The sequence below is a fragment of the Pseudonaja textilis genome, chromosome 6, assembly GCF_049901715.1.
Source record: "Pseudonaja textilis isolate UNSWEBS1 chromosome 6, rPseTex1.2, whole genome shotgun sequence".
Classification (NCBI taxonomy): domain Eukaryota; kingdom Metazoa; phylum Chordata; class Lepidosauria; order Squamata; family Elapidae; genus Pseudonaja; species Pseudonaja textilis.
In genome coordinates this window covers 16,946,574-17,004,368 of record NC_141995.1, presented here as the reverse complement: position 1 = coordinate 17,004,368, position 57,795 = coordinate 16,946,574, and the positions used below count along the sequence as shown (strand labels likewise).

Here is a 57,795-nt window from a genome sequence, read left to right as displayed (position 1 = left end):
CCATTTTCTTTTCATACTTCCTCCTTTTCAACCTTCTCCTGCAGGGAGTTTCTAAGAATCTTTACATTCTGTAATTTGACTTTTTTTAAAGAAAAAAATGCTAATAGCTACACCCAACTGGAGGAAAGGTTCACACACCTTAATAAGTTGTTGCCAAGGTGGCATTTATGTCAGACTATGAAATGATGCCAGAGTGATTTTTTTTTTAAAATGAATGTTCCTGAGGCAAGAGGAGAGGTTACCTCAAAGGAATTTACTCGAAAATCTATGGCGATAGAGGTAAATTCTTAATTGCAAAGCACAAGATGTTCATTTCAACCCACCTTTGGGTTTCAGCTTTCAGTTAGCAGGACACAACTGGTGGGACTTGGAAATGAGTAATTCAATCCACAAACAGGACTAATGTATTTTATTTTTCTGTTCCAGATCTGGAGTTTATTTACTCTTTACAAGTATATGGATCTGGATATATGAGGCAGTTCAATTTTTTTTCTCTTCCTTCCTTTGTCTGAAAACGATTCATTATTCTTCAATAGACATAAACAAAACTCATACATGAGATGATTGATGTTTTCACTGTCTTGGGAGCTTAGACTTCCTCCATTTCACATGGAATGGTCCTGATTCAGGTTATGTAGTCATGTAATTACCAGTTGCAGGATGCATAAAATGAAATGAACTTGCCTACTGTAACCCTGAGCAGAGGTAAAGGGAGGATCTTAGTTTAAACTGCCATATTATATCTACCCAAAATACTCAACTCCACACAAACACACAAACACATTTTTCTTAAAACTCAGAGCCGTATAAAATTCAGATCCATAAGCAGATACAAACACAAACACACCATGCATGGGGATTTTAAATTGCCAGTTCTTATGTTACATGAGCAAATGCCATGATATCTTCTTAGTGATATTCATCTACTAGTACAGGGGTGCCAAACTCAAACTCCGGCCCACGGGGTCCTTTAATCTGGCCCCATGGGCCAGCCTAGAAATATCAAAGGTCCAGCCCACAGTGCCTCTGCCGGCCAAAAGCAGGCTAGGCGGAGGCCCCACGAGGCCCCCGCATTGCCCATTTTCAGCATCTTCAGGCTCCAGCAGCACTCTGCTGGCCAAAAACGGGCCATGTGAGGTCCCCCTGTGCCCCATTTTGGCCAACAGGGTGCTGCAGGAGTATGTCCGTCCCCTCTCCCTCCATGGTCCCCGCCAACACCCCTCCCAGCCCACGGAGAACTACAATGCTGATCTCGCTCTCAAGGAAATCCAGTTTGACATCCCTGTACTAGTAGGTATATATCTGAAGAAGAACTAGGTGTGGTAGACCACTGCATATACCTTGACCAACAGATCTCAATGGAAGGTGATACAATAAAGGAAATTAAATGAATGTGTTTAATGTGGTTGGCAGGCATTCAGCAAGCTAAGCATAATTTTGAAGAACAACCTTGCTCAATGCCTGGAAAGTGTGTGCTACCTGCTCTAATATATACCGGTGAAACATGGACACAAACCCCACAATAGATACAAAAGTTATGAATGGCGCAAAGATACATGCTCAGCATTACAAGACAAGATACAAAGACCTCACATGGATTAGAGAACAAACAAAACTACATAATATCATCAAGAGAGTAAAAGAATTGAAATGGAAATGGGCTGGTCACATGGCAAGAGGAACAGATGGCAGGTGGGCCAAAGCAGTCATAGAATGGATCCCACTTGATAAAAAGCATCCACGAAAGAGACCTAAAACCAGATGGATCGATGACATCAGCAAATATTGCAGGGCCAATTGGCAAAAGAAAGCTCAGGACCATATGGGTTGGAAACATGTGGAAGGCAAGGCATCCTGCATTGGATAGACAATGGTTAAAATGATGATGATGATGATGATGATGATGATGATGATGATACGATAATTGAGAATCCATTTGATATAGTGATTAAGGCTTCAGGGTAGAAGCCAGGAGACTGTGAAGCCAGGATACTGCTAGAAGCCAGGAGACTGTCAGCTTTGGAAGCCATATTAGAATCTCCTGCTTCCTCACTGCCACATTCTTGAGCCTGGGAAAGTGGGAGGGGGGGAGTTCTTGGAGTGTATGTGGTTAGACATAATAGCATTCTTCTTCTAAGTCAAGATCATGGTAATCAGCACCTGGGATTGTTGCTGCAAATTGGCCACATGGTGGTCCCAAACTTGATGGTGCAGCTGGTGCTGGCATCTACTAGCATCCACTTTCAGTTTCGGGATTCCTTGTAATAAGTAAAAACTACAAATCCACCTCCCTGCACCGATTATCACATCACATGCCCCAATCACCATCTGTCTCAACTTGAGACATGCCCTCACCCAGGTGCAGAATAACATGACCTTGATTTAGAAGAAGAATGCTATTATGTCTAACTACATACACTCCAAGAACTTCTCCCCTCCTACTTTCCCAGGCTCAAGAATGTGACAGTGAGGAAGCGGGAGATTCTAATATGGCTTCCAAAGCTTACAGAGACCTTTGGCCAGTCATTTTCTCCCAGCCCTAAGAAGGAGGCAATGGCAAACTACTTCTGTTAAACCTTGCCAAGAAAACTGCAGGGACTTGTCCAGGCAGTTGTCAAGAAACTTTTTAGATTTTAATTCCAGGCATTGCAAACAGATCTATTCTGTATTTAGCATGGTACATAAATGGATATTTGCATTGAAATATTTCATACAAAACCTATCATAGGTAGCCTATTTTAACTTGTCTCTCAACAGCTTATATAGCTGCTTCTTATGGCAAAACTGTCTTTTGACAACCACAAGTTCTTGTTAATTGAACTATGAAACTTTATACAAACTTTCTAATGTAAATATTTGACTTACCCAACAAGGAACTCATAGTCTAAATATTTAGTGAAATATCCTGATAGAGTGTTGTTTCCATCAAAGAGGAAAAATATGTTACATATTATCTTGCATTTTAAAAGCCTTTTATTCTTTGAAACAATTAACAAAATAAAGTTAAACAATTGATGTGACATTTTAAAAGAATGCAATGAGTAATAGAAGGTTCCATAAATATGAGCTATGCACTACATAGTAAATACTATTGAAATCAAGTTTATCCCATATTATAAGGCCGGCTGAAAGATCTATATCAACAGTGACAAATTGAAAATGAGTTTTCAACAGCTGGCTTATACATTGCATTTTAAAAAAAAATTAAATCAAAAGTGGCTAGGTTCATACATGTATTAAAACATAAACCACAACTTAGAAACCACAACACTTGGATTTACACAGTATCCTAAGCTCAAAATAAACAAGATGCCTTATGGCCTAGCGTAATAAGAATTTGGTCACTGAAATCTAATTCAGAATATATAAATTTTGTAGAGCTATGGTTCAAAACTTTTTGCCAAATGCAGACCAAAATATTCTTTTTTTGCCCCTCTTTGAAAAATTTTCCTGCAGATTGTTCATGTTATCTATAAACGTCTGCATTATATAATTGGAGGTCTTCAAACAGGAGACCCTATACCATTTCAGGCAGGTGGCTGTCCAATCTTTTCTTAAAAACCTCCAGTGATGAAGCACTCACAACTTCTGAAGGCAAGCTGTTCCACTAATTAATTGTCCTCACTATTAGGAAGTTTTGCTTTAATTCCCGCTTGTTTCTCTCCTTGATTAGTTTCCATCCGTTGTTTCTTCTCTTGCTTTCTGGTGCTTTGGAAAATAAGTTGACCCCTCTTCTTTATGACAGCCCCTCAAATACTGAGACACCGCTATCATGTCACCCCTAGTCCTTTTCTCTAGACAGAATTTGTTTGTTTGTTAGTTTCTTAGGTCTACAATATCCCACTTTCCATGTACTAGGAAGAGAAAAGGCTTCAATCGAAGACTAAGTTTTGATTATAAAGAGCAAAAAGATCTATCATGAGATTGTCACAAACACTGGTTGATACCTGGCAACACACAAAGCAGTTAGCAAGGTACACAACGTATTTGCTACTAGGATAGTGCTGCCTTTATAATCCTTCTATTTACTATATATGTTTGCCATGAATACACTTCCTTCTCTCAAAGTGCTAATTAAATTATTTATACATTATCATTAAGGGGATAAATGCCTGGGAGAAATTATGAAGAAACCATTTAAGATTGCCCATAAATGTCCATGTTTCTGCCACTAACCCTGCTTTCAGTTTCCTGGAACTTGTTGATGGACTAGAGGTCCTCTTAAAATGAAGTGTTCACTCCCCCCAGAGAAACTGTGTAGTAGCATGGAAATGCAGACAATTAGTGTTCCATGTTTTACAGTTGATAATAAATATAGGGAAAATAGGCACAAAACAAAAGAACTAAATAAGACTAACCATCATCAGTCTCCAAAATAAGTCTGCATTTGCTATTTTTGACCAACCGTCCACTTGCAAGCAATCTACAAATATGGTGTAAGAAGTTAATGCAACATCCTGTAATAGGGATGGGAAACCTGATGCCAGAAGACATGATGCTGGCCTTACTCATTTCTATTGCCTTCTATCTGCCTTCCTGCCCCCACCTGATTTTATATATCATACATTCTGTTAATTAAACAATAATTCTGTTAATTAAACAATACACAGTAGAGGATAACCTATAGAATCTCTACTGCACCCTATTCTTCAATTGGAAACCTGCTCAGTCATGTCAGAAAAATGTGTAAAAGTAAATTATGAGCTGTGGTGTGCAGTGGTTAGAGTGCAGTAGTGCAAGCTATTTCTGCTGCAGCCAGCGGCCTGCAATTTGGCAGTTCAAATCTCACCAGGCTCAAGGTTGACTCAACCTTCCATCCTTCTGAGGTGGGTAAAATAAGGACCCAAATTGTTGGGGACAATATGCTGACTCTGTAAACTGTTTAGAGAGGGCTGTAAAGCACTATAAAGTGGTATATAAATTTAAGTGCTATTGCTATTGCTAAACCAGGCTGGTAAGGAGTGATGGGAGGCCATATCATCTATCTCTTTGTTCTATGACTATCTGGGCTCACCATGGCAGATACTTTGTGAGTAATTATAAGCCTCCATCACAAGTGACCCATTTTGTCACTACCCACAATAATCTTTCAACATCAGCCCATGGTCCCAAATATTTGCCTACTGACTAAATTTGTTCAAGACAATAATTATATCCCTCATAATAGTTCTGACTCTATGGTCACAAACAAAACTTAATCAACAACCATGATCAACAAGAGGAAAAAAAGGACAAATCTGAATAGGCAATAAGATGAGAATGAGCAGCTTATCAGCAATAGTAAACAGCACAGAACAGAAAAATACACTTCAGTGGTTAGATCAGATTCTAATGAAAATAAATTAGGACTGACAGAGCAAAACAAATGAGGCATGAGTGGAGAGATAAGACTATTTATTGCATTAAGGTCTAACTACGTCAGCATGATGTTACTCTACATTCAATCTTTTACCAAAGAAATAACCCATAGAATGGCTGAATAATAATGGAAATACTGTAATATCATTGTAATAGTTTTACCAGTTTATTGTTTACAAAATATTCTATGGAATACAAATACGACACCATTGTATATATGCTACAAATTCTTGTTAACAATTTAAATGCTGCAAAAATAAACAAGAACCTCCTTCTGGAACAAAAGGATGCCTTGATAAATAATATGTTACTGTAATATTTACAACAAATATTTAATGGCGTTCAGTACAGCAGGAAACCATTATTTTCTTTGTATTTATTCAGCCCATATCTCATGCCATAATAAGTATGTACGTATTAGACAAAGTGCTTCTCAAATGATAGAATGAGTTAAAGAAAAACCAACAAATCGCTTGGCCAACCCTGCAGATATTTAAAACAAGGGCTTAAATTGTAGGGTTGACCATGACAACTCTGAAACCTTCACAAAAAACATAAACAGCATCACAAGCAAAGCTGTAAACAGTGTTAACTATCCATGTTGCTTGTTCACCCTCATAAAGAGGATTCATTCACGTCCATTATTGTCAAAGGTTTTCAAATAATTTAGGAAAAAAAGTTAATGAGATTTTAACAACTGCAACCCTGAATCTATCACAACTCTGTTCATCACAATATTCCGATCCTAGTTTGCCCTGTGAAGTGATGTTCTTTGGCCCATACAGATAGTCCTTGACTTACGACCACAATTGAACCCAAAACTTCTGTCACTAAGCAAAGCTGTCGTTAAGTGAGTTGCACCCCATTTTACAATCTTTTTTGCCACAGTTGTTAAGCGAATCATGAAAGTTGTTAAATTAGTTGTTGAGTGAATCTGGCTTTCCCCATTGACTTGCTTATCAAAAGCTAGCTTAGGAAGGTCACAAATGGTGATCACATGACTCCAGGACAGTGCAACTGTCATAAATACATGCCAGTTTCCAAATGTTCAAATTTTGATCACATGACCATGGGGATGCTGCAGCGGTCCTAAGGGTGAAAACTGGTCATAAAGTCATTTTTTTCAGTGCTGTTGCCACTTTGAATAGTCACTAAACAAACGGTTGTAAGTTGAGGTCTACCTGTATTATATTTCTGGGGTGTCTCTTAAATGCCAATCATGGACTGAAATTCCAAGTCCAGCTTATGACCATTTTGAGGCATTTTGAAGTAAAAAAAAATCACATAAATGGGCTTAATATACACTGTAGTTTTGGGAATATATCATTTCCCCAATATTCCTCCAAAAAATAACAGTGGAAAATTCCTGAAAATTCTCGGCTGGACTATACTCAAGATCACTGCGCCTGTTTTGAAGTGGCTTCTCACTTCCTGTAGCCCTGACATTCACAGCATCAGCTATGACACAAGACAACAAAACTTGCCACTCTACACAATGAGAGCTTTCAAAGAATAATGTTCAGGTCTGCTCCAAGCCATTTTGCAGCTTAGCCTTCTGCCTACACAGTATAGCGTGCAGAAAGTATGAATGCAGCCAATTACAGTGTTTGCTTCAGTTTTTAAAGTTGAGTGTCAACAATTCTTGATGAGTGTTAGAGAACAATCATTCCTGACCCTATCTTCCTTCCCTTTTAAAAGAGAGAGTAGAATAAACTAGTATGGATTTGAGTTATTGCTTATGCACTTCCACATACCTACTGGTTCTCTCTCTCTCTTTCCTTCCCTCCTACCTCCCTTCTTCCTCCCCCACTTACGCACACACACAAAACAAAAACTTCTTTTGTGTCCAGCAATTATCCTCTCCTTCACCTCTGCACACTACTCCAACACTCTCTCCAGTGGCCCTCAATTCCTCTAGCCAGCCAATGGAAGAGCAATTCCAAGAAAAGGAATCAGTCAGTCCCAGGGGTGGGATACGACAGGGTTAACTACCGGTTCGGGATTTACGAGCTTCCCTGCACGTTGTGAGCCGCGCGCCTGTAAATCATCATCAGCATGCTGTGTGCAGAGATGCAGCCTTTGAAACAGCCCTCTTTTCTTGCTTTTTTAACTGCAGCTGTGCCTTGTTCGGCAGCTGAAGTTGAAAAATCAGGAAATAAAAATCAGGTAAGAGCCCGGGGGAGTGGGGGTGGGGGGCAAAAACATTAGCAGACATAGAACCGGTTCTATGTCTGCTGCTCTTCAGAACTACCGGTTCTACAGAGGTGAACAGAACTGGTAGAAACCCACCCCTGGTCAGTCCTGTTGTTCACAACCCTAACCTTCATTTTTTCCCAACAAAAGCATCAGAACCAGAGGTGGTATTCAGCAGGTTCTGACCAGTTCTGGAGAATCGGTAGCGGAAATTTTGAGTAGTTCAGAAAACCGGCAAATACCACCTCTGACTGGAGATTTTACAGTATCCTTCCCCTGCCAGACCCACCAAGCCACGCCCACAGAACTGGTAGTAAAAAAATATGAATCCCACCATTGATCAAAACTTTCCCTACATTTGACAGAAAAATGGCAAGAAGGAAGAAGCTACAACACTGGGTATCTTAAGCTTCTGGAAGTAAGCGGAAGTTCACACCAATAGAAAGCTATCGTGTCCTATAGTTCTACAGAAAGCATTGCAAAATTATCACACTTACCCCTTTCCCTGGAGCGCGCAGCATTAATCAGCCTAATTTTTCAAGACAGTTGCCTATCCCACAGCACTGTAGGGACACACACAATGGCACATATCCCTTCTACGTGTAATGCAGCACTGTATATGGGTATGGGTATGTGCATGTGCGTATAATAGCTATTCTTTTTGGCAAACAGTATATCAAATGGTTATATCTTACTTGCATACCATCTGCTTGTTGTATATTTACAAAACAATTAAGAATGGTTTGACATGGTTCTGGCAGTTCACACTGAGCAAAAACTACAGCCAGCTGTTTTCTGGGATATGTCCAGAATAATACTGGGAATATAAGCCAGCAAAACTAATTTTGGCAAGAGCTGAAAACTGGATGTAGTCCAAACATATGAGTCTACAATCCCAATATGGGTATGATCTTTCACATGACTGACATTGTAATTGAAAGGGATTAGAATGGTTTGGGTTTTAACTTTTTCTTTGCCACCTAGCACATTTAAACATTTCATGTTTAAAAAAATATGTAACACTCCCCCAACGAAGGCTCAAAATGATAGACAATAAAAATAAAGCAAACATCCCTTAAACCACACTTCTCAAACACCAGAACATTATCTGACCAAAATTAAACCAATAATTGTCTTTTGATCCACAGTAGTTTGATTCACAGTACTATGATATTTTACTTTGAAATCTCATTAATCTAAATAGATTGCTTAAGCAATCCTTAACCCACTCATTAAAGCACTTGTTTGAGGTAGATGGTTACTAACATTTAAATAGATTACCTGAAAATCTTATCAGATACAAAAGCCTTGCTTTTAGAAATTCTAATTGATAGGGAAAGTTGAACCTGTTTCCTAAAGAAAAATCCCCAAAGTTCAGTGTGAGGGCCCTGAGATTTAATTGTTCTGTGTTTCTGTGTAAATGTTGATTATTACTTGGTTTATATGAGTGCTTGACTTGCGTGAGTGCGTCAATATCTAGGTACGTGCAATGCATGGATGTGTAAATAGATTGCACATGTATACTCACAGGCTCAGTGGCAAATATGCTTCCACAGCCACATGTACCAGCCAATAGAAGATAATATGAGAGAAGAGAATATACTAGCATTGACTCCAAATATTGTATATCCTGGCCTAAACAAAGATGCTCTTCAGAAGGCCCCATGACTGTCAGAGGTAAATGAGTTTGCTGAAAAGCATTTCGCTGGTAGATTTTCCTAGCTCTGCCTGTTATTTTTATTCTATCAAGCAAAGAGAAACCATAATGAAGTACGTTAAAAGGTGCCTGAAATTAAAATTGATATAGCACCTGCATGGTTTGGAGGTCAGGCTGTTTGAAGGACCACCTCTCCCCTATTACAAAGGTCCTCCCAACCCCCAGTCCATTAACCAGCACTGGTTCACAGCATGCCAGAAACCAGGCTGCACAAACAAGCAAAGCCCCATCTGGGGGATGTAGGCAGCCCATTGTTGGGAAGGAATATCCCTCTGGTTCAGTTTCAAGCCAGGAGGAAGACACTGGAAACACAGAGGGTGCTTGGAAAGATGGTTTAATGATGAAGCAGAACCACATGATGGTTCTGGGCAGCTAACCATATGGCATTGAGGGTGAGGGGTATTTATACCTTCTCTTGGGGTTTGCACTTGAGCTTCCTGTTCCTGTGCAAGAACATGTATTTTATTGCCTGTTGTCAGACTCCCATGGGGCCATGTATGCATCCTAGGAGTTTGTCTGAGCTAAGTTTGGTTGAAATTTGGACTGCTGATGCAATGAAGGGGCTTGTTGGGAAATTCCTAATGTGGCTAATCCTACATTTGTTCAGATCTTGCTGCAGGGAATTTTTGCCTGTGAATAGAGCTACCTATGAATAGAGCTACCTAGATCTCAATAAACTCTTTGTCTCTTAAGTGCTGACATTTGGTGAGGGCTATTAAGAAAGATGGAGGCTTCTTTCTAAGAGCATGTTTCCCCACTTTTTTCATCCAAGGAAATATAATATTCTGCCTTTTAATATTTCTCAAAATATTTCATTTTTCTAGGAGAGGGGTGGGTGCTAACTTTCTACACCACAAAAACCACACTCCCTCTGGCCCACAGAAAAACCTCTCTCCATGGAATCAGTTCCTGGTGCACAAAAGGTTGTGGGGGAGCACTGCCCTATTACATCCATTCACACAACAGAACAGGAAGGCAGTGTATGTTATGAGCCCTATCAACTAGGAACGTACATCTGGTGGGACCATGAAAAAGGGCCTTCTTGCTGGTGGCCCCTTCTCTATAGAACATCATTTCCCGCAAAGTAGGGTTGGCCCCCACCTTGTTGCTTTTCCAAAAGGCCTAAAGACATGGTTTGGTCATAGGCCTGGGGACCATAAATGGAGATAAAGTCGATCAAGTAGCCGATTTGATTGTGTGCTGATGCCATGGTGGTGATTGGAGGCTATGGATTTAATGCAGTGGTGGGCTGCTGGATGATCAGCAAGGTTCGGGCTAACCCCTTGCTGTGATCTCTGGTGGGGCCTGCCCACCCACCCTTGTGCTATGCTTTCCCTAAATAACTAACTTTTCCCCACCCAGACTGCCCAGGCGAGTTCCGCACCGCCCTGCTGTACTCACTCACTTTACTCACGACTAGTGAACCCCTTGTCAATGAAAGTGCAGCCCACCCAGTGGTGGGATTCAAAAATTTTTACTACAGGTTCTGTGGGTATGGGTTCTGTAGGTGTGGCATGGCTTGGTGGGCATGGCTTGGTGGGCATGGCTTAGTGGGCATGGCAGGGGAAGGATTCTGTAAAATCTCCATTCCCTCACCACTCCTGGGGGAAGGCTACCGCCGCTTCTCCAAACTACTCAAAATTTCCACTACCAGTTCTCCAGAACTGGTCAGAACCTGCTGAATACCACCTCTGATGTCACCCTTAGTCCTTCTTCTCGTGAAACTAGACATACCCAATTTCAGCAACCGTTCTTTACATGTTTTAGCCTCCAGTCCCCTAATCATCTTTGTTGATATCTTTTTTTACATTGTGGTGATCAAAACTGGATGATATTCAGGGACAAATTAAACAGAAGGAGGTGGGAGACATGTATATTTCCTTATATTTATTCTGGGACATGTATATTTGCCTTCATTCGTGATTGTTTCTTAGTCCCTTTCTTTGCGGGGTGTCCTTTCTGTTTAACATATCCCTGAGAACAAAACATGAAAGAAGCATTAGGAAAGGATACAGTAAAAGGGTTACACTTATTATCCTTTCCATCCAATCGTCCTGCAAGAAAGTCACAGCCTATATTCCATATATTCTCCTGCAGAACCTGTGAAAACTACAGCATGTTGGGAATTACAGCTCATCTTAGTTACTCTACCGACACCTAATGCTCATAGAAGTCACTGCATTTTTTGTGGCATTTGCAATTTCCTTATTCCTCGGGCTGAGATTCATCCAAGATCATCCAGCTGGCTTTGTGTCTGAGGCAGGACTAGAACTCAGGATCTCCAGGTTTCTCGCCTTATGCCTTAACCGCTATTGGCTTTTTAAAAAAAATAATACTACACTTGAAATATTGTACAAAGAAGTTTACCCACAATATTGGTCTCCTTTAATGTGGCCTCTTTTAATTCTGGTGGCGCAATATATAAACCTTACCAATAGCCCAACATTTCTGTGGTTAAGACATTTGTTAAGTGAGTTTTGGCCCATTTTATGACCTTTCTTGCCACAGTTGTTAAGTGAATCAGTTGATAAGTTAGTAGCCCAATTGTTAAGTGAATCTGCCTTGCCCATTGACTTTACTTGTCAGAAGGTCAAAAAAGGTGATTGTTAGGACACTGCAACCATCATAAATATGAGCTAATTGCCAAATATCTGAATTTTGATCATGCGTCCATAGGGATACTGCAATGGTCATAAGTGTGAAGAACAGTCATAAGCCACTTTTTTCAGTCCCATTGTAACTTTGAACGGTCCCTAAATGAACTGCTATAAGTAGAGGACTACCTGGACTTTGGACCTGTGATGCAGAGGTAGGACAGACAAGAATAAAACATCTCGCTCAGCGGAGGTGAGAAAAATCCGAAGGAAAAAGGAGATTACTAAAATGCCCTTGGTAGAGCTAGAATGAAGAGATTGCCCTATTTGGCCAAGAATTTGGTTCTTCTGTATCTCTTAATGGGTTTTTGCAACCTGGAGAGACTACCAACTTCTACCCTCAAAACAACTCTATGGGGCACTGCATATCAGAACAACTAGACATAAGGACAGTTTTCCCCCCATGCCATCACTCTGCTAAACAACTAATTCCCGCAACAGTCAAACTATCTAGAAAGGCAGTACTACCATCATTATTCTCATCTTCCCTATTATCTATCTCCTTATCTTCTTTTGACTATAACTTTGTTGCTGTATCTTATGATTTATATTGTTTACTTAGTATCTTAGTATGATTTATGTTGATTGCTTATTTCAGGGGTGTCTTACTCAGGCCTGTGGGCTGGATGCGTCATGTGCTGCCTATCCCCACCCGGGGATTTAGCAAAAGGGGAGGCGAAAGTTGTGATACATCATGTGATGACAACATATTGCAAGTTTGACACCCTTGGCTTATTTAGCCAACAAGACTATCACTAAGTGATATCACTAAGTGTTGTATCTACTAATGTTTTATGATATGTGTATTTTTACAATGACTACTATGGTCATGATCTATCACTATACTTGTATGTACACTGAGAGTCTGTTCACTGGACACAAATTCCTTGTGTGTCTAATCACACTTGGCCAATAAAGAATTCTATTCTATTTCTGTTCTGTTCTGTCCTATCCTATCCTTTCCTATCCTATCCTATCCTATCCTATCCTATCCTATCCTTTCTTTCTTTATCCTATCCTATCCTATCCTATCCTATCCTATCCTTCCTTCCTTCTATTTATCCTATCCCTATATTCTATCCTTCCTTATCCTATTCCTTCTCTCTCTCTCTCTCTCTCTCTCTCTCTCTTTCTTTCTTTTCTATCCTATCCTCCTATCTTTTCTTTATCCTATCCTATCTTTTTCTTCCTTCCTTCCTTCCTTCCTTCCTTCCTTCCTTCCTTCCTTCCTTCCTTCTATTTATCCTATCCCTATCCTATCCTTCCCTATCCTATTCCTTTTTCTTTCTTTCTTTCCTTTCTTTCTATTCTATCCTATCTTTTTTTATCCTATCCTATCCTTTCTTTCTCTATCCTTTCTTTCTCTATCCTATCCTATCCTATCCTATCCTATCCTATCGCCGGTGAAGCTGTCAATCGCTCCCGTGCAATGCCGAGCAAACAGCAACTACAGCTACCGCACTATTTGCCGAAGGCGCATTTAGAGGAGGTCAGCCCTTCTAAACTCGGTAGAGGGGGCGTGTATTCACACGTCAGCGTCTCCCTTCCAGCCTCCTCCGGCGGTAGGCAGATCCCTGGACCAGTGCGCATGCTTCGAGCCTCCTTAGAAGAGATCCTTTCGAAACGGGTGGATCTGGACTCGGCGGCTTCACGTGTGCCATGGCGAGCGGGGTAAGGGAGACGCTTTTGCACTGGAGCTTCAGAACTTTCCCGCGAGAGCAAAGTGGCCGCCTACGGCTCGAGGTGCCTCCAGGCGAGCTTTGTGCTCACTGAGGGCCGTGGGAAAGGGAGGGAAGAGGGGACAACAGTGGCCCTGGGTACCAGCAACTTGCTTCCCAGCGCATCCAGACGTTTGCCAAAAACTTCACGGGTTTTAGTAGGGTTTCCTTCCAGTGGGCAAAGGGTCTCGTTTTGTTTTTAAGAGCCCTCAATTGTGCTGGCGAGACCCCCGAGTACAACCGTCGTATCTTGGATGACAACAGATGGGAGAGGCGGTTTTCTTGTATGGCTTGCCTGCCACGGGATAGTCTAGACTAGAGCAAGGGTCATCAAACTTCGCAAGTTTAAGACTTGTGGACTTCAACTCCCAGAATTCTTGAGCTAACATGACTGGAGGAGGAATTCTGGGAGTTGAAGTCCACAAGTCTTAAAAGTGGCCAAGGTTGGAGAGCCCTGCTCTAGGGATTTGGAGGTTCCAGAAGACACGTGTGTCCGTGGATAGGGACATGCAGATATTCGGGCATTTTAGCAGCCGAGTCCACAAATCCCAAGAACACAGCCTTGTGTTTCTCTCCTCAGACCAAAACAAAAACAAAAAAAAAACAAATCACTGAGCTGTATTTGATTGTGGTCTTTGTGTGCTATTTCCCACCCACCCCACACACTGGGCTTGATTTCTCTGATTGATTTCTGCTTTGATTAACAGAACAAGCTTTCTAAATGCTTCAGGCATTCAGATTTGGTTTCTTCACACTATCCCTCTGTCAGATGGTTTCACAATCAATGCTAGATCAAAATATGGGGGCTTGCTTATTTCTGGGTCTGGGTATTACATGATCCTCACTAGTGTGATTTGTAAAGGCATACTTTAGAAGTGAATACATTCTGGGTTGGGGTATTACTTTCTAAACATAATGGGTACTGCATTCTAAACATAGTATGAAAGTACTTGATAGTAGCTAGTCAACAAACCATGGTTAAGTTTCTGGGTTTTGTAACAAAATTTGCATTCACACAAGCTTGTATTTGAGTATTTTTTTAACTTGGCTCATTTTCTCAGTTTGCCTCTTAATCTTTTCAGCTGGAGAGGAGTCCATATAGGTGAAAAAAATATTACTTTCAAATGAATCCTGTGTTCCAGATTTCCAGAATATACCCATAGAGTGAGGAATTTGGGAGTATTGTAATATTTATTTATTTCATTTATATCCTGCCTTTATTATTTTTACAAATAACTGAAAGCAAAGAACATATCCAATACACCTTCCTCTTCCTATTTCTCCCCAAAATAACATCCCTGTGAGGTGAGTTGGGCTGAGTGAGAGTGATTGGCCTAAAGTCAGCTTGTGTAGCTTAAGGCTTAAGGCAGGACAAGAACTCATGGTTTCCATGGGTGAAATTTGTAATCCATACTGAGATTATTGCATATCCAAACAATTTATGTGTTCAAGATCCTGCACAGCTGGGCAGAGTGTCTGTTCAAACCCACCAATATAGCAGTTGCAGAATAATGAAAATTACTTACAGAATATAATGCTCTGTATTTCATTACAATATTTGCTTCCAAGTGTTGTTTTGCAGTTGTTAAGGTGAGTCTTCAGAGATTCAGGATTCCAATTATCAATTTAACATGGCTTGAGCATCTTTTATTTCCCCTGAGTAATACAGTGTTTTAACTAGTTACCAAAAACAATACAGACTATATAAAAATACAAAAATGACAAATTTTCTGCAGCTGTTTAAAAAACTGATTTATTGCTTAATGTATCACATTTATTGCTCTAGCCTTTTGTAATTTCTAACAATGCATCTTAGAAAATACTTTTAAAAGTTTACTCTCTTATAGAAAAATTGCTTGAAATTGACCTATTAGCCAGTATAAATTAGGAAACTAGTGCTTTGTTCTCAAATCAGAAATTCTATATAATTTCAGAGTCTAAATTCTTATAAAACATTCTTTACTGTATTATCACATGGATTTATGCATAATACTTTGATCATTTATGCTTATACCTTTTTCATGAATGCCTAGTTGGTAAAGATAAGGATGCTGGAAGACTGCAAATATTTTACTTGGCATCATGTTTTTGAACCTTGCTCCATAAAAAATGAATTGGTTTCCATCTTACGATATATTTTGCAACTTTGTGCATTGCAGTATGAATTGAACAAACTGTTCAAGACAAAGCTTAAATCCAGATTAAAAAGGACAAGTGATAGTGCTATGGAATTTCTTCCACATTTCCCATTCCAAATGACATTGGCAAATTAAGAATTCTTCCCTTCTGTCTAAACATCTAGAATGCTTGTGATTTTGTTAGAAGTGAAGGTCTATTTTCAATTCTGGGAGGATCTCCAAAATTCCAGGAATGAGCAAGTTTGAGTCTTGAATGGAAATGCTGGGATTGATTCCAAGATTTAAATGTAACTGTCTCCATTGAATTCATTACATGGAAAGTTTCTTCTCTTCTTTAGGTTATCAAATGTAAGGCAGCTGTTGCCTGGGAGGCAGGCAAACCACTGTCCATTGAGGAGGTGGAAGTCGCTCCTCCAAAAGCCCATGAAGTTCGTATCAAGGTAATGAATCAGGGGTTGAATTTTAACAGATCTGCACATGTGGGTGAAGTATCCATTGCAGCTACTCTTAGTTGCCAATGTGAGGCTGATATTTTGGGAGACTATTTTTATGCTTTACAGTTCTTGCTTTCCATGATAAATGATAGAATCCAGTAACAGAATTGGTAATAACAGTTGTAAGTATTTAGTAGACCATTACACACACACACACACACACACACACACACACACACCCTTACAACTTCCTTGAGACACATTTTTCTTGACTTAGTGACCCCCGGAAGTATAAGCCTCAGAATTCCCAGCCATGGGTTCATCTAGTGGAGGAACCTATCTCAACAGCTATCAAATGTGTTTTGATGTAAGGAATAGACATGAACTTGAAGATGCTACAGATTTCAGTAATGATCATATATTTGTGCTGTGCTTCACATACTGTAGGCCAAAGTTCCCCCCAACCTTTTCAGCTTTGTGGACTGGCAGCGGGAAGAGGGAATGGTTCCATTCGCCAGCCACTTCCATGGCCCATTTCTTAAAGGCTCAAGGCCTGGTAGTGGACCATGGCCCAAGGGTTTGGGATTCCTGACATAGGCTATTTCAATGAACTGAAAAAAGGTCCCTGTCCTTCTTGATACAGTAGATGGGCTGAAGTTGAAAGATTTGATGTTGCATTTACATCTCAGTCCTTTCCGGGGAGCTCAAGAATATGCATTGGTCTTTTCTTTGCTTGCTTTATCCCCACCACTGACGGAGGAGAGAGATTAAACTGAATGGTAGAGATGATCGAGTGATAATATGAATCAAGTCTTCCCACTTTCTGTTCTGCTGTTTGGATTCAAAATTCTTTTTCTTAAACTCTGCAACAGAGCGTTGTTAAGGTTGCCCGGAGAAATGCTGGCGGTTGTTTTAATGTCTAAAAACATAAGCTGAATCCTGGAAACGTTTTGTCTTCCTCTATACAATGATTCATTGTAACTTCCTAGATTATTGCTACTGCAGTGTGTCACACTGATGCTTTTACTCTGAGTGGCGCTGATCCGGAGGGGAGCTTTCCTGTAATCCTGGGTCACGAAGGAGCAGGGATTGTGGAAAGTGTTGGAGAAGGAGTGACTAAATTTAAACCAGGTAAGAAGTTGGGTCTCTTGATGTTCCATCAAGTTGAGTAATGGCATAATAAGAGGAATAAGCTTATATTACATCCAAAGGAGCCTTGGTTTTCTTCAGTCAAGCATATTAGAAGGCATGATTATGAAATTGTTTAGGCTGCTTGATCTCTGCCTCAGGTTAGAATAGGTTATGCCTGTTCCTCAAATTTTTGTAAGGTTATGTGAGTCCTTGCCTGGCACCAAGTATAGAGAAGATGAGAGAAAGCCGGCTCCGCTGGTGTGGACATGTTCTGAGAGCAGTGCCTTCCACTGTTGCCAAGACTGCCTACCAACTAGAAGTCAATGGCCGGCGACCTTGCGGGTGCCCAAAACAGCGATGGCAAGATACTGACAACAAAGATATGCAAGCCATGGCCCTGCGCCTTGGAGACGCAGCTGACCATACAAAGTGCCATTCAATGATCTGAATAGCAGACCCTGCACTTGCGGGAATACGCTAGGAAGAAGAAGGTGTGAATCCTTGCCTTTGCTTGCATGAATTTTTATTTTTATAAATAAAACTTCTAGCACAAGGTGGGCGATTTGTGGTCTCCCAGAATCTTCCAGATAAAAAGGGATACTTTTTCTATTTTCTTTGGTTTTCAGAACATGCAAAATCGATCCACTGAGTTTAACACATTTTATTTTTAAGGAAAAAAAACAGAACCACTCAAATAGGGAACGGAGAGAAGTGAATGATCTGCCTCACTTCTTTTTTTTATTGTGTTTCCCAACACATCCCCTACAGTCCTTAGCTGCTCAGAATAGAGAAATGTATGAATAGAGGAGTTCCAGTTTAATACACTGTACTTTTGATCAGTTGAAATTATTTTCTGTTTTTCAGGAGACACGGTTATCCCTCTATATATTCCTCAATGTGGTGAATGCAAGTTCTGCTTAAACCCTAAAACGAATCTCTGCCAGAAAATAAGGTTGATGCTTTTCATTTTCTTTCCTGGTTTGTGGGTTATAGTAATCAAATAAGATTTATTAGCTTTTTGGCAGAACTGTGTGTGTGTGTGAATTCAACCCTGTATGTGTGCACAGTTGGCTTATCAGGTGGAACAAGGAGGGGTTTGATATATTTTCTCAGTGCCAGGTTTATACAGACAGCCTGTTCCATAGAATACAAATGTCTTCTTGGCAATGAATGAAAGTTTTCATTTCTCCAAATTGTTCTTTGCCCTGTTGTGTCCATGGATGGGGATTTATAATCCAGATCACCTGAGGAAGGCTAACTCAAGTGGACACTCATTGTTCATAGTGTTCCTTTCCTAAATGCTCTGGTATATACTGAACATAAGAAAACTGGAAAACTCTTGTTTCCTATTGGATTTCCAGTTGGGGGATGGTTTCAAAGCTTCAGAATTCCTTCAAAACTCCTGTGTATGAACAGGATGTAGAACTTGAATGAGGAATCAGTTTGTTGGCAGATGGATGGATGGATGGGTTGGATGGATGGATGTTGAATTGAACCTTGATGCTCTTTGAGCTTGTTTACTTGCAGACATTTCATTGCAGGTAATATCAATGTCTTGATCATCAATGAAAGGCAACCTAAAACTTGTAGGATCCTTCCCACAACAGTTATGTCAATTATAGTTAAATTAAACTTAATGCTGACAAAGATTGCATATGATCAGTGAGATTGGAGTGACTGTAAGCCCTAGGCCCAAGAGATTTCCATAAAGAGAGATCATGAGTTGGTTTTTAGCTTCCAAACAAAGACACTGGCCAAGCAAGGAAGTAGATTTTAGACGTAGGTTTGGTTGACAAAGGGTTGAGCACTAGTTTGATTTACCTAGGAAGCAAGCCTTGCCTTTAAGAGTCACTTTGCTGGTGGCATATGGCAGTATGTATTCATTGGGTGAGATGAATTCCTTACTTTCGTAAGATATCCAACTAACAACTTTTTATTTGGTTTTATAACTTATTGTTACAGACTTCTGCCTGCCCATTAGTGTTTATAGATATAATTTGGGATTGCTCTGGAAGACACAGTGGGTTCATGCCCACTGTGGATTGCCTGCCCTGTGACTTGTGGAATTGGCTACCTTTGCCTGGGTTCACACGGCACGCGAAATCTTAATCCATGGTTTACATGTGGATTTTGTTTCATATAGTCTGCAAAGTTTATAACTAAATTTCATCTCGGAATCAGGGCTGGGATTCTACCGGTTTACACCTAATTGCTAGAACCAGTTGTTAACATTCTAAGCAGTTCAGAGAACTGGTTGTTAGAAGAAATTACTGGCCTAATCCTGTAAGGAAGGCAGGAAAGAAACATTCCGGTGTTGTTTACAGAAACTGCCTCTCTGTTAACCCTTATTACATTCTTGGCAGGACTAGACTTCCTGTCTCTGGAACTTCTCTGGAGTTTTTTTTCCCCTCCTTTGCTGGTACTTTGCTTGTGTGGAGTGACCATTCAAAGTTACAATGGCACTGAAAAAAGTGACTTATGACCATTTTTCACGCTTATGACTGTTGCAGCATCCCCACAGTCATGAGAGGCCAGGCAAGGAGATGCGTGCCTCAATATGAGTGAGGTTGATTTGGCCACACCCAGCCAGTCACATGACCACCAAGCCATGCCCACCAACTAAGTCACGCCCACAGAACCAGTTGTTTAAAAATATGAATCCTACCCCTGCTCGGCATGATGCACTTAATCCAGATTTATGCTAAACAAAAAACACAGTGCACCAAATCAGGGTTTTAGGTCTGTACTACGGCCTGCTAATAACTTAATGGATTGTGATATGTGAATAATGTAATTTTCCCACTGCAGAGTCACTCAAGGAAAAGGGGTGATGCCTGATGGTACCAGCCGGTTCTCTTGCAAAGGAAAGCAAGTTCTCCACTTCATGGGAACAAGCACCTTCTCAGAGTATACAGTTGTGGCTGACATCTCCCTGGCAAAAATAGACCCTTCAGCTCCATTGGACAAAGTCTGCCTGCTGGGCTGCGGAATTTCTACAGGTTATGGGGCAGCCTTGAACACTGCAAAGGTAGGATGTTTGCTTCCTCTCACTTCTTTTTCTTTCAAGGTCATTTTAATCCTAAAGTAAGTGTGTGTGTGTGCGCACGCACTTCCTTCTCTGTGGCCAATAGCCCAGCCTTTCTTCATCCCGCAATTTCTGGCATTCTTGCTTTATACAAAAACACAGGTGTGCATGGCCCAATTGGAAGAGGAGATGCTGAATCTATAGTGGTAGAAGGCTGAGTTTTCCTCAGTAATCGTTTGTTTTAACAAGATCTTTCTGCAGTGGTGGAAAATAGACAGCCTTGGGGACAACGTCATTCTTTCTCCTGCCTCTCTTATTTTACACAGGCAGACTAATAATGCTTGGCAATAAACCAGCTATTAATCCAGGTTAAGCGACTGCAGGATAACTAAACTAAGAACATACCATGGCTATGGATTGAGCACAATGGTTTGTGCATATTTTCCTCACGGCCCAGAGTTAGAAGAAACCTAATCACAATATAGCTTAATAGTGATAAATGAACCTACCCAAATTAACAAGTTATATTTGTCAGTTTTAAAAACAGAGTACAGCTTGGTTTAGTCTTTTGGAGAAGCTTTGAACTTTCCCTGTGTAAGAATTATTTTCTGTAGCTTTCTTTCTCATGTCGTTAATTGACTTATCACATTTTCTTTCAGGTTGAACCTGGTTCTACCTGTGCTGTCTTTGGCCTGGGTGGAGTTGGGCTAGCAGCTATCATGGGCTGTAAGGTGGCCGGTGCATCCAGGATCATTGGGGTTGATCTCAACAAGGACAAATTTACCAAAGCGATGGAATTTGGGGCTACAGAATGCATCAGCCCCAAGGATTTCAAGAAGCCTATTCAGGAAGCCCTAGTTGAATTGACAGATGGTGGAGTAGATTACTCCTTTGAATGCATCGGGAATGTCAGTGTGATGGTAAGCACAATCTGAGGCCTCTTCTGCGGACCCACCAATTTTATTTTTATTAAAGCTTCTTCTAAATAAAAAGCAAAGTGAAATGGGAAGATGCTATGTTAAAAAGCATGGGTCTCCCATCTTATTCACAAGGATACTTCTTACAATATTGTGATAGCGCTGTATCTGTACTCAGTGCCTTGCCTGTAACTTTTTCCATCTCCCCCCAAAATAGGCAATAGTAAGCTTTGTATTGATAACCCTTTGGGTATGGGATTATTATAGCAATAGCACTTAGACTTATATACCACTTCACAATGCTTTTACAGCCCTCTCCAGGCCTATTGTCCCCAACAATCTGGGTTCTCATTTTACCCACCTCGGAAGGATGAGTCAACCTTGAGCCGGTGAGACTCAAACTGCTGGCAGTTAGCAGAATTAGCCTGCAATACTGCATTCTAACCACTGCGCCATCCCGGCTCTTGATAACTGCTATTAACCCAGTAATTAACTGAGAATCTGCTCAATATTTGTTTTGTGATTGGCCACAATCTTATGTTAGCTATTTTACAAGAACATGAAGAATGTCTTCTCAGTATTCTAACTGTGCCCCCACATTGAGCTGTGGCCTTTCCTATTTCTTGTATCACCTCAATGTGTTACCTCGTTTTCTCTTCTACATTCAACAGAGAGCAGCCTTGGAAGCATGTCATAAAGGTTGGGGAGTGAGTGTGATAATCGGAGTTGCTGGCGCTGGTCAAGAAATTGCTACCCGTCCATTCCAGCTGGTTACTGGACGAACATGGAAAGGGACTGCTTTTGGAGGTACAGCTGTGCTGGGATACAACCATTGATGTTGCTGGGCTGGGATCTTCTCCCTTGCCAGTCTAGCAAGTACTTGGAAGTTGGAATTCCAGCATCTGGAGAGCTTCCCCAGCAAGGACTGTAGCATTTCTGTCCCATCCTCTTTTTATTGAAAAGAGGATATCTTCTCACTAATGTATTCTCGGTACCCAGCTTTGTGTGATATTAAAGACTACATATAGGTCTTTTAGAATGTGTTGGGAACTGTATGTAGACAGTGGAGAAAATGAGTGGTCAAAGTAGACATACCCAAAGTAAAAATAGTTTTTCTTACATTCTCCCCAGCAAAATAGTATCTCCTCCATGCTTTTCCGCATTCTTCTCCAGCTTAAATCCATTAAGCTGAAACACAAAATTGGCAGCACCTTTAAGTAGTGATAGTTAGGTTGTTACTGGTTATACTCTCATATTCTAAAAAAAAAAAAAGGTTTGTATAACTTGTAGAATGTATAATCCAGTGGTGGTATTCTACTGGTTCGACCAGTTCTGCTGAGCCTGGTAGCGGTGATGAGCAGTGGAGAATGAACCGGTTCTCTCCGCCACTCTGCTGTTGGGTCCACCCACCTTCCTGGGCTTCCATACTCACCTTTATCCTCTGAATTTGAAGCGCAGCTGCTTTGCGCGGCACAGAAGAATGCTGCGCAGCAGCTGCTGAAGCAACCGGGAGTGTGCAGGCTTGCAGGAGGTGAGTTAGAACGCCTCCGCACCTGCGCAAAGTGCGCATTTGGCACTCATGTGCAAAGTGTGTGCATGTGCACAAAGCGTGCCCACCAAGCCATGCCCACTGAACCAGTGGTAAAAATATTTGAGTCCAGGGGTGGGATTCAATTTTTTTAACAACTGGTTCCATAGGCATGTTGGTGGATATGGCTTGGTGGTCATGTTATTGGCTGGGTGTGGCCAATTCAATATCACTCACATCAAGGCACGCATCTCCTCACCTGGCCTCTCATGACTGTGGGGATGCTGCAACAGTCATAAGTGTGAAAAACGGTCATAAGTCTTTTTTCAGTGCCATTGTAACTTTGAATGGTCACTCCACACAAGCAAAGTACCAGCAAAGGAGGGGGAAAAAAAGACTCCATAGAAGTTCCTAAGACAGGAAGTGTAGTCCTGCCAAGAATGTAATAAGGGTTAATGGAGAGGCAGTTTCTGTAAGCAACACCAGAATGCTTCCTTCCTACCTTCCCTACAGGATTAGGCCAGTAACAACTGGTTCTCCGAACTGCTTAGAATGTTAACCGGTTCTAGTGAATGGGTGCAAACTGGTAGAATCCCACCCCTGTTTGAATCCCACCACTGGTATAATCCTTCTTAGATTACCTTCTATGTAAGATACATCCTCTTTAAAACAACACTACACATTATGTGGGGCACAACTCTTGCTTCTAAAGAAAATTAAATGTACTTTCCTGCATTTAGTTACAATAAATATTAGAGACTTGATTATTATTTTAGCAGTGGTTGAAGATCTGAGTTTTGAATTTTAAGATTCACTTTTGTAACTTTTAAATTGTTGCCTGATACTGCTGTAAAGATGGTTCATAGGAGTATTTTATCTTGTGCTGATTCTACATTAAGTAATAATTTTATTTCATGTCAGGATGGAAGAGCGTGGACAGCATACCGAAGTTGGTAACTGAATACATGTCCAAAAAAATAAAAGTTGATGACTTTGTGACCCATACTCTACCTTTTAAGCAAATTAATGAAGCTTTTGAACTTATGCATGCTGGAAAGAGGTAAGTGTTTTGCTGCATGTTAAGTTTATAACACAATTTTATATAGGGCTTTTTTTAAAGAGAGAACCCCTCCTGAATAATTTTTAGTTGAGTAGGCCAAAGATTACCATTTAGTATTGCAACCTGTACAGCTGGCATTCCTTTTCTGCTTGCTTGCTTTTCTTTCTTTCTTTCTTTCTTTCTTTCTTTCTTTCTTTCTTTCTTTCTTTCTTTCTTTCTTTCTTTCTTTCTTTCTTTCCTTCTTTCCTTCCTTCCTTCCTTCCTTCCTTCCTCCCTCCCTCCCTCCCTCCCTCCCTCCCTCCCTCCCTCCCTCCCTTCCTTCCTTCCTTCATAGCAATATCAGGCTTTTTTTCCTTTTTTTTAAAACCATCTCATGTTACTTGGATCAACTCCCTTCCTTTGAATGGGAAGTGATATCAGTATGCCAGTTCGGGTGCTCGGGTATATTCCAAGGTTTTGAATTGACCCATTTAAAACTTTTCTTTTGATACGGGAGCACAATATCTTCAGCAAGATGTTAAAGGTATCTTTGTCTATTAAAAAAAAAGCTTGTGCTATACAATTTTATCCCATGAGCCATGAGTCAAAAAGAGGGCTGTGAAAATATCTACCAACCCCTCACATCCTGGACATAAATTATTTCAACTTCTACTCTCAAAACGACGCTTTAGGACACTGCACACCAGAACAACTAGACACAAGAACAGTTTTTTTCCGAATGCCATCACTCTGCTACACAAATAATTCCCTCAACACTGTCCAACTATTTACTAAGTCTGCATTACTATTATTGTTCTCATCCTTCCTAGTACCTATCTCTTTCCACTTATGACTATAACCGCGTTGCTTGTATCTTTACAATTTATATTGTTTTGTTTCCTAGTATGATTTGATTGCTTATTAGTAACCTATGACTATCACTAAGTGTTGTATTTTGATTCTTGATGAATGTATTTTATTTTTCCTTTATATACACTGAGAGCATATACACCAAAGACAAATTCCTTGTGTGTCCAATCACACTTGGCCAATAAAGAATTCTATTGTATTCTATAAGCCTGAATGCCTCACGAGAGGGGCAAGTGACCAGAATCTTCATTTTAAATTTTAAACGTTATATCTTTTCCTTGTAATCTTACACTGGGAAGTGTAGAACAAGGGGAATTCAAACAGATAGAGTGGGCAAAGGGTGAGTTACAGAAAGAAATCCATTAATTTGACTTTTCGGTTGCACTTGATGGGAAGAATTGCAGAATGCATGGAGGGATAAAAAATACTGTTATTTGTCTGAAATTATGAATTTAAGATGATCTTCTGAAACATATTGATAAAAAAATGGTGTACAAAAATCCTCCAGTTGGTGCCCTGTCAACCTCTCTTCTTTTCACTGGAAATGATGAAATAAAAACTGAAAATGGGATGAAAGAGTAGGTTTAAACTGCTGAGATTGATATGCAAATAAACTGCATTGCTGAGCATTCTGGAATTGTAGTCCTCACCTCTGTAAAGTGCATAGGCTGGAGAAGGGGGATAAGAGCATTTTTGTTTTGACTGTACAATTATTTGATTTATGATTGTGTGATTTCTCTTTAAGGTATTTTAAGTTTAGAATACAAAATGCTTCTCTATTTACCTCCAATAATTTCATTTTCTTCAATGTCTTATTTACCAGAAAAAATAACATTGTCTTCTTGGTGATTATAAGCCAAGCCTTGGATAATTTGAGGAAAAATACATTTTTCTTTCTAGTAAATACAATAAGAAATCTTACTTTTATGGTACAGTGTAAATAAATGTTTATAATTTTTTCTTTTCACTTTTACAGCATCCGAACTGTTCTGAAACTTTAAAACGTCTGAAGATATAATGTTTAATTCAACACACTGTTGGGAATAATTGTAATAATCAAGTTGAAACCTTGCCTCTGCAACGAAAAGCATTGATCATGCCTTAAAATAGCACACACCAGCTGTTTGTTTAATACTGTATACAGTCTAACTTTTTCCATCTTAGTTGATCAGGAAATATCAAAAGTCTAGATTGAACTGTTGGTTTATTTAAAATCAGAAACTATTTTTAATTTTTCTAATAATTAGTTTAGGGTATTTCTCCCCCTGGAAAAAGAATGATTAAAACTTGTCATTACCTTATAAGGATATATGTATGAAGGTTTTTTTTCCTTTCAGATTTACTGGTTTGTTTCAATAGAGATGAAAGTCAAGCAAAAAAAAATAGCCTTACTATAACCATGGATTGTATGAATAGGCTGTTTATGGTTTCCAAGAACAATTTAACTCTATGAATAAATAACACGGCTCCAAGTTAGACCTATTACAGCTTTTATTCAATGGGGGTAGGGTGGATGGGGAATAACAATAAGCAGAAAAATCCCATCAATTTATCTAGATTACCTATACTCATGTATTTCTCTGATATTTACTCAGAAATACGTTGCCTTCCAGCCTTCCCAATTGCCAATGCGAGATCACAATTCTCATGAATTCTAGATTTCTCTGACATGGCAAGACAGTTCTAGGGGCCTAAGATGTCAAGATGTTAAAAGTTGTTTCCGTAAGATTACAAAGAAAACTATTTTTGCTAATTAGAACTGGGTTTCACCTTTGTTGAATCCACTGCTCCACAATAATTTCAGGTGTGGCTTTTTTTTTTTTTTACATGTAGGGTACAGTTCAAAGGTTCCTTATTTTTCTGGAATGTTAAACATGTTTGGAGTTTTGAAAATGTTATGGGGCATTCTCACAAATAAGCTGAGATAATGGTGGTTGGTTTTGTTGAGAACCTTTTGGGGTACCAGAAGTGGGGTTTGGTAGGAAATGTCTTCTAAGTAGCAGTTGAAACCTAAAGTTTCTTATCTCCTAGAGCTTTGCTGGCTGAGGAATTCTGGGAGTTGAAGTCCACAGGTCTTAAAGTTGCCAAGGTTGGAGACCCCTGTCCTAAAGAAAAGGTTCATCTCAATTAGCATAACTAGTAACTGATAAAGATGGATGTAAATAGCAAAATTACATGTAACAGACTGGTGCAGTAAAATTAACCTTTAGACCAGATGAACTTTCTCAGTCTCCTCTTCAAAAGGTGGGAATATTGGACCCGTTGTGCAGTGACCAGAAATGTACTTCAAAGTAAGTGCCAACTACTATTTTAGGTCATCCAGAGATAGCTGATTTACCATAACCAAAATGTCAGGGAGAGTCATAGTTAATACTCTTACCCAGTGAGGCTAATTTTTGCATCTGATGCAGGAAAGTTACTGTAGTCTATGAGCAGTTATTTGTTTTCTAAAAAAGTCTTGGTATTTAATGTGCTTCAAGCTGTTGCTGGGGGGAAAAAGAGAGAGAAAATGAAAGGGAGTGAACTTGGTGAACGCACTTTGGACTATCATTGTGGGGAAACCAGGTTAATTAGTGCGGTGCAGAAAGTATAGGATTAAACTAACATACATGGTTCTAATTCGAGGCTCTTTTGGTAAAGGCAACATGGAGTTCAACTATCACATCAAGCCATAATGTAGCTTTTTTTTTTTTTTTTTAGCTTTAAGAGGGTTTGTATGAAACCAACCAAGGGCTTGTAAATCATGTTTGTATCTATCTCATCCAGCTGAGATTTATTCAATTCAAATATATGAATCTAGTCTAAAATAAAGCCAAAATCAGAAGTCGGCGTTGAAATACATCTAAAATTTGGTTCTAGAAGCAAAAGTGCAAGTGGTGCATAAATGACATCATTCCTCATCTGGCACATTTTCTCTGCTGCTGTTGGTCCCTATCTGAACTTGGTGGATTTTCTGTTCTACCCTTAGACTTCTTCGCCCTAGTCCCTTTGTTGCTGGTTTCCTTCCTTCTGATGCAGGCACCTCGATGTTCTGCCACATCATTCTCGCTTTAAAATTCAGGTCCACTTTCTGGAAACTTTGTCCTGATGGAACTTGGCAAGGCTCAATGAGGTACAATGGTCTTCAGCTTTCTTTTAAAAGCCATGAAATTCCAGTAGTCCTGACTTTTCAGCAGTCTTCTGTATGAGCTCCTGTTTGCCAAACCTTCATTAACCAATGTGCCCATCTACCAATGTACCCTTTGCTATACTAACTCTTTTAGAATCAGCCTGTTTAAAGACTTCTGTCCCCCCACAAATATCTTTTCCAGGCACCCAAAGAATAAGCAAAGCACGACTCTCAGGGCAACAACAGTACTTCCATTTAGTTGCCCTGTCACAACTGCACTTCTTACACATTCACACACACACACACAAACAAAAGAACAAACTCTAGGCTAACCACCCAGACTTCTCATCTCTTTTCAATAAATAACTTATCCTTTTTGTCATACCTGTTCTAAACCTCCAAAGAACAATAAAGTCAGATACTGCTGATGGAAGTCGAGATCATTTAAACAGCTTACAATGATTTTATAACTAGCACAGAGCAGAAATGAGCATATTATGCCCATGATTTTATGACTTTTATTTGTCTTCATTTCTGTTGCTGTACTTCAACACTGTATGGATGAAGTAGGCACCAGAATTAAAAAATGTGGTTGAAAAATCATTCTCATTACAGAATACAAAGCTAGATGGAAAACAGCCACTGGCCAACAAAATGAAGCCTTCCCTGACACAACTATGGTAAATCTGTATAACCAATTCATATAAAGGGACATTATCATACTATCACCTTTGCTGCTGCTCTAAGGGCCTTTGGGGAAAAGATGAATTATTTCCAGGACTATGAATTTTGTCCAAATCTTGCACATTTCAAAGGCATTATCTTTGCTACAACAACTTCCTTGTCATGAAGCATCACATTGGCCAGTTGCAACAGCACCTTCACCTGGTTTGTCAAATGCCTAAGAACATTTCAGAAAAATAATGTGATAAAATATGCCTTGGGAAACATGTATCATATCTTACTTTCCTGTCTGTGGCTCAGTTCTCATTACCACTGGCAAAGTTTTCCCCTTTAATCTGCAGTGATTTCAGTTGTTATGGACTAAAAAGCAACCATTTCTGATCCAGTTCCTGACAAATCCCAAAGTATCACTTGGGGTACCGTGATGAAATCTTATCAAGTGAGCCCTACAGTGGATATTTGATCATGGCAATGAAGTCATATAGAGTCACAAATGTTACTATGCATGGTAGACAGGAATTCTTTGTATTTTTTTTTCTATTTCAGTTGAAATAACAGCTTTTTAGTAGTGGAATTTTAGAACCTTATTGTCTGTCAAGTGCTACCCATCTTAAAGCCGTAAGTTAGTAAAAGCTCAAACCAGGCAGGATCTCAGTAATTTTGGCCTCCCTGCCTCACTTCACGGCTTTTTACAGAGAACACCTGGGCAAAGGCAAACTCTCTTCATTAACTAGCAGTTATTGTACTTCTATGTACAATTACAACACAGGCAACCAAAATGGTAGAAGGAAAGACAGCAAGGTTCTAGACTAGAGGGACTAGTACACAGTACTAGTTTCATTTATGTAGTATATAATGCCACCTCTGAGTTGTAAACAGATGAAAGCCTAACCTGTTTAAAACTGCCTTTGCAGCACAAGCTAAGCAGGGATTGCCTTTGGAACAAGAATAAGTTCAAAACCTAAAGTAAGCTCTCACATTCACCATGAAAAACGTTGTCTTAGGTACACCAGCTGACAACTGGCAGTGACAAAATAATCTGAATCCCAGCTTTTTGTTTGTTTGTTTTTGTTGTTTTCTTTTGGTAGGTGGAAAGGAAAACAAAGGGGTGCTACTTGGAAATTCTTTTAAAAAGTTCAAACAATGTTGGGGTCCTCTGCATCAGATTCTTCAGAGTTGTACGGTGCAGATTTGCATTTCCCTTATCTATAGGCAATGACAAGAAAACAGGTGATAAAATCCCCCTTCCAATCTGTACATTAGTAAAATGAATAGTACAAAATGCTCATTTCAAGGTCTTCACGTGGCTTATACTAGCATTGGGTCATGAAGTGAGGACGAATGCTATCCAACCGCCGGGTTAAGATGTCACACCCGGTATCTGTGACTAGGAGTGTGTGCTCAAACTGAGCAGACCGCTTGCCATCTCGGGTAACTGCAGTCCAGCCATCGGGCCAGGTTTCATCTTGCCACCCACCTAATGAAGACAACATAAACAGATTCAACACAGAGAATGAACATATACATCACAGCAGATACAGCTTCTGCAATTGTCTATGGAGATTCTCAAACATCGAGCCATGGTTGTCCCAAAGGTGCTTTTTCCAAAAGGATTTTTGCTTTGAAAACAATTAGCTTCTTATCCAAAAAATTTCTTCAGTTGAAGAAGTAGCTTCTTAGATGAGAAGGGAATTTTTTGCAAAGGAAAAAACAAGTCCAGTTGTCTTTTGGAAAAGCAGCATTTTTGGGATAGCCTCATCAATTGTTCATTTTTAAAAAAAGAAAAACTTCAGCTTTTTATTTAGGCATACTGCATAGTGTGTGTGTGCGTGTGTGTATATAAATATATATACAAAAAACATTTTGGCCTGCTTTTCATTAAACATAGAAGTATATTAAAGCCAATAGCCCGGCTATTTTCTCCCCTACAATCACCTTGGATAAAAGCGAATACAGTGGAACATCAGGTCACGACCGTAATCCATTCCAGGACTTTGGTCATGACCCAATTTGGTCATGACCGGAACAAGACTGCGTACGCGCCTACACCTGAGGAACTGTTCGCAACTAGAAGCAACAATTTTCCAAAATTTTGGGTCATCACCTGCTTTGGTCACAAACAGAAGTGTTCATGACCCGAGGCTCCACTGTACATGGCCCCCTCCTCTATTTTGGGAGGCAATTGTTCCCCACCCTCTAAGAATGGCCCCAACATAAGAAAATTTATTGGTGCTTTTTCAGAAGCTACTTTTCAATCAATTCCCAGAGAAGACAAACTTTTAGCACGGGTTAATCTTTTAGCTAATGCTCATGTTTTTCCCCCAAGGTTTATTTTAATAAGCATGAGGAAAAACTCATTTTCTGTCCACTGATCATTAGAATAGTTTTGCTATCTGGACATTTATACACATATTCTACTCTGTCTACTATGCTAGTAATATAGACCATTTATAGGCTTCATATCTTTATTGTCTCTGCTTCCTTGCATTCCTATTAGTCTTTTATTTATTTAACAAATTATCTCTATGAAAAAATATGCAAAAGGATCCAATATTTGCCAATTTGTGGAAGATTTTTTTTTTTAAAGTGGTAAGAGGCCCTCTTAACTCTTTTAACATGATGACCTCTTATAATTTTATTTACATACATGAAACTCAAAAGTGTATTTAATAATTGAATTGTGCAGATTTTTTAAAAAACAAACTGCCACTACGGATTTCTTAGAAATTAGTATGAACTGTCTAGGGAGACTGTAAGGTAGTTTAGGCATAACATAAAAACAATCTTGGATGCAATCTTTTGTACCTTGAAGAAAAAATGTAACAATGCAAAAAATATGCAGCGAGATTTCTGCTCAACAATTGGAATATACTTTGCTTACAAGATAGCAGCTCGCCGGTGACTAGGAAATGTTCCTACATATAGCTTCCAAATTAATTTCAATAAATTTCTAGTTAGAGGCAGAACTCCTTAGATTCATAACAGCATATTACCTTCACAAATCATTGGTTCTATCGTAAATGCATGACCAGGCTTCATTACTCCAACAGCCTTATTTTCTGGGAAGCACAATAAAATGTTTTCAGGAAATGATCAATTCTCACAGACAAGACAGGAATAAAATACAAGACAATGCTAAAGTACCACAGTGATACAGTAGTTGGTCACAAGTTTTTTTTAAAAAAATCTTTTCTTTCATTTATTATAAAGTAATAAATGGACAGAGGTATGAAAAACTGGATCCAGTATACAATAACTCACCCAAAACAAAAAGTAGATAGGAAAAACTGAATTTATAAAAATCCTTTGTGATTTCCACTTTCCTATCTTCCTAACTAAAATAAATTATAGTTATTTCCTTCCTACCCAAATAAATGTATGCATGCTATTGTTAACGTGCTCGTTTTTTTGGTAAGTGGGGTTATTATGTCATGGGTTTTCTATTTTGTTTTTTAATTATTCTTGTAAACTGCCCAGTCACATATGATATACAATACAAACCATATAACTAATTAAACAAAATACCTAGAATACATATATAAGTGAATATACATACTTGCTAAAATGTATATATTTAAAAAGGGCAGGGACATCCACAACAATACTAACTGGTTTGGCCAATTAAAGTGCTGACCGCAGTATTCTGATTGTAAAATAAGCCTGTGTGCTTCCCAACCCATTTTAAGATGCTCCTAATGGCTGAGACCCAAATATGTGAATGTCCCTTCCAATGCCAACTTCGCTGTCTTTTAAGGCAGTGGTGGGATTCAAAAAATGTTACTACCGGTTGTGGGTGTGGCTTGGTGGGCATGGCAGGGGAAGGATACTGTAAAATCTCCATTCCCACCCCCACTAACCTACTTTCCAGCTCTGTTCTGTGCAGGGCAACAAAAGAAGAACCAGCCAATCAGCTGAGACTCAGGAGTCAGAGAATAGATGGGGGTGGGGCCAGTCAGAGGTGGTATTTGCTGGGTCTCCAAACTACTCAAAATTTCTGCTATCGGTTCTCCAGAATTGGTCAGAACCTGCTGAATACCACCTCCGTTTTAAGATCACCAGCTATAGAAACGTAGGAAACGACAAGGTTTATTGATTGCTAGCAACATTACACCAGAACAAATATTACTTATACTTACTGGCATAATGTGGCACATTGGGAGCGGTGTGAAAAAGCTTATGAATCCCATGCCCACAGTAGCTCCGAACTACTGAAAACCCATTGGCTTGAGCGTGTTTCTGTATAATATTTCCCAATTCTCTATACCGTACACCAGGCTTTACTACAAAGCAATGCATATATTTAGAAATCACAATGAAAACAACGATCAGTATTAATACATATGTTCTTTTCTTTTGCTCATGCGCACGTTCTCCCTCAAAGAATACACAAGAGCTCAGAATTTATGATACAAAAAAAATGAAGAAAAGGAAGTTTTCTGATCAAATACTTTCAAATGTAAAAGTTTCAAGTTTGGACACACAGAACATTTCAACAGAATACTCTCGGGGAGAACAGGCTTATTAGCTACAAATACTCTCAGGGAGAACAGGCTTACAGGCTACAAAGACAGTATCATTTTTAGTTTTCAGTTCCACAGCTACAACTAAGGCATCGTGCAGTTTGCATTGTGGGATAGTTGTATTTAAATAGGTTGGCAGCCACCAGCTTAATTTTAAAAGAGGATGAAGTCATGGAGGATCAGGCTGTTATATTATGAAAACATGTGTAGCATCATTTACCAAATCTTAGGAAGTAATTGCTGAAAAAGGTTATTCTATATTTGTGAGCCTTCTGAAGGCGTCTGCTTGACCCTTGAATGACAAAGAATGCTGAAAACACGGACCTCTGGCCAGGTTCAGCCTATGGCTTAGGGTGACACATAAATCCAGTTGTTTATAGCTTAGCATGATATGGTCCTATTTTAATATGCTATAAAGCCTTCAAATTCTAAGTCATAATATTTAGGGTAAGCAGGCCAACATCATGGCAAGTATAACCCTCTTTTGTATGCTTCCTAAAAGTCTTAATATTTTAACTCTTTCTCTTTTAATTACCATAAGTAACATATTTGTGCTTTAAGAGAAAATTTCCTCTAGTTTTCTTCAGGATTTAACTGTTGAAAAAAGTGATATTTATGTATTAGTCCACTATGGATTTTCAATAAAAACGTAGCATAGTATTCAATCCAGACATTTATCACTCCTTGGACAACATTAAAAAAACCTCTGTATCCTGATTAAGTATGAGTATTAGTTTCCCCTGCAAATGCTAAAGATCCAGGGGAAGAATTTTGATAAACAGTTTAATCTATTCTTTCGTTATGCAAGCCAATTGCCTGGATTTTGGAGAATTTGAACTGCCTCCAATAAATAACCATTTTACAAGCTTAGAAAGATGATTTAAGTTTCATCTTAATATTACATTAATTCATTTTCACTATCTGCCTCAAAATATTTTTAATTTGTCACCACATGTGAGGACACAGATTTACAAGAGAAACAGACTGCAACTGTTAGACATTCAGCAAAGAATTCCAAACTTGACATTCCATTAATGTTTAGCCAGTGCTTCTGGAAACAATCAATTTATGAAACTTTATTGCACTATTAAAATTAGTTATTTTGAATAAGCTAGTCATCCCCACCAAAAGGAATAAAATTACAGCAATTTGGAACAGTGCAGCACGTTGATTGAGACAGACTCCTTAAGGGAAGCAAGACCCAATATAACTGATCTTCCATCTATAATGTATAAAAAGGAAGTCAAGCACGGGCTTCAAAAAGCTCTTACCTTCATCAATTGCTTGCATTAGGCATTCATATGTCGTCTGAACTAATCGTTTTGCACCCTCATCCACTTCTCCAACATAAAATGTCTCATTGAGATCTCCATGATAACCATTACGATAAACAGTAATGTCCACTACAAGACACAAAAGGGACACTGCATTTCCCATATTCTGTTTTTGCAATCATAACAAGGATATTGATCAAATATAAAAAACACATCACAAAATTAGAAAGCTTCATGCCCCAGGACTCAGCTCTTTTTCTCCTATTTTATTTAACATCTACATGAAACCACTAGGAAAGATAAACCATCATCTGCAGCAAGAAATCACCAACATATTGATGACACTCAGCTGTATAGTGTTTGATGGCTGCTAGGCTCTAGAACAGGAATCTCCAACCTTGGCAACTTTAAGACTTCAACTCCTAGAGTTCCTCAGCCAGCAAAGCTGGGAGTTGAAAGTCCACAAGTCTTAAAGTTGCCAAGGTTGGAGACCCTTGCTCTAGAGGGGGATTGATATAAGACTCAGGTGAAATCCCAGCACGACAAAACGACTGTTTATCCAAAAATTACCTAGAGCCAGTGTAATTTCATATTTAGTGTCTGATGTGGTTATAACACCTCTGAAAGGTTTTATCTGGAATCTTGGATTTCCTGGACAGAAAGCTTCTCCTAAAACATCAGATAGAGACTGGGCCAAGAAAAGTCTTTGCCCAGCTACAGCTGAGAACCAAACATTTCTGCAAAAGGATGCTCTAATGGTGATTATTTCTGCCCTTACCACCTTCACAATTGAGTCAAAATAATGTGTTTTATTTGGGCTGGTTTTGAAGACAAAACAAAAAAAAATAGTCCAAAGTTGACTGTTGATGTCTCACCCTTGGTTCAGCAGACTTTCAGAGTGCATGGCATATGAATATTGGAAAAGAAGTTGAAAATATAAACGGCTATACCAACAACATTGATAATCAAAAGCCCCTTTGTTTACTGTGGAATTGTCAGGAATTAAAAATAGAAAGGTTCTGTTAGTTCAGATTAAAAATTTCTCATGGTGATTACCAAAAGGCATCTGAAGAAATAGCCATAACATCAACATGTAAATATAATTTACATCTGCTATAGCAATGCAAGAATTTTTTTCAGACTGATAAACATTCAAGGGTCTCTTATGTATACAACCAGTTGCAAAATTTCCATTCTCAGCACGCCCATTCTTGCATCTTTGCCAGTTCACAGGAAAAACAAACTGAGACAGTCCCTGTTGTGAACTACACAGGGGTACACTGAATGTGAATTGGAAAGAGATCTTTCAAGATTCCTGTACCTCTCTGTTTTTCATCTCAATAAATCTTCCTAAAGAAAACTTCATGTGAATTATGCTTGAAAGGAATTATTTTCATTTCAGGCTCCTCTCAAAAAGCTTGACAGCCAAAAGGGACAGTTAAGTTGGAAAATGCAGAGAAATTTTTTAGAAAGGAATTGCTATAAGGTTTACGGCTTTAATTCTGGACAAATGTCAAAGTTGTACTAAAGAAACAAAAGGAAGTTAATCTGTTGCATCTGTATACCATTAGCCAAGTAGGAGATGAATGCACTAGGACGAATAAGCTTTCCCGGCAGAGTTTTTAAAATATCAAGAATGAAGCATACACATGTTTTGGAGATTGGTAATCTCCAAAGCAAAACAAAATTAATATTTTGGAAAAACATCATTGTTGGATAGATGATTACATAGACACACTCTCCAACGACAATATCTTTCCAAAATCCTATTTTCTATGAAAATATTTATTTTGAAGTTTCCTACCATTAACAATATCGCCTTCTTGTAAGCGTCGCCTGTCTGGAATGCCATGGCAGATGACTTCATTTACTGATGTGCAGCAAGACTTAGGAAAATTGTAATAATTCAGTGGCGATGGGTAGCAATTTCTGGCGATGCATGCCTGAAAAGAGTTTTAAATATGCTTTTCACTCAAAAATATTTCAAAGTTTAATTTTAATAAATGCAGCAAGTTTAGCAAGTGTAATTTCTGAAAGATGGACTAAAATCAACTGTATAGGATTAGACAATTAATCCCTACCTAGAACAAGGATCTATTTGGGACCCAATAACATTTTTGAAATATACGTGATGCTTGACAATATATTAGCTTTCTGCTTTTTTTAATTTTAAGTATTAGGGGAAAACTGAAGTCAAGTAGTAGAGTCTGGCAGGTTTGCAGAAAAGTCTCAGGAATGTACTGGTGCTACAGGTGCAATATTGGGGATCTATGAACTAATGTTATATAGCCACTCCTAACTATGTGAAACATTAGTAAGCTGATTGTTTTTTTTTTAAATTAAACACAATATCTAAGCTTTAAAATATGGTAATAAAAAACAACCCCATCAAAGTATCCTTACTAAATGAACAGCATGATCTATTTCTTCAGTAGTTACACCTGGTTTCACCATCATGGCAGCAACATCTAAGACTTCTCTAGCAAGCTGCAGGATAAAGGAACAGAAATTATTCACAATGACAAACAATGTCCATGGAATAAATATAAATACATATAAATAAGTAATAACATTTTCAAAGTAAGCATGCAAATACTTTTTTAGATTCTACTTTATTTTAACCAATGTTGCGCAATATGAACTTACCCTACAGACAACTCGCATCCCTTCTATATCTTCTGAAGAAAGGATCTTTATCTGAGAAGTTCCTTTAAGAGCCTGTTCTGACTCGGACATACCTAAAGGGAAGGATTATTACCATTATGATAATTAATATTGATCTCCCAAGTTTCCTCCAGAAAGTTCAATATTATAAAACTTATAAAGTTGGTGTCTTATTTTATCCCAACAATGACACCCAATGACCTGAGAGATGATCGTTCAAAAATCATTAGGGACCTTGTGGTTCAGTTGGAATTTAAACCTGATTTATCCCTGCCCCAGATTCCAACTATTGCATTATGCTGGGAAATGGTATCTATTCACAATAAATTTTAGAAACAAATGCACGTTGGTTGCATGCAAAAGCTATGGAAGATTTACTTCCAGTAAACTACCACAGCATTCACAAATAAATCAGTGATTAATATAAATCAATGGTGTGACCACATCTGGAATAATGTGTGCACTTCTGGGTACCACACCTTAAAAATGAAATAGTGGAACTAAAAGGTTCAGAGGAGGAAAACGAAGGGGGCTGGAGCAGCTTCTATGCAAAGAGAAATCACCATATTTGGGCCAGTTTAAATTCAGAAAGGTGGAAAATGAGAGAGGACACGATTGAAATATACAAGTTACCTATGGTGTGGATAAAGAGAACAAGGAGAAGGTATTCTCTCCTTCCCAAAAGAACCAGAAGTCACCCACTGAAACTGAATCTTAAAAGAACTGGGACTGACTAAAGGGATTCTTTTTTACACAATAAGCAATTCAACTTTGGAATTCACTACCACAAAATATAATCCTGGCTACTAGTTGGATTCCAAAGAGCTGGGATTAATGGCCATTAGCTTGATGGCAGTATAAGTTCTTCAGAAGGCCACCTACTGGAAGACTAGAGAGCTTTCCTGTGTAATTGGTTGGCCATTGTGAGAACAGATTACTGAACTAGATGAGCTCAGGGTCCAATCTAGTTGGGCAGTGCTGATCTCTTGCATATGGTTGGATCAGATTGGATACAAATGAAAAATCAGAATACTCTGGTGTTGAAATGTTTGTACCAGAATGTTCCATTCTGGAATGGTAGGTTTCTCACATAAAGCCTGCAATTATATCTGAAAATAATTTTAAAAGATAAAGGGCATTAATAAAATTAAAATAAGAAACATGGGCAAAACAAAGAATCCCTGGATATGACACATCTTGTTTGAACTTCCCCTAATTTTTCTCAAACAATTGACAGTTATCTGGTGAAATATTGTAACCAAATGTGTATTATCCAACAGAAGGATGGCTAATTCTTGTTTGTGAAATTTAAAAATCACTTCTGCTTGAAAAATATTTTTTTTGTTATTTTTCTAAAGCAACTGGTCACCAAATCTACAGGATAATACATCCAAATGTTTTAAGAGACATCCCCATTCTGAAAAAGAAATAGCTAACACAGTTTAAATTAATCACAGGCTCAACAAATGAAAGTTGTACTATGCCTATAATTACCTAAGGGGTGATCTGCATAATCTGGCCTTTGAATGTAACTCGGCACAGGCCTCATTGGCATCTAAATGAAGCACAATTAAGATCTGTTTAAACATATTTATTAGCTTAGTCATTCTGAATGTGGATAACAGTTGCTAGAAAACAAACAATAAAATGGATATTTTCAAATCAAATGAAAGCATATATTAAAATATCCCATCCAAGAACTGCAAACCAAGTATATAAATAATTCCAGAGATCCAAAAGGAATAAGACAATACTCCAGGTAGAACAAACGCTGGGGAATCAAAGAGGAGAAACTGAACTTGGGCCAGAAATTGGAGACAAAGACAAGTGCACACAAACGTCCTCAGCAATTCTCAGCCTGTCTCTCAAGAAGTGGATGAAGAAGAATCAACACTGAGCTCCAATCACATTCCTCTGGGAATCTTTAGCTCTATGAAGCCTGGTGCACCCTAGGGAAAAGGTGTTTGTCTCCTGAGTAACCCTCCCAAGATATCTACCTTTAAACCATTCTGTATGTTGCTCTGAAACCTAGCTATCACACTGAACTCCTGGACTCGGAAGTCAAGAGAGTTCTTCCAGTTTAGATGCTCAAAAGACAAAGAAAATACTGTTTCTGCTTCAGTCTAACACTTTAAGAAATAGGTTTCTCTTATTACTCAAGTTGCCCAATCCTATCTCTCTTCCTCTAATGTTTCTCTGCTATAGCAGGGGTGTCAAACTTGATTTCACTGAAGACTGCAACAAGGTTGTGTTTGACCGGGGGTGGGGGGGTCGGGGTAGGCATGGCCAGGGTGGATGTGGCCATTTTGACATGATTTGTGTCGGAGGCACCTGTGATGACCAAGTGCTAAGGCAGGACTTTCCTTAGACCCTCCCTCATTCTCATTATAATATCCTTCCTTCCTTCTCTTCTTTTTCCTTTCCTCTTTTCTTCTTCCTTCCCCTCTTTCCTTATTTTTCCTTCCTTGTTCTCTTCCCATCTTTCTTTCTTTTTGTTTGTCTTTCCTCTTTCCCTTTACCCTTTCCTGTCCCTTCACGCTCAAATGTAAAAGGGGAAACATTTCTCCTTTTGTTTTGCTTTTAGTTTGTTTTAGTCTGCCAGCGAGAACGTACCTTGGGGGGGGATGCACGTGGGCCCCCAATCTCAATTTTTGCTGGCACATGGCTGCAGGAGGCTGTCGCGGCAAAAAACGGAACTGTGGGCCAGATCTAACCACCCTGCAGGCTGGATGTAGCTCACGGGCCTTGTTTGACACCCCTGGGCTATAGCTTAAAAACCCTCAGCTACAGGAATGAAGTTTTCAGTAATTCCAACCATTCCTTTTTGTAGCTATTGAAATAATTGTATATTTATGAAGTTTTGGTTTGACAACCTGATGTCAGAGGCAAAACGGAATTCAGTAACTCTGAATAACAATGGCATACCACATTAGTACCCAAGGCATTAAGTGAGCCCTCCAAAAATCTTCCATTGAACTGTAATATTTAGTGTGGCAGAAGGAGAAAATATTAAATGCGTATTGCTTCAATTATATTTTGAATTGCGTTTTTGTTTCCTTGCTTTTTGAGTTGAAGTAACAAGTCCCAACAAGATAACATGCCTTGCCTTTAAGGACTGCGGAAGCACTGCGGGAAGCCTGTTGCTCCAAATGTTTAAAAGTTTTCTAGTTTAAACTGGATGTCTCAAATCATTGTACTAAGAACTGCAGCTTCTATACAGAGCCAATATTCCAAATTTTCTGTAAACTCACCCAGCAAGACAACAGACTGGGAGTTCTCATTTGTATTAAAGGTTGCAAACTGGCAAAGTCATTGTTATATGAATGACAGTGACCTATTCTGCAATATATAGAAGAATTCACAATTTCATACTTTATGTCACACATTTAGCAGCTGCCAGAAAGCAAGATTCTCAAAATCTTGTTTAACCAAATGTATTGAAAGGAAAAAAAATACTTTAGAAAAGTATTGGCAATTATTTATGTAAAGCAATTTCCTATGCTCCTAAGTATGAGGTCATAAAAGCCTTTGAAGACACAGAAAACAAATTCTGAAATAGGTTGGCATATGATTTGAGAAACCATAGTTACAACTGTGACTCAGGAGAACCAGCATCATAAAAATATAACTGTAACTAAATCATGACTGATAGAGCAGAGAGAAAATGGAAGCAGGTAATAAACTTAAACCATGGTCTGTCATCATAACTGGAAGCACAATCGTGATTTAATTCTGAACTATTAGCAAAACAAACTTTCTAATACAGTACTTCCCAAATTTGGGTAAATTGTCCAGCACTGGGTATACGTTTTTCTTTGGCTTCTTCACATGAATCATTACCTAATTACAACAGGGATATTTAAATAAGAACATTCTGGTAAAAAGGACTTTCTAGTAAATGGTTTGGGTAATGAAGGAGTGGGGGGGTATTGCTCTAATATGTGGAATATAAGTTATTCCATCTTCATTCCTTTTTGATTCTGTAATCATCAGCTACATTACTACCATAATCAACTCCTGCACACATTATTTTTTCAAGTTAGTGTTTCTTCCAAGACTATTGTACATGAGTTCATCTCCTAGCAAAAAATGTGAACATTCTGTTAGCAACTTATCAAGTCTTTATATCAGGGCAGGAATTGAATTATTTGTCAGTCAGCTCTACATCTTAGTTCACACATAACAGGAACTGATAATAACTTGGTTATTTTATGAATTCACTTATTATGGCTTAATGCTATATTCGAAGCAAATTACTATGGTTTATTCAAAAACCATGTTTAACTCATCCTGGTTTAATACAATATTAGTCACTCCTTATATTATCTGCACCTGTCAAGATTTAGAAAGACCTTAAAATACCTTTTTTCCAGAGCCTATATGAAGTTGGAAAACCTCTTCTAAAAATATATTTTAAAATGCCTGATTTGTTCTCATCAAATTGAGCTGCTGTTTATATGTACAGTCATTTCCAAGCTGAGAAAATATGTGCAGAATAAAGCCCAAATCTTTTATTATGGACTATCCACTAAAACAGATTTGACTAATGCTTCCTTTGTTCTTTATACAATTGGTCCTTGAACTTGGAATACAATTGGAACCAGCATGTCTGTTGCTAAGGAAGGCGGTTGTTAAGTGAGTTGCACCCAATTTTACCATTTTTGTCTGAGCCGTTAAGCAAATCACAGCAGCTTTTAACCGAATGATGCAATTGTTGAATTTGCTTGTCAGAAGTCATCAGGGAAGATGGCAAATCATGATCCATGGCCCTGGGACACTGCAGTTGTTGTAAATGTGTATGCCAGTTGCCAAATGCCCAGATTTTGATCACACGATCGTGGAGATGCTGTGACAGTAGTACGTGCAAGAACTAGTCGTCTTTTTTTTCCCATTTCCACTGTAGTTTTGAATGGTCCCTACATTATTGGATGTAAGTCAAGGACTATCTGTATTGGAGTATTATGCCTCTAAAAGGGACAGCCTATTGCTGTCAAAAAACAAAAAAATATGGCATTTTAGAGATTAACAAACTTACATTAATATAGGTAGTCCTCAGTTTACAAAGTTCGCTTAGAGACCATTCAAAGTTACAATGGCACTGAAAAAAGTGACTTATGACCATTTTTCACACTTATGACCATCCCAGCAACCCCATGGCCATGTGATTTACATTCAGATGCTTGGTAACTGGTTCATATTTATGATGGTTGCAGTGATCATCTTTTGTCACCTTCTGACAAGCAAAATCAATGGGGAAGCCAGGTTCACTTAACAGCTGTGCTACTAATATAACAACTGCAATGATTCTACTTAACAAAGGTGGCAAGAAAAATTGTATGGAAATTCAGTGCAAAACCTTCCCAGTTAAGAATAAAATCAATAAGGTAATTAACCACTAGAAATTAAAAATTACATACAGGTAGGCCTCGACTTACAACCACTTATTTAGCGACCAAACAAATAACTGTTTTTCACATTTACGACTGTTGCAGCATTCCCATGATCACATGATCAAAATTCAGGGGCTTGGCAATTGGGATGTATTTATGATGGTTGCAATGTTCCAGGATCATGTAATCACCTTTTGTGATCTTTTGACAAGCAAAGTCAATGGGGAAGCCAGATTCACTTAACCACCGTGTTACTAACTTAACAACTGCAGTGATTCACTTAACAAAAGTGGCAAGAAAAATTGTAAAATGGAGCAAAACTCACTTAAGAAATTTCTCACTTAGCAACATACATATTGGGCTCAATTGTGATCATAAGTTGAGGACTACCTTTATAAGCTTTCACAGAAGTGGATGATTCATGAAAGAGAAATAATAGAATCTGTTAGTAGGCTGCTTTAAATTGTCTGATATACATTATGGTAAAATAACCATCAAATTGTTTAACGTGTACACATCTTTAAAAAATAATTGGACAATCACGTTTCCTAACTGGGAGAACTATTGTGAAAAAATTACCTTCCTGTGATTTGACTTGACGAAAAAACTGAACAAAGTGACACATTTCAGTTATTTCACCCTATTTACCAGTGGATAATGTGGCCTGAGTTTCCCAGTATATCGATAACCAGCCCAGGGATCTGTGTTTATGTCTCCATCTACAGTCCAGGCAGAAACTTCTCGTTTTGCTTTCTCATCTTCTAGAAAACAAAAGCAGAATCATTACCGATCTTAATTAAGAAACTTCATCAAACATCAGAAATTGAAAAGTTATATGGATAGATGGAAACTCCTTTCCACTCTCTTTGTTCGAGCTCTAAATTTTCCCCATGATGCTTGCTTTTCCTGTACAATCTAACTTAAATACTACCATGTTTCTCTGAAAATAAGACCTTGTCTTTTATGTATGTATGTATGTATATTTGCCACCAAAAAAGGCACCAGGTCTTATTTTCAGGGGATGTTATTCACTGACTAACCTCCCTTGTTCGTGTCGCCCTCCTGGCCCCCTTTTCGCAGTCAGAGGCCTTTAGGAATGTCTTAACAGAGCTCCGGATTGATCCGGAGCTTTGTTATCAGCTACAGAGGCCTTCAGGAAAGCCTTGGCAGCTACAGAAGAAACAGGCTGGCAAGACAGGTGTCAGAGTGTGTGAGGCCTGGCTACAACTGTCCAAAGGTAAGTTGTGGGGCACCTCCACCCCACCCCCCGTCCCCACCCTAGCTTAATTTTTACCCATGCACTTTGGAGTGGGCAGGAGCTTAATTAGGGCTTATTTTGGGTGCAATATATAAAAAAGCTATTAAAAAAGACATAAATCCAAGTCAGGATTAAAGCACTGGCCTAGTCTTGTTCTGCCCATTTGCTACAGATTCATTGTCAAAGCTCTACTGTTGCAATGATACTGTGTTTTTATTTTTCAGTTCCTCTGTCTCTCCCTGAGCTCATTTTTAAATACAGGGAGTCCTCGGCTTAAAACTGTTCATTTAGTGACTGTTCAAAGTTATAACAGGGCTGAAAAAAGTGACTTAACATAGTTTTTCACACTTACCACCTATGTTAGCATGTCCATGGCCATGTGATCAAAATTCGGATACTTGGCAACTGACTCATACTTTGCTGTGTCTTTGCTCATGTCTTTGCTGTGTCTCAAAATCATGTGATCACCTTTTGTGATCTTCTGACAAGCAAAGTCCATCAGGAAGCCAGATTCACTTAATAACTAGGTTACTAACTTAACAACTGCAGTGATTCACTTAACAATTGTGGCAAGAGAGGTCGTAAAAGAGGCGTTGGTACTTACCTGATACGCCCGTTCTCTTTGAGCTGCGAAGAGCATCCAGTAGTGGGAGGTGCTTCAGTCTCCGCATTCTTAGGTTGAGCTTGAATTGAGGAACGCTCCTCCTCCTCCATGTGACTCCTCCATAGCGTTCCCCAGTTTTGGCGAAGACGAGAGGAGAAAAGGTGCTCTCATCCTCACAACTAAAAAGTTCATTGACCAAAACAAGACCCCACCAGACGAAAAAAAGGGTGGGGCTGGATGCTCTTCGCAGCTCAAAGAGAACGGGCGTATCAGGTAAGTACCAAAGCCCCTTCTCCTATGAGCTGCTCAGAGCATCCAGTAGTGGGACATACCAAAGCTTGGCCTGTCCTACAGGAGGGAATCCGTCTGGTCCGGAATCTCCTCAGGGTCCCTGTGAACCCGTTGCAGGACCCTTCTGCCGAATGAGGTCTCCGCAGAGGCAAACACATCGATTTTATAATGTCTAATGAAAGGGGAAGCCCAAGTTGCTGTCCGACAGATTTCAGTTATTGGGGCCTGAGTGGCCCAAGCTGCTGAAGTTGCTGCACTCCTAGTAGAATGAGCAGTGATGCCGCTGGACACCTGCAGAGCTTGAGACTGATATGACTTAGCTACTGCCGCCCTTATCCAACGGCCTATTGTGGATGGTGATACCTTGTGACCTTGTGAATTGGGCTGAAAAGAAACAAATAAGGCCTCCAATTTTCTGAAGGACTCAGTACGCTTGATATAGATTTGCAGAGCGCGCCTTACATCAAGCTTGTGCCATTGTCTTTCTGTTGCATGTGACGGGCTAGGACAAAAATTTGGAAGGATGAGCTCTTGTGCTCTATGGAAAGCCGAACTGACTTTGGGCATAAATGTGGGATCAGGACGAAGGACCACTCGACCTGCATGAAAAACGCAGAGGTCTTGTCTGACAGACAAGGCTGCGATTTCCAATATGCGACGAGCGGAAGTAATCGCTACAAGAAAACGACCTTCTTTCTAATACAATATTTCTCCTGTAATCACTGGTTGAAGTATGACAACTTTTTATCTTTCCCCTAAATTTAACACTTAAAATAATACATACTTTCCATACTGATTCTGCTTAGTACATTCTAAGTAGAATAATAAAACAAAAAAAGAGAATTAAGTTTATAATATAGTAAAAACAATATTCCATAGGAAGTTAAACTCTATTGTTAAATCTTAAACATTTTTATACATTCCCTTTAATGCATTATTAACTCATATAATATTTCAGTTTTCTAACTCGATTTCAAATACTAATATCTACAATAAAGTCTTATGTACTTTTGCAGAATCGTTTTTTAAAATTATATTTTACCCTTTGTCTCTGAAAAAAAACTGTTTTTTAACATCTTGTTTTAAACCTTTATGACTTCTCTTTCCTTTTTCCCTTCCTTTCTTATCAATTCTAGCCTTTTTGCCCGCCCCCCATCTCTCAAACTCCACTCTCTTAATCTTCCTCTCTGTTGTATTTCTCTTTTCTGTTGCTTTCTGACATTGTATCGATTTTTCATCTTATTTTTCCCTTTCTTGGTTGCTTTTTTAAGTTCTGAGTTCTCCATTTTCTTTCCCCCCTTTCTCTTTTCTTCCTCAACTAAGATTATTTGTCCATTAAAGATGGCTTCTTCTTCATCATCCCAGCCTTCTTGTTGTTGTATTTCTTGGTAGGTAGAAATCGCCATTTCTAAAAAATGAAAAATAGATCCAGGAAAGCCCTTGCCTTCTTGTTCCTCTTCTTTTAGCTTTTGAAATTCCATTTGCAATTCTTCAATAGATAATGCCGGGTTTTTTTTTAAAGAACAACCCAAATGTTTTTAATCTTTCAAGAAATAGTTCCCAAAAATCCCAAAGTCACAAAGCAATCCAAATCAGAACAAACTGTTTCATTTAGCACTTTCTTCTTTTTATATTTTCTCTTCCTGGGGTAGAATTCAATTACACAGTTCCAAAGTATTTTTTTAGAAGTCTTATTGCCATTTATCTCTGGTCTTATAAGCTCCAAGCAGTCTCCTTCAGTACAATCTTAAAATAAGTTCTTTACCTCTTCCCTCTCACTTATAGCAAAAAAAATTTTAGTTTTTAATTCCAATGTTCAGAAATCTTTTATCCCCTTGGCTTTAAAATTCAAGTTTAGTTACCTTCTGTGCCCATGCAGGTTTTTCAGATTTCCATCTGCAATTTCCGTGGGGAGGGAGAGTGAGAGAAAATGTGTTACTTCAACAGGCGAAGCCATCGAAGAGATGACCTCGTGAAAAGAGATGCAGCCGTAGCCGATCTGATGGCCCATGTGTCCGATTGATGGGCCCTGCGCAGGGCTAGCTCGGCCCGCTTTTCCTCTGGTTTCAGAACTTCCAGAGCATCAGTGGGAGTCAACGAAGACGCTAAGCTCACTATGGGTTCGTCCACCTCGGGGGTACTTAATAACTTTGAAAATTCTGGGGCCAAATTAAAATATTTTTTGTTGTGAGCAGATGGGGATGAGTATACCGCTGCAGAAGCCAACTGTTTCTGCACCAGGTCGGAAAACATGGATGGGACTGGGATGACCTCGGCCTCAACAACCGGCTGGTTGAAGATCAGGTCTTCTGGCCCCTCCTTGGAGGAGGCGGGTGTGTCGGATGATGATTGCTTGCTTAGGCCTGCTATGTTCTTGGCCTTAAACAGCAGGGATTTGAAGAGCTGTGGCCTGAATAAACCTGTAAAAACGGGCTGGTCGGGAATAGCCCCTCGTCCTCGGACCTTTCTCTCTCTAAGTGGTCTGCCTCTGATAGGGGCTCACTATCCTATATGGACCCCAATTTGAACTCGTCTGCTTGCATGAACTGGTCCACTTCTTCCTCATCCTCCTCTTCCTCCCGCCCCTGAAAGGGGGTCTCCCTCTGCACATATACCTGAGGCTGGTGGTCATCCGACCTGGGCAGGGATTTGAGTGATTGTGACTCTTGGTCAGAGACCACCAGGTAATGCCCGGGCATTGCTTGTTGGAGTCCGCCCACGATCCCCTGGCGAACAGCCAGCTCCATCCAGGCTCTTACTCTTTCTGGGACTCAATTAGGTTATCATTTGGATGGAGGCTGGTGGCTTTTGGGGTGAAGGTGGCTTCTGGGGCCCTTCTAGCCGGTGTCCCAGGACCTGGACTTGTCCCTGCGAGGGCAAGCTGTACCTGGAGGAGAGGGAGAGATCTAGAGGAGGAGGGGGGTGAACAGAGGTAGACGGGCTGGAGGATGCCCTGCGGCACCTTGAGTGCTTCCTTGGTGAGTTTATCAATTTCCTTTTGCAGGGCCTTATGGTGCCTTAAGGCATCCCTTTGTGTGGCCTTGGAGGTCTCTTTAGCCTGCTTGCGCGTATGATGAGTCTTGGCTTTTGCCTTCAAGGAAGGGCCCTGAGAGGTGTTACCATCTGCCATTTTGTTAACTTGTATACTGCCGTAATAAGGCTAAGAATCAAGATAAGGCGGTTGGCACGCCAGGGTCCGATCTGAGTCAAGAACAGTTGCCCTGATAAGGTATTTCACTCCCCCCCCTTTTTTATAAAACTATAGGGATATATACATATATGGGATGTATGAATATAGAATGAGTCGCATCTCAGTGATAATATTTTAGTTGGTTAAAATTTTATACTGCCAAGTAATATGATATTATTATTACGCTTGTACAGCTGTTGTATTATTATACTTAGTTCAAGGGAATCTATATGAGCTCGATTAAACAAAAGAACAGACAAACCAATCAGCGGAATTTCGAAGCGCCTGAGGCCCAGTTGGAAGGAAAAAATTGGGGCCTCCAGCAGCGTGTCTGCACAGGCTGACAAGGCCTCCGTGCTTGCTGCTGTGCCGCTGAGGATTAGGCTGTGAGGGTAAAGCCAACAAGCCTTAATGAGAAGGAAATAACCTCGATTGCAATCTAGCCAAAAACGAGGTTAAAGTTTAATTTCACTCACAGCACAGAAATTAGGAGATAAAATGGCACGCAGCCACGAGGTGGCACCCAAAATGGCGTCCGCCAGCAATGGGTGAGGTTGCGCCTCTCAGCGGCGGTTTCCCGCCAAGCAAAATAAAGCCGAAACTCTGAATACAGAGTAGGCCAAAGGAAGGGAGAGATAAACCCTTCTTTGTTAAAACGGCATTCAAAGCGCCGGGGGGGATTAGCAACACGACTAAGAAACTGAAATAACACAAGCTGCTAACGCAAACAAAATGAAAAAGCGGCAAATGAAAAAGGCAGAGGTAAAGAAAAACAATCCGGCTATGGGAGGTAGTGCACGGCAGCTACTGAGCCTCCCGTTGCCTTCCTTGGGGGCGCAACTGCGCTTCCCCTTTCTTTGATAGTCTTGCGAATTGTACTATTGCGCAGAGGCTAAAGAGAGAGGAAATTTTTCAAACCTGAAGATAATTCAATTCAAATGCAATCCTGGTTCGGCCAAGGAGCTAAGAAAAGCACTGCCTGTCTCGCACGAGGCTGAGCAAAAACTGGGGAACGCTATGGAGGAGCGCTATGGAGGAGGAGGAGCGTTCCTCAATTAAAGCTCAGCCTAAGAATGCGGAGACTGAAGCACCTCCCACTACTGGATGCTCTGAGCAGCTCATAGGAGAATGGGGCAAAGCTCACTTAACAAATATCCTACTTAACAACAGAAATTTTGGGCTCAATTATGATCGTAAGTCGAGAACTTCCTGTATGCCACACCTTGCACCATTCCTGAAGCAGTAAAAGATCACAACTAAATCCCAGGGTCCCATGCTGACATAGAAACCTACTAATGTGTAAAAAGCATTGTCCATAAAATATCTAGAAAGCAATCAGAAATATTTTTAAAAAGAGACTAAAGTGTCAGATCATTTTCATGATCGTACCACTGCAAGCTACAGTTCTGGCTTCCCGTGTTATGAATGTACTTCCACAAAAAATTAAGAAAATTTACATAGTAATAAAAAAGGAATCAAGGAAAATAATAACTTAAACCATTTTCCCTGTCCATGGTGTATAAATCCATCCAGATTGGATTTATATACCATGCTAAAACATAACATGTGATTAATATTTCCCATTGTGTTGTTTGAATCCAGCTGCTCTGAATTATCAACTATGTGTACATTAGTCCAGCCAATTGAGCAAATTCAACAAACTATATTTAACCAAACCATCATTCAGTGCAACACATGGACTGTTTTTTTTCCTTTTGTGTTATACAAAAGACCATCAGTCCTCTATGAATCCTTGTATGATGTACCTCAGGCAGCAAATCCAGATTTATTACATCAAAAACAACCAGAGTTATTACAGATTGATTTTAGGATGATTTGATGTCACCATCAACAAAATAGATTGTAAAGGAAATATGATACAATCAAAATAATATACTTGCTTACTTGCTTTCTTGTGTAGCAATTTGTGAGTAGCCCAACTTCCTTTAAAGCATTCCTAAAAAAGCAAATTATATAAATTTATAAATACTTGGAAACAGATAACTTTATATGGCTAACACAGTTCTACAGGTTATAAACCATACTCTAGAAGAAAAATAGGTTTTCCTTACAGTTCACTGCACTTCAGTTCAAACAGCTCAAAAGCCTCTAGACATATAACTGTATATGCCTAATACTACTTTTATATATTTGCACTATATGTTTTAAAGCCTAATATATGTTTTAGAGCACTTTAAAAACATATCTTAGTTTAGTTTTGGACTGGAAACATGGAGCCCTTTCACATCTTTTCATTATTATTATTATCAAACTTATTTGCCACCTATCTCTCAGTTCCACACAACAGAGTCTTTTGTGGCAATATTTGTTGTGACTATATGGGCATTTGTAGCCAACACATGAGTTTGTAATAAGTTTGTAATGAGTTTGACATAAGTTTGTAAAAAGCACAGTAAATAAATTTTGGCATTTCAAAATGGAAAATAGTTTCCTGGAGCCTAAATGATAACATTGAGAGCACTGTTAGATAGTACAGAACTCATCATCACATCTCCTACTGGTTGTAGCCTACCATTAAAAAATAAAGTTTTCATGCAGCCCAAAACAAACGTTTAATAAAATCACGGAGAGGAGATCCAACCATTGCTAAATCCTACATTCCCTAAGGCAACATGTAGACGGTTTCTTCTTACAATCCTGTTTTTCAGGAGCCTACTTGAGCCTGGAGTAGTCACTGTAAAAGGCAGCTGAATTCCTCATCTGTGCAACATTTCTACCCCTATCTTTTTTTTTCTTCAAAAACATATTCTGAATGCTTGATTCAACCTGGTTTCCTATGCAAATATTTTCCTTGACCCAGTTCAAGCCTGACTTTCTTTATAATTTGTAAAACTATTGCTCTTTGCAACAAGAGCAAAAATACAACACAAAGATGTTCCCATTTCATTTTTTCCCAACTCTCATCATCTTTAAACATTAATTTGTTAAAGACATAGAGGTGGTTTCTGCCTTTTAATTTTTTTTTCATCTTACTTTCTTGTATTAATTTCTTAAGAAAACCAATCAAATGGATTTTTCACAACATACACCTTAAAAACCTGACAAAAGCAGAGTCTAATCTTGTGGACTTCCAGCACATTTAACTAGAAGCCAATTAAAGTATTTATCATCAAAGAAGATTGCAAAAGGCTTCTTCCTTCAAAACCTAGAAACATATATTTCTATGAATACCACAGAAACCATGTAAGATTTAAAACAAGCATTTATGACATCCGTATACTACGAATTTTCCTGAGTTTCCACACTCATGAAATTCATCATGGACATGGCATGTGTTTTACACTATGCACTATACACTAAAAGTATGGTTTATGATTTTTTACTAGTATGTAACAAGTATGAATTCAGGTCCGACTGCAAGCAACATCAGGATTCTTAAATTGGACAAATGAATCAGACTTATATTACCGTGTATTTAAATATGCATTTCAGTAGTTAAAAAAGGACACTTCTTTATAACTGCTCGCCAAACTTCTGTGGCCAGTTCAGATAGCATAGCTAGATGACTTTGGCTAATTTCAAATGAGCATGGTACTATGTGGTGTACCAATAGGACATCCAAGAACTCTCAGCAAGGCTGAAATATTGAAAAAACCTTTGTGGAAGAAAATAATGACAAATCATTTCTCTTGTAGTTTCAGTAAAACTACAAAGATATGTCCATAGAGTCATTCAAAGCTGAAGATGATTCAGATGAATATTCCACATGGAGGACACAAATGTCAGAACTTTGGAAAAGGGAGAAAGATTTTTCTTCTAAAAAAGAAGCCTCACCTTATTTTAAAAGCTGAACTATGGAAACAAAGCCATGATATTAAATGAAGACAAGGCAGGCCACCCATGTTCAGAATTACTCTTAATTATGATTGTATTTCAGGGTCCCCTAAGACATTGGAAAATTTAGAATAGTTCTGGTGCCAAGGCCTGATTTTCTTCAAATTTGACACAGAAACTTGTTATAGTTAATATCAAAACCTTAGCCTGTGGGCTGCTTTTAGAGGAAAAGTTTTGGCAAAAATCCCCTCTGCAATAAACTAAAATATCCAAAGTACAACAACAATCACTTGTTGACAGACTGGAAGAACATAGCCCTTGGTTTTTTTCCTCTCCAACATCTATCTTGTGAATCTTGATGACAGAACCGATTTTAAAAGGGGAGGGGGAGATGTCAGGCTTTTGAGTGCTTTGTCTTTCAGCATATATGAGGCCTATTCCTAACATTAATGAGAAAGAAAACGTATCTCCCCTTGCTTTAGATTTTCCCACTTCTGACATGTAAACCCCAGGATAGAAAAATCTATTTTTTAAAAAAGGGGTGTGGAAGTAAGGAGAGGGATGAATGGTAAGGAAGATTTAGGGCTTTAGATCAGTGGTCACCAACTGGTGGTCCACGAGAAAATTTTGGTGATCTGCAGAAAAATTATTTGCTAAATACTATTTTTTTAAAAAAAAAAATCATATTAGTGGTCCGCAGGATTTTAAATTATGAATTTAGTGGCCCTTGCTTTAGATCACTCTTCCCGATCCCGAGTTGGATATGTTGGATTACAAGTGACATCACTGGGAAGAATGGACATTGTAGTCCTTCGCTCTACCGAATCCCAGGTTGAATGATAGCGCCTTAGTTTTGCTTTTTTTCCTCCCTTAGCAACAAACCAAAGGAAGCAGGCAAACTTGAAAGAGAGAGAGAGAGAGAGAGGGAAGAGGAAAGAGACCCTGGTAGCAGAAACCTCGGCAACACCGTGCAGTCCTTCTGAATTCAGTTCCTCACTTCCCAGCAAAACGTGCTCGGGCGGCCAGAGAACAGGCCCGGGCCCAGCCAGCCTGAGTCACACCTGCCTTGCTGGGGCAGCAGGCGCCCCACATATCTTCCAGGCGCAGGCAAGCCCCTGTCCCGGAACCCCACGTGTCGAAACCGAAAGTAAGGTGGGCCGGGGCCCCTCTCGGACCGACTTCCCACCGGGGGAACCTCTGCGGCCGCAGTTTTTTCCGCCGACCCGCCCTATGGCGGGCAAAGGGCGCCCCGAGCAGCGGCGCTTTACCTGCGAGCAGAAGTAGGATCCCTGGATGCCCAGCTTAATGCAGGTGGGGCACTGCAGCTTGGCCTCGCTGCTGCAGCCCGCCGTCTCGCACACCCGGGCTTCCACCGCCGCCATGCTGCCTGCTGCGACCGCCGCCACAGGAACGACCCAGGCGGACAGCGGCAGCAGCGGCAGCAGCCACCGGGAAAGGGCGGAGGGAAAGGCGGAACCCTCGGCCTGGAGGTTCCCGATTGAATCAGGGAGGGGCTCCAGGCCCCGCTTGCCCGCCTCCACCCACCCACCCACCCCGGCTCTCTCCGCCCTCTTGAAGAGAAGGGTGGGTGGAAACGGAGCGAGGTGGAGAAGTCGGGCTGCGGCGCTTCGGGCAGGCCCCTTCGCCTGGAGCCGAGTCGCCTCCCCGGGATATTAGTCTCCGGCACGTTTCTCAAGTCTCCGAGCGTGTTTTTTCCTCACCGCTGTGTAAGCCCGCGGTTGTTCCGGGAGTTTGCGCTTGAGGCACGCGCGAAGTGTCCTCATCCGGACTTGTTGCGCACGTAAGGCTTCGCACGACCAACCTACCTACTCGGATAACGGATCCTTGGGGTTCCTTCGATCCTCCAGGCTCGAGGAGCTTCCAAGTTCACTGCCTGGGCTACGTTGGCGGTATCCGCTAGATCCCTGGAATGGGTTCTGGCTCCGATTTTCTTGGATTTGGTCAGACATGGTTATATTTTTCCTACTTGGTAGTAGTAGATGTTAAGCGTGAGAGAAGTTAAGAGAAAAAAGCATATAAAGCGGGCTGATCTACATCGTCATTCCAATCATTCTCATCCAAATTCTTTAAGTGCTTGGGTTAGCATGGAAAAAGATCAAAGGAAGATGATACGTCTTTATCATAGCTCAATGTTTAACAATCAAAAAATCCGAAGGTAAAAAATATCACATTTGCACATTCTCCTTCTGAACCTGTTACATAGAAATTTTTTTTAATGCCAACAAAGTTAGCCATGGGCTGTCCTGGAACACCAGTGTCCTCCTATACTCTTGAAGCAGAGCCTAGGGGGTCTCCCTTTTCCAATTGACTTTTACTTTTTAAAATATGGTAATTATAAATAAGTTAGAAGATGACATGCCTGCCACATACTATGTGGCATACCTTTCATTGGCTAGAGTCAAACTCAAGGCATCCAGTTGCATCCGGCCCACAGAGTGCTTAAATCTGCCCCCCCCCTCCGGGCCGGTCTGGAAATAGCAAAGGACCAGCCTGTGGTGCCTCTGGCAGCCAAAATGGGGCCCAGGGGGGGCTATGTGCCCCCCTACACCCCAGGTTGGCTGGCAAGTTTGGCTTCTGGTGGTTGTTCATGACTGGTCACTAACTTTATTTTAAAGTTTAATTAATTTGACTTTTTTTTCCAATTAGTACGCTTGAGTACATTTTAAAGTATAAAATGGTTTAAATCAGAGGTCTCCAACTTTTGCCACTTTAAGACTTGTGGATTTCTACTCCCGGAATTCCTCAGCCAGATATGCTGGTTGAGGAATTCTGGGAGTTGAAGTCCACAAGTCTTAAAGAGACCAAGGTTGGAGGCCCCTGCTTTAAATGTCTATCATATACATTACCTTCACAAAATTACATTTAGACATGATTTTGGCATGAACAATTTTTAAACTTGTTTGGTTTCAGAACTGTGAATTCTCTCATGGTGAGTATTTGAATCCAATTCTATTTCATTCTCGCTTAATGCAATATTATCCCAAAATATGGATCTAACTGAATTGAATTCATTGGAAGAGTACAATACATGTATATTTTGGATAAAACAAAAAGATTCGGCTAGATTACACTATAAAAGTACTTTTGATTAAATTGTTATGTGTTTACAGTGTGTGACTATACAATCTGGGGATAAGGGCAAAGTTAAGGAAGAATATATTACAAATGGTTGTCTCTTAAAAAGACAAAGTGTAAGAGAAAAATTGTGTTGTTAGATGCTTATCGTTAGGCCTTTATCATTAGTGTCATTTTGATTTTTCATTAACTTTCTAACAGACTAATGAACAATAGTAAAATTCTTTCATTTGAATAGTATAAACTCAAGGATTCCAAACTCCATGAATAGGATAGGTTTGATGGTCCATTTTTATTTCAGTTCTTATGATATAAACTCTCTTTTACTTTCCTGAAATCAGAAAAGAAAATCCAAACAGAAAATTGACAGAAGCGGATCAGAGCAACAGCACATCAATTAAAAATTAAGAATAAAATAAAGGATATATTTTGAAGTCATATTAAAATATGTGTATAATAAAACATTCAAATTCAACATTCCTTTCTGATTAGTAGCAATAAAATAAGACGTTGAAAGATGTTTTATGCTGTATATTGAAAATATGTTAATCCAACATTTCCTATTCCTTCACACTTCATAAATAATGAATATACTGGTGTATACATTGATTCAATAGTGTTTCATCCACACACTCATTTGATTCTCTAGAAATTTTCTTCTCTCTTTACCCCACTTTGCCACACATTCATAAAGAGAATCAGTAATGACTACACATTTTATCCAGACTTTATTTGATAGGAATTCTGAGTAAACATCTAGATTTCATTGTCAAGATTTATCCTCACTGCTCGGTATTTCCAATATGAAGACAATCTGGTAACTGTTTTTAGGAGACTTGCTCTCTAGTTGTAGCAGTAATTTACATAATCTTCAGCTGTTTTGGTTTTTTTTAAATATTTTTTTTATTTTTTAAGACAAATGTATACAGACAAAACATAAAAAACATAAAACCACCTTCCAGTTATATACCCATCTACAGTGTGTCAGTTGGTTCCAAATCTTTTCTGCCATCCTTTCATAGTCCTTACTCATAGGTTGTATAGATTCTCACATTGTCAACCTAACATATGCTTATATATATTTATCAGTTATTAATCATTCATTTGGCTAAACTATTATTCCATCATTTTATACAAGATATTCTAGATTTTATTATACATTTATATTATACATTCATCCAATGGTTATATATTTTTTTATTATGTTCTATATCAATCTATTAGTCTTCTATTATAAAATGTCCTAGTCTATTTCATTACCATGTCTTTTTATCTAACCATTGATAACAAGTCCCATACCATATAAAATTGTTTATCTTCTTGTTCTCTAATTTCAAATGTCAATTTACTCATTTCAGCACAGTCCATAATTTTCTTAATAACTTCCTCCTGCATAGGTAGTTTTTCATTTTTCCAATTCTTAGCAAATACAATTCTAGCCGATGTTAAAGCATTTACAATCAAATATTTCAATTCTTTATTGTATATTTCCAGTTTAATTCCCAGTAAGAATAACTCTGGTTTAAAGTCCATGTGTTGTTTTATCATTTTTTCCAAGGATGTGTGGATTTTAGGCCGATATCTTTTTGTATCCAGACACGTCCACCTCATATGGTAATATTAACCAGGTATCTGATGACATTTCCAACATTTATCTGATTTGTTCTTAAACATTCTCGCAATTCTCGTTGGGTTAAATGCCACCTGCAAAACATCTTATACAAATTTTCTTTATAAGCAGTTGATATTGTCATTTTATAGTTTTGAGACCACAATTTTTGCCATTTCTCTAAATCAATTCCATATCCAAATTTTTCCCCCAAGCAATCATTTCTTTGACTTGTTCTTCCTCTAATTTAAATTCTAATAATTGTCCATAGAGCAGCTAATAAGACTTGTTTCCTGGATAGAATACTTTATTAAACTTTATGCCACTCAAGGATTCTGGGCACCTCACAACGTTCAAAGAAAGAAATTACAATAAAATAAAAATGAAAAAAGATACCAAGTAGGATGAAGATACATTGCTGATATTTTTGAAATGTGACTTTATACAAGTGTTTAGATGCATTCGGATAGTTTTTCCTTTCTGATAAGAATAAAATCAATTTTGCAACAAATTGTTTTCAGTTGTGAATGAAAGTAAATATATGTGTCCCAGGATAATGTTGCAGGATTCAATCTGGGTCGGTTACCTGGACCAGAGGTTTTTATCTTCTGACCTTTCAAACTTGTACTGGACTCCATCTTCAGGGAACTTCTCTCTAGCCAGTTTGGCTAGAGTCCGAAAGCTCAGAAGACAAAACCTCTGGTACCAGTGACTAACCCAGATTGGATCCCATCTTCAGTTGTGTACAGAATGCCTTGTCTGAGTAGTATACTCTTTTCTTCAAACTGTTTATTATAGAAGTCTTCTTCTGATCTGTAGTTTTCTGGATGCATTCAGTTTTAGTTTCCATCATCCCTAACCCACATGGTAAAAAATCAGGACTTTGCTATCACATGACTAACAACAACGTATAATCATATCATTTTCCAAATGAGTTGGAAAAGGGGCTTTTCTCCAGATTATGTGCCCCTCCCAAAGACTAATACGGCTGCCCTCCTACAATGTGACAGTTCCATCCCGCAGGCTTTCAGAGGGATGGAGATCCATCACATCTCAAGATCACAAAGACAGCACTGTTAATGAAAATACAGAGTAAACCAAAAATTGGGCAGCTGCACTGGAATCTGTGTTCCTATACCGAAAGTGGGAATTTCAAGAAAAACACCATGGATAGACTGGTGGGCTAATGTAGTTTCCTCCTCAAATTATCCCTAGGATTTCAGGATATATCCTCTGCTTCGGGTACAATTAAAACCCGCAGGGGAAAGAAGAAGCAACTGTGATCGCTCCCTCGCCTTCCCGGCTCGCTTTCAGATTTTGGATAGGGAGCTGAATGGTGGCGGCCGGAGAGACGAGGGCCGGCTTGCATCACACATGCTGACACCCTGTGACAGAAAAGGACCAGCTGCGCCGTCAGGCCGGTCATCGGCGGGGGGATGCAGAGGTCACACCCGCAGGCTGCTCCTGCAATTGCCAATTTCGGACTCGAGGAGTCACTTTTCCCCACTCTGAGGAACCTCGCCTCAGCCTTGATATGCCCCTGTCTGCCTTTCCCACGTGATTTCTCTCCTGGAAAGGGAAGGTGGGGA

General features: G+C 39.4%; 2 protein-coding genes across 5 annotated transcripts; one reads left to right on the top strand and one right to left on the bottom strand.

The window, feature by feature from the left end:
- Nucleotides 1-13,527: 13,527 nt before the first annotated feature.
- LOC113434838 (alcohol dehydrogenase class-3) lies at nucleotides 13,528-26,198 on the top strand. Its single transcript, XM_026698299.2, has 9 exons — nucleotides 13,528-13,593; nucleotides 16,117-16,218; nucleotides 17,202-17,343; nucleotides 18,208-18,295; nucleotides 20,152-20,371; nucleotides 21,028-21,288; nucleotides 21,957-22,092; nucleotides 23,735-23,873; nucleotides 25,699-26,198. The coding sequence occupies exons 1-9, from the start codon at nucleotides 13,582-13,584 to the stop codon at nucleotides 25,721-25,723; spliced, it is 1,125 nt and encodes a 374-aa protein (XP_026554084.1). The 5' UTR covers nucleotides 13,528-13,581; the 3' UTR covers nucleotides 25,724-26,198.
- A 2,137-nt stretch (nucleotides 26,199-28,335) lies between these two features.
- METAP1 (methionyl aminopeptidase 1) lies at nucleotides 28,336-52,961 on the bottom strand. Of its 4 annotated transcripts, none has more exons than XM_026698298.2 (11): nucleotides 52,770-52,961; nucleotides 49,612-49,663; nucleotides 43,012-43,124; nucleotides 38,468-38,528; nucleotides 36,956-37,047; nucleotides 36,713-36,796; nucleotides 36,114-36,252; nucleotides 34,307-34,438; nucleotides 32,652-32,795; nucleotides 31,509-31,574; nucleotides 28,336-29,992 (listed from the first exon to the last, which is right to left on the bottom strand). In XM_026698298.2, exons 1-11 carry the CDS (start codon nucleotides 52,881-52,883, stop codon nucleotides 29,829-29,831), a joined length of 1,161 nt encoding a protein of 386 aa, XP_026554083.1. In that variant the 5' UTR covers nucleotides 52,884-52,961; the 3' UTR covers nucleotides 28,336-29,828. The 4 variants fall into 4 exon arrangements, with proteins under 4 accessions (XP_026554083.1, XP_026554082.1, XP_087792054.1 ...); XM_026698297.2 differs by having other exon boundaries at nucleotides 43,012-43,121; XM_087935928.1 differs by lacking the exon at nucleotides 32,652-32,795.
- Nucleotides 52,962-57,795: the final 4,834 nt, after the last annotated feature.

Excerpts from the sequence above, each read along its gene's own strand:
- LOC113434838 (XM_026698299.2), top strand. Across the intron at positions 16,219-17,201 it reads CCCATGAAGTTCGTATCAAG|ATTATTGCTACTGCAGTGTG; the intron begins GTAATGAATCAG and ends GTAACTTCCTAG. Across the intron at positions 18,296-20,151 it reads AATCTCTGCCAGAAAATAAG|AGTCACTCAAGGAAAAGGGG; the intron begins GTTGATGCTTTT and ends TTCCCACTGCAG.
- METAP1 (XM_026698298.2), bottom strand. The coding sequence starts at position 52,883 with ATGGCGGCGGTGGAAGCCCGGGTGTGCGAGACGGCGGGCTGCAGCAGC. Across the intron at positions 49,664-52,769 it reads GATCCTACTTCTGCTCGCAG|GAATGCTTTAAAGGAAGTTG; the intron begins GTAAAGCGCCGC and ends TTGCTTTTTTAG. Across the intron at positions 38,529-43,011 it reads TCAGGCCACATTATCCACTG|ATGCCAATGAGGCCTGTGCC; the intron begins GTAAATAGGGTG and ends TGCTTCATTTAG.